At 33.7% G+C, this 64,030-nt stretch overlaps 2 protein-coding genes and 1 long non-coding RNA gene across 3 annotated transcripts in view; 2 read left to right on the top strand and 1 right to left on the bottom strand.

Annotated features, from left to right (window-relative positions):
• Positions 1-19,602: 19,602 nt before the first annotated feature.
• On the bottom strand, positions 19,603-35,087 carry LOC120182358 (L-arabinokinase-like). Its single transcript, XM_039187348.1, is given in 31 exon segments — positions 19,603-19,885; positions 19,999-20,202; positions 20,715-20,786; positions 21,346-21,511; positions 21,679-21,784; positions 21,787-21,878; positions 22,238-22,314; positions 22,404-22,499; positions 22,580-22,623; positions 23,194-23,281; positions 26,997-27,052; positions 27,055-27,077; positions 27,150-27,280; positions 27,502-27,627; positions 27,825-27,908; positions 28,523-28,691; positions 28,773-28,945; positions 29,624-29,680; positions 30,678-30,797; positions 30,916-31,025; positions 31,109-31,211; positions 31,312-31,365; positions 32,185-32,247; positions 32,345-32,412; positions 32,506-32,563; positions 33,828-33,894; positions 34,049-34,125; positions 34,290-34,373; positions 34,532-34,600; positions 34,736-34,843; positions 34,929-35,087. Coding segments are annotated over 31 exon segments (2,967 nt in total). The 5' UTR covers positions 35,031-35,087; the 3' UTR covers positions 19,603-19,765.
• Positions 31,562-32,112, top strand: LOC120182360. Its single transcript, XR_005521818.1, has 2 exons — positions 31,562-31,705; positions 31,945-32,112. It is a non-coding gene; the product is annotated as an uncharacterized LOC120182360 (long non-coding RNA).
• Positions 35,088-63,119: 28,032 nt separating the features above from the next.
• LOC120182348 (60S ribosomal protein L7-1-like) overlaps positions 63,120-64,030 on the top strand; it is a 1,012-nt gene continuing 101 nt past the window's right edge. The window contains exons 1-4 of the mRNA XM_039187339.1: positions 63,120-63,278; positions 63,356-63,453; positions 63,535-63,722; positions 64,010-64,030. The exon at positions 64,010-64,030 is cut by the window's right edge and continues 101 nt beyond it. Of these exons, the coding sequence (XP_039043270.1) occupies positions 63,120-63,278; positions 63,356-63,453; positions 63,535-63,722; positions 64,010-64,030 (466 nt within the window). The remainder of the gene's footprint in view (positions 63,279-63,355; positions 63,454-63,534; positions 63,723-64,009) is intronic.

Below are 64,030 nucleotides of genomic sequence, written 5' to 3'. Positions count from 1 at the left end.
AAAAAGCTCCACTACAGTATGGTTTATGGGATTTTACTGAACTATCATTTGATTAGTGTACCTACTATGGTTTTATCGTACTGATGGAACACACTAGGCATCCTATTCGACTTCATGAAAACGTGATATTATGAAAGGTTTCTTATGAACTGAGATTCATGGCATCTACTTGATGAACTACTAATGGTACCCCAGATTATTTCCGCAACTATTATACGTTTGATTAAATAAGGAAATTATGGTTTTCCATTTATCTGCATGTCCTTTAGCATCATCAGGTAGTTCTGTATTACTGAGCTTTATGAAGCTCACTCTATTACTCACCATTGCAGGTTAAAAGAATTGTACCAGTGCAACTATCGATATCAATAAGGGAGTTTTTTCGGCGTTGTTTGCAGAGTATGGTACATGTGATTAGGAGGCATGTACTTGTATTTTGTTTTATTTACGAGTCTGAAAATTTGTTTTATTTCTGAATGCTGATAAAGCAATTATGGGTTGTATGTTTTAATAAAAGTTTTAGATTTTTCGAGATTTTTACGGTGGGTCACTCCGGTGGCCCTAATGTGACACTCCAGATCGGATCAGGTTATCCGCATCGGTCTGAAGGGGTTACATTTAGTGGTATCAGAGTTATGGTTTGTGTAACACCCCTAACTCATATTCGACCCGAATACAAGTCCGAGATATCACATTGACTTTTCAAACTTTGACTAATAAATAAAAACCTCGGGAAATTAAAACTTTGTTTAAAACAAAATACTTTAATTTACATCGAAGAGACCATTTATTACAAAATTGATCAGAGCATTCGTAATTAACCACTTATTACATACCAACACTATATACACAACAAAGTATCTACTTTGTCAATTACTTCTGATCTGATTTCTTAGTAATGTTGTTGTCCGTGCCACTTCTATTCTGAATCTTCTTATTTCTGGGTACTTACGTGTAAATCACTTACACGCTAAGTCATAGACTTAGTGAGGCAATAAATGAATATGCTACAATATCTTCATGAATATGCATTCTTACCATTTCCTTCATGACATTTCAATATGCATGTATCTATTACATAATAACATATTTAATCATATCATGCATGTACGAAACTTACCTTCTTGTACCACTTTCACTTTACTTTGTATTTCAATTGCCCATGTATATTATTGAGAATAGAGGTATGTGAGTACATTGAGATTGTGCACTAATGCTGTCACCACAGCTCGTATCAATTCCCTCATGGGGCACCGAACCTTAGTTCAGTAATCGTCCCGAAGGACTGTTATATATGTCCCGTAGGACCACTATATCCCGAAGGACTACGTCCCGAATGACTATTATACCCTCGACTCTTGGCATGCCAATTACACCTATAGCTCTCAATCGTATACTATGGGCATTATTCTTATATTTCATACGTTCATATACTCATGTCATTTCTCTTATGATCATGTAGCTCATGTCACTTACTTCATGTAATGTTCTCATATCACATATCATATCACATTTGTATTTGAATCCATTCATATATATATACATCATTTATCCAATCACATGAACATATATATGCCTTATGCATGTATTACAATAATTATCATGTATGCATGTTCACAACTATTGTACTATGAAAATCAATATAGGGATTAGACTTATCACAAGTCTTATTCCATTATACTATATATATAGTATGCACTCACCTTAGCTTTGCTTTGATTCGATTCTAATCCTTTGATCGTTCCGGAATAAGCTTACTTTTAGTATCTACATAATCACACATGGATCTATATCAATATTATAGCTAATATACTCTAATGGTTCACTCTTTAGATTAAGATAAATGCCAATTTCCTTTTTTAATGAAGGTATGCATCGATGCACTACTTGTACATCGGTGCATAAAATGCATTCGATGTTTTATTATTAATGGGATGCATCGATGCATGCCTTATGCATCGATGCACCAATTGCATTCGATGTTTTTATTTTAAAAGAGTGCATCGATGCACTACCTGTGCATCGATACACCTTCAAACAATTTCTGGGTTTTAACCTTGATGCATCGATGCACACTGCCCAGAATCCTCTTTTTGAACCCGAAAATTCATTCATTTTGGATTAAATCCTTCATGTTTAATCCTCTTTTTCATTCTTAACTCTAGTACACATCCTTAAACCAATTTATACTCATTTATTTCATCTTAAACCACCAAATCATATCCTTCATATGTAATTCAAGAATTACATCAATAATTCAACATGTTTGAATTCCACTTTTAACACTTCGTATATCTTAACTAAATTGATGACAAGTCAAATTTAACTTTCAATTCTAGTTATAAACTCTATTCCAAGATTTCATTTAATAACTTCAAATCTTAAATATCTCCTAACTCCATCATCCTTTGATGTTAAGATAACTTAAGCTTTCCTTAAGCTTAGTTATCATCTAATAATCAAAACCCAAACTTAAATTTAACAAGAAACTCAATAATCAGAAATCTTACCTTTGCTTTGGTTCACACGCACAAAGAAGAAAGAAGAAGAAGAGAACTCTGAAAGCCTTGGGTGTTTTCTCCCCTTCAACCCACGTGTATCCTTATATATATATATACTTATTCTTTCTTTAATTATTTTTCCTTGCAATTACTCTATTGTCCTTCTATTCCTTCTTCCTTATAATTCCATCCTACACAATAATTTCCATGTAAATCTTTATACTATTCATTCATTTTATTTTAACCACCAAATTCTGAGACTTTATAATTTAGTCACTAACCCGGTATTGAGGATGTTACAGTTTGAGTCAAAAATTTTCAAGATAGACCGGCCGGTCGAATGTCAAAATATGTCTGATCAGTACATGCCCCTAGAATACAATCGTACCTATCTGAGCCGGAACTCCAAGGTTGAGTCTAGGGCTGGCAATTATCAATGGGTGAGTGGATTATCCACCCACCCGCCCCGAATAAATGGATGAAAACCCGCTATGAAATGGATGATTGGCAGGTGATGGATGGATCGGGTGATGGGTCGGGTCGGATATGGATGAATTTTTTTTGACCCATCACCCGATCCATCACCCGCAGCATCCATCCACCCATTAATATATCCATCCATCCATATATATATTATACATGGTAGGTAAATATACTTTACTTTATTATACATGGCCTTTACTTTATTATGTAGAATAGTCTGTTAATGTGATTATTTAGAATCATACATACGAATTTTAATATTCTAATTTTGAATTTTCGGACTTCTTGTTTGATATATGATTTCAGAAGCTTCTATTGAGAATGCACATGCATGTGCTACTATCTTGGAGGATTTTGATGTGGAAGACGAGGGAAGTTCATCAAGTGTAGTGCTTGATGCAGATGCTAACTCGGTAAATATTCTTATTCTCTTAATTTTGACTTTTATCCCATTAAAAATATGTCTAATTTTTTAATATTGGTTTATCCCTATTGATACTAGGATGGAGAGGACTTTTGAGAAGTGATAGTTTGTTGATGAAGATTTGAAGATTATATTTGGTGTACAAGACTATACATGATGCATATATTCACTTGAAAAATGTATCACAAACATAGTGCACAATACTATATAAATTGTGTTCCATTTTGTTTTTGTTTGAATTTGATGAAAATTTATTGTTCATTTTTTTGTTTCTTTGAATGTTTGAGTATCAATGTTTGGTTTATATGAATGTTAGAAGAATTTGAGCTTAGGATGTAAAAATAGGTTTTGTTCATAGTATCATCCATTTATCACCCGCTCCACCCGCGGATGATGGATAGAGCGGATATGAATGAAATTTCTGGCGGGTGATGGATGGTGTGGATGGAGATTTGGACTGCGGGTGATGGGGCGGATGAAGCTCCACCCGACCCATCTCCAATCCATTGCCAGCCCTAGTTGAGTCCCTATCTGTAATGAGTAAACATAAGTTTCTGTTTGTTAAGACTCTACCTTTGCAATAAGGAATACCAGTAACATCTGTATAAACGCTGTAAAGTACCTCACGAGCCATGTGAGAGTTAATTATCCAAGAAAGTTTGAATTGACTCCGGAAATGAAATTGGGATATGCTAATGCTCTATGAGCCTATTCTCATGACCAAGAATGAATTGATTACTCAAGGAAATTTTCGTTCGGATTCTTTTATTGAAAAGAGAGAGTTCTGATAAGAATGTGTACTCAACTAGTTAAGGATTAATGGAGGATTTGTATTTCTATAAGAGCTACATGAAATATATGAAAAAACTTATGGAAGTTTTATTTCTGCAATTATGTGACTTGAATGAATTTCGAGGACGAAATTCTTTTAAGGAGGGGAGAATTGTAACACCCCAATCTAGGGGCTAAAATTAAGAAATTATAAAGTGGTGAATTTAATTGGTATTTTTGGAAGAAATTGGGGATTAAATTGTAAATTCGTAAAGTTTGCATACCATTTTAAGAAGTGCAAGAAGTTCAGTGACTAAACCCATGATTTAACCATTTTTTATATATATGATGAAATATAACTCCCCCACCCGTGCTCAGTTTCCAGAATTCCCCCATTTCCCTCTCCCGTTCACCCTACTCCGATCTACTAGCCGTTCGACCTCCGATCGACGAGCCAAAACCACCATCGTGTTCATTGTCGAGCGAGGAATAAAACCACTCAAACCTTTCATCGTGAATCGTCGCCGTTCGTCGTTAATTTCAGTCGGAAGTATCGTCGGTAATAACTCGATTTCAATTGGTTTTTCGTCAATTCACGACGATCCGATGATCCGTTTACGATACCTCCCGCACCATCGTGTTCCTCTCATCGTTCCGAGTCTGCCGGTGTCATCCTTGGTCTTCATCGACGGCGGCGCGTGAGGAAGTGAAGCGGTCAAAGTTTCCGATTTGTTGAAATCGAGCTCTCCGCCGTTCAAAATTGTGAACCGAGCTTTGTAAGTATCTCAAAATCGCTCAAAATAATTTTTAGAAATTTTTCCAGGAATTTAGCACTGTTCACGCGCCGCCACTGCGCTTGGGGAAGAAAAATGACCGGTTTGACCGGTTTTTGAACTGTTTTGACCGGTTACAACCCGACCCGACCCGTTTACCCAACCCGACCAGTTGACCCAACCCGACCCGTTGACCGTTATGTTGACCAAAGTTAACCAAAACTTTGACTGGCTTTGACCGGGCATTAAACGACCTTTGACTTTGACCGAGTATACCTATCCTGACATTTTTCAACGTTCCAAATCCGATTCCGCTGTCCGTTTTTCGAAATTCAAACCCAAAAACCTCGAAATTACCAGTCAAACTCATTGACTTTGATTTTGACCGAAAATTCCAAATTTTCGAAAAGTCATATTTTATGCTTTCGACGTCCTGAATCTGAAGTTCGTTTCGCCAAATTCAAACCCGGTAAGCTGTTTTTCACTGATTTATCACCCGATTCGATCCGTTTATCACAATTAAGCTCCGTTTTTTATATAATTTATGTTGACATGTATCTGAGGAATTATTGGAAGTTGAATTGAAGATCAAAGGCATTCGAATGGAATTTTTATGATCGATCAGTATTGCACGGAAATCGAGGTAATACTTTACTACCTCTTTATGCTTTATGGAACATGTTGATATTGGTAAATGCATAAATAAGATAATGTTGATCTCTTTTGTGGAGTTGAATAATTTTTACACTCGATATGAATGTGGTAGAAATTCTGTAACTGAATACGGATCGAATGACTAATATAAGAGATTGAAGAATTGTTTGAATTAAATTACAAGTTTATGATTGGTGATAAAGAAATCAGCTCTGGATTTGTAACTTATATTTTATATCATCAAAGGTTAAATGTTAAAGGTACTTGGATGGGAAATTATGAGAATACTTTGGTAGGATAAAATTACGAAAATACCCTTATATTGTAAGATGACAAGAATTGTCCCTGGAAGTTAGTTAATAACTCTGATCAAGCTGGAAAATTTTTATGGACCTAATGTGACTCTTAGGTAGGCTCTGCAGCCCTGAGATCATTCTCGAGTAGGCCCTACGGCCCTAATATGTGTTCTTTTGTAGGCCTCACGGCCCCGAAATCTATCTTGGATAGGCTCTCTCAGGCCCTGAGATGTTCCCTTAGATTAACTCTTTGTAAGATGGTTTTAAAATACGAGTTTAAAAAGCTCCACTACAGTATGGTTTATGGGATTTTACTGAACTATCATTTGAATAGTGTACCTACTATGGTTTTATCGTACTGATGGAACACACTAGACATCCTATTTGACTTCATGAAAACGTGATATTATGAAAGGTTTCTTATGAACTGAGATTCATGGCATCTACTTGATGAACTACTAATGGAACCCCAGATTATTTCCGCAATTGGTATACGTTTGATTAAATAAGGAAATTATGGTTTTCCATTTATCTGCATGTCCTTTAGCATCATCAGGTAGTTATGTATTACTGAGCTTTCTGAAGCTCACTCTATTACTCACCATTGCAGGTTAAAAGAATTGTACCAGTGGAACTATCGATATCAATAAGGGAGTTTTTCCGGCTTTGTTTGCAGAGTATGGTACATGTGATTAGGAGGCATGTAATTGTATTTTGTTTTATTTACGAGTTTGAAATTTTGTTTTATTTCTGAATGCTGATAAAGCAATTATGGGTTGTATGTCTTAATAAAAGTTTTAAATTTTCCGAGATTTTTACGGTGGGTCGCTCCGGTGGCCCTAATGTGACACTCCAGATATGATCGGGTTATCCGCATCGGTCTGAGGGGGTTACATGATTTCTCAAGGGTGTTGCACTTGCATGTCAAGAATTGGGAGTACGTTTTAGTAAAATACAAATTTTATCAAATTTAGAAGCAGTATGAGCATGTTTTAGCGTATTTCTTCTAGATGTCTATATGTTAAACATAAGCAGAAAGTATAAGGAACGCTAGAATGGTGATTCAATGGTACATATATCCAAACTTTAGACATATTCGATACTTTGATTTTGTTTGTTAAAATTAGGGTTCTATAATTTAGGACCGTAAAAAAGTAATAAATTCAGTTTTAGTTTAATATTTTAATCAATATATAAATATTTATCACAAACCCAAACAAATAAAACTGAGTTGATATTATAAATATTATAGTGAATAAATTTTACGTGGCTTTGAATAAATAATAAAATAATCAAAAACACTAAATCCTAGCAAACCCTAGTAACCTAACAAATCCTAGCAAACCCTAGTAAACCCTTATAAACCCTAACAAATCCTAGAAAACCCTAGTAAACCCTTATAAACCCTAGCTAACCCTTGTAAACCCTAGTAAACACTAATAAACCCTTACAAACCCTAGGAAAACCTAGCAAACCCTATCAAACCCTTGCAAATCCTATTAAACCCTAGTAAACCTTATTAAACCCTAAATCTTAGAAAACCCTAGCAAACCTTATCAAATCTTAATAAACCCTAACAAACCATAGTAAATCCTAGTAAATCCCTGTAAACCCTAGCAAACCCCTGTAAACCCCTAGGAAACCCTAATAAATCCTTATAAACCCCTATAAACCCTAGTAAATCCTAAAAACCCCTAGAAAACCCTAATGAACCCTATTAAACTTTATAAACCCTTATAAAACTTTATAAACCATAATAAACCCTCATAAACCCTTATAAACCCTAACAAACCCTTATAAACCCTAGTAAACTCTAGCAAACCCTTGTAAACCCTAACAAACCCTAGTAAACCCCAAAAACCCTAGAAAACCCTTATAACCCCTAGTAAAACTTTGTAAACCCTAATCAACCCTTACAAACCCTAATAAACCCTAGCAAACACCTTTAAACCCTAGTAAACCCCCTAAACCTTAACAAACCCTTGTAAACCTAAAAAACCCTAGAAAACTCTTATAACCCGTAGTAAAACTTTATAAACCCTAATAAACTCTAAGAAACCCTAACAAACCCTAGTAAACCACTGTAAACCCCTGTAAACCCTTATAAATCCTAGCAAACCCTTATAACCCCTAGTAAACACTAATAAACCCTTATAAACTATAGAAAAACCTAGCAAATCCTAATAAACCCTAGTAAACCTTACTAAACCCTAAATATTAGTAAACTCTAGTAAATCTTAGTAAACCCTAACAAATCATAGTAAATCCTTGTAAATCCTAGCAAACCACTATAAACCCTAAAAAACCCTAGTAAACCTTAGAAAACCTTAACAAACCCTAACAAATCCTTATAAACCCCTATAAACCTTAGTAAACCCTAAAAACCCCTAAAAACCCTAAAAACACTATTAAACTTTGTAAACCCTAATAAACTCTCATAAACATTAATAAACCCTTATAAACCCTATTAAATCCTTGTAAACCCTTTTAAACCCTAACAAACCCTAGTAAACCCTTATAAACCTTAATAAATCCAAAAACCCTAGAAAACCCTTATAACCCCTAATAAAACTTTATAAACCCTAATAAACACTCATAAACCCTAGGAAATCCTAGAAAACCCTAATAACCCTAGTAAACACCTATAAACCCTAGTAAACCCCTAAACCTTAAACCCTAATAAACCCTTATAAACCCTAGTAAACCCAAAAACCCAAAAAACCCCTTATAACCCCTAGTAAAACTTTGTAAACCCTCATAAATCCTAGAAAACCCTAATAAACCCTAGCAAAACCTTGTAAACCCTAGTAAACCCTTATAAACCCTATCAAACCCTAGAAACCCCTAAAACCCTATCAAACCCATATAAACTTTAATAAACCCTAGTAAACCCTAAAAACCCTAGTAAACCCCTATAAACCCTAGCAAACCCTAGTAACCCTAACAAACCCCTATAAATCCTAGCAAAACCCTAGCAAACCCTAGACAAACCCTTATAAACCCTAATAACCCTAAGTAAACCCTAATAAACTATAGTAAACCCTAACAAGCCCTAATAAACCCTAGAAAACCCTTATAAACCCTAGTAAACCCTAGTAAACACTAGTAAATACTTGTAAATCCTAATAAACCCTTATAAACCCTAATAAACCCTAGTAAGCTATAATAAACCCATGTAAACCCTAGCAAACCCTTTCAAACCATTATAAACCATATTAAATCCTAGTAAACCCTAGCAAACTTTAAAAACCCTAACAAACCCTATAAAACCCTTATAAATCCTAGTAAACCCTTGTAAACACTAATAAACCCTAATAAACCCTAGTAAATCCTAGAAAACTCTAAAAACCCTAGAAAACCCTTATAAACCCTAGTAAACCCCTATAAACCCTAGAAAATCCTTATAAACCCTAACAAATCCTAGTAAACCCTAGTAAACCTTTATAAACCCTTATAAACCTTAGTAAACCCTAATAAATCCTAGTAAACCCTTATAAACCCTAGTAAACCCTAATAAACCCTAGTAAACCCTAATAAACCCTTGTAAACCCTAGTAAACCTAAGTAAACCTAAGTAAACCCTTGCCCGTGAAAGTGGATTATGTTAGAAGTGTGTGGTTATGGGATCTGTTTATGATTGGATAGATAGCCATGTATTAATATGATGTCATGTATCTGTGTTTTTCATGAAACAAAAAACTATCATTGGTACACACCAGTATATGACATCATATTAATACATGGTTATCTATCCAATCATAATAGATCCCATAACCACACACTTCTAACATAATCCACTTTCACGGGCAAGGCAAATAATAGAACGAGAAAATTGAACAAATGTATACCTTTCTCCTTAACATAAATCTGTAAAGTGTCAAGCGTGATTATTCCATCAGTCAATGGAAGTAGCTCAAGCTTAACGGTTGTCGTAGATCGAGCAGGAACACATCTGAAGCAATTGAAATCAGCAATCTGAAGTGGGAATGAAATCAATAATCTGATTTAACTGCTCATTGGAAGAACTAATCCTAGCCCTAGCGTTATCATTCTCTTCAGAAGCGTGCCTCTCACGACCTACCTTCCCTGAAAGCTCATAAAAACCAATAAATGAGCTCCTTGGTGCTGTCCGAGAATTCAAGGATAATACAGATGGAGGTGTGGTAAATAATGTTGGAGCAAGAACTGTCATAGTTAGATCTTCAGGAGATAAATTTGAAGCCTGGAGAGTTAAAACCTAACAATGATACAAGTTGAATGAGAATTGTCGAAATTAAATAAATAGATAGTGTGCAAGCAAGAAAGATAGAGACAAGCAAATGGTATAAAACTTGAACTGGAAGCTGAGTGACTCCTCCATTGGATCCAGAATGTTGTCCTCACATCTCATATGCAACTGAGATCATAAGATCTCTAGGAATCTGTGGTCTCCAACTTGTTGGCTGCTTGAAGAACAATCTTGATTCTACACATAAAATAAAAAATTGATATCTTAATAGATATGACATGTGCTGAACACAAAATTTACAAGATCACACTGTGAAGAACAATCATGTGTAGCTGCAATGACATGATACCATAATTGCACATTGGTTATCAACTGAAACACTCCCTTTTCTTTTGAAAGTCGTGGAAGGGGTTGGAAATAAGAAAATTTAGATTTTTCGCTGCAAGTCTTGACATCCGACACTTGTTTTAAAATAAAAGAGTTTAATATATGGATACACCAATAAAGTCATGAGGATAGACAACCCTTCTCATTTCCCACCACCATGAGATGACAGATACAACTCACTAAACCTTAATTCAAACACAATTTAAGATATAATATAAATATATGGATACACCAAAGGATATCCTCATCAGGCAAGGGTTTGTTGTTAATTTAATGTTTAATATTACACAACAATTGGACTCTCTAGCTCAACCAAAACAAACTAGCAAAATTGTGCCACGTATCCTAAGCAAGCATGTCAGGAACTTTGGACACAGCAACAAAAGATTAATATATTTTTCTTTTCCGGGGTAGATATCTTGACTATCATGCTAAAACGCTAAGCATCAAAGAGCCATTAGAAAAAAATTAAAGGGCTCAAGAGTGAAAACAACCTCAATGCTAGATTTTGCAAACTATGGTAATCTCCAGCTTCAATACATGAAATTGGTAGGGAAACAGGTAGTCCAACTTTAGAAGCCTCTTCCAAAACAAATGATATAGCATCTATGTGTACGACAACATATGGTATATTTTCTGGAGAGACATTATGAAATATAACTTCAATGGTTTTGTTTTGATTATTTCACCGTTCATTATCTGAAATATTTTTCCAAAGTTTTAAAGTTACTTTTTAGAAAAAAAAATTATGTTATGATGGTATAACACTTTTTAAATTCAAATAGGGAAGAAGTAAACAAGGATGAACAATATGTATATATATTAGAGAAAAAAGCGTCAGTGACCGAAAATGTCTTATAATATACGATTTTAATCAACTTTTTTTTGATTTGCCAAAATGACCAACAAAATCGCAACGCGATATCAAAACCGCAACGCGATTTAGAAAAGCGCAACGTTGAAAAGAAGATCGCAACGCGATCTTCCAAGAATCGTAATGCGATTCATAAAATCGCAACGCGATCTTCCAAGAATCGCAACGCGATTCAGAAAATCGCAACGCGATTCCAAGAATCGCAACGCGATCTTCCAAGAATCGCAACGGGATTAAGAAAATCGCAACGCGTTTAAGAAAATCGCAACGCAATTCTTGGAATCGCAACGCGATTCCAAGAATCGCAATGCGATTCAGAAAATGAGTAAATTCTTTCAAAAGCTGTTGCATTTGTTTCTTTCTTAAGAATTTTCTCTAAAAAGATAGTATCCGCGCGGACGTGTCGAAGACACGTATTACCACGACCACGACCACAACCACGACCCGAGACGAGGCGGCGGCAGCGGCGGCGCGCGAGAGTCCCCCTTGTTCTCTTTCACTCAACAAGGAAATGGGAAATCCAAGCCTTAAATACACTTCCCAATAGTGTTTCCAATACTATGTGGGATTGAGCATTACTCAACACTTCAAAGAAAATATAGCAATTTTTGTAGCATGTTTCCCGCTTAATCCATATTTAAAAATATTAAAACATTTTATCATATTAAAACTATATGTATAAGTTTGAATTGAAATGTAGATATCTACAACTCTTTTAATTCTCTTGATAAAATGTTTTAATATTTTTAGATATGGATTAAGTGGGAAAATACTACAAAAATTGCTATATTTTCTTTGAAGTGTTGAGTAATGCTCAATCCCACATAGTATTGGAAACACTATTGGGAAGTGTATTTAAGGCTTGGATTTCTCATTTCCTTGTTGAGTGAAAGAGAACAAGGGGGACTCTCGCGCGCCGCCGCCGCCGTCTCGTCTCGGGTCGTGGTCGTGGTCGTGGTCGTGGTCGTGGTCGTGGTCGTGGTCGTGGTCGTGGTCGTGGTCGTGGTCGTGGTCGTGGTAATACGTGTCTTCGACACGTCCGCGCGGATACTATCTTTTTAGAGAAAATTCTTAAGAAAGAAACAAATGCAACAGCTTTTGAAAGAATTTACTCATTTTCTGAATCGCATTGCGATTTTCTTAATCGCGTTGCGATTCTTTGAATCGCGTTGCGATTTTCTTAATCGCGTTGCGATTTTCTTAATCGCATTGCGATTCTTGGAAGATCGCGTTGCGATTCTCTTAATCGCATTGCGATTCTTGGAATATCGCGTTGCGATTCTCTTAATCGCATTGCGATTCTTGGAATATCGCGTTGCGATTCTTGGAATATCGCGTTGCGATTTTCTTTTGACCCTTGCGATTTTCTTTTCAACGTTGCGATTTTCTAAATCGCGTTGCGATTTTGATATCGCATTGCGATTTTGTTGGTCATTTTCGCAAATCACAAAAAAGTTGGTTAAAATCGTATATTATAAGTCATTTTCGGTCACTGACGTTTTTTTCTCTATATATTATGATTTGACATTGATAAGATATCGATGAATTTTGTCAAATTAATTGGTTTAGTGGGATAAGACACTAGATCTAAAGTCAGTGGTTTAAATCATGGTGTTTGCGAATAGAGCTTTATAGCGTCGTTATAACGTCACTAATTATTTTATTATTTATTCAAAGCCACGTAAAATTTATTCACTATAATATTTATAATATCAAATCAGTTTTAATTGTTTGGGTTTGTGATAAATATTTATATATTGATTAAATATTAAACCAAAAATGATCTTATTTCTTTTTTTAATGGTGCTAAATTATAGACCCCTAATATTAACAAACAAAATCAAAGTATCCAATATGTCCTAAGTGACCTAAATGTATGGAGTGGCCCAACGCAAGAAAGTCTATATGCCAAAATGAGAAAACCCTATCAGTGATGTTCACCTATGTATCGCATGAAGCACTGACCGTATGATTGATGGCCGTTAGATCTAACTCCAAGATATAATGGCTCATATCGCATTTGAGTACCTAAACCTTAAACTTCAAACCCTTAAAAAATAAATATATAATCAAAAACCCTAAACCCTATCAAAGCTTATCAAAGCCTAGTAAACCCCAATAAACCCTTGTAAACCCTAGCAAATCTTAGTTAAACCCTAGCTAAACACTAGTAAACCCTTGTAAACCCTTGTAAACCCTAGTAAATCCTTGTAAACCTTAGCAAACCAAACCCTAATAAACCCTAGTACTCTAGTAAACCCCAATAAACCCTAAAAATCCTAATAAACCCTAATAAACACTAGTAAACCCTAATAAACCCTTGAAAACTCTAACAAACCCTAATAAACCCAAGCAGCCCCTATTAAACCCTAAGAAACCCTAGCAAACCTTAGAACACTCTATTAAACCCTAATTAAACCCTAGCAAACTCTAACAAACCCTAATAAACCCTTATAAACCCTAGTAAACCCTTATAGACCCTAGAAAATCCTAGTATACCCTAGTATACCCTAGCAAACCCTAAACTCTTATAAACCTTAAACCCTAGTAAACCCTAATAAATCCTTATAAATCTTAACAAACCCTAGGAAACCCTATGAAACCCTAGGAAACCTTAAAAAGCCATAACAAACCCTGATAAACCCTGATAAACCCCAACAAACCCTAGCAAACCCTAACAAATCCTTATAACCCCTAATAAACCCTAGCGAACACTAATAAACCCTTATAAACCCTTGTAAACCCTAGTAAACCCTTATAAATCCTAGTAAACCCTAGAAATCCCTTATAAACCCTTAGAAACCCTAGTAAACCCTAAGAAACCTTAGAAAACCCTAATAAATCCTAAAAACCCTAAAACCCTCTTAGAAACCCTAGTAAATCCTAGCAAACCCTAGTAAACCCTAGTAAATCATAATAAACCCTTATAAATCCTAACAAATCCTAGTAAACCCTCGTAAACCCGTAAACCCTAGTAAACCCGTAAACCCTAGTAAACCCGTAAACCATAGTAAATCATTATAAACCTCAAACCTAAACATTCTCCATCGTCCTCTAAAAGCTCATCAACGAGAAGATAAGTCTCTGACCTTTCTCCTCGGAAGCAATGGATTCAGTGTTTACGTGCTTAGCCTCAAATCTTTCAATTTTTTTCTTTCGTTGCTGGATAATCTGCCTTTTCCTTTCGTTTTGAATCAAATCTTTCCTTTTTTTTTCGTTTTTGATCAATGCCCATTTACCCTCAAGTTCTAAGGGGTGTTTCCTTTTAAAAATTTGAGGAAATTGTTCGAGGATCTTGTTAGGTACTAAACAAAAACTCCCATTTTCTTTATTTATCGAAATTCATGTTAATCATGATTTTTTGTATTGCATTTGAGTTGATGGATGAATGGTTTTGTTTATGAATTTGGGATTTAATTTATTCTATATTGATTTTTTGTATTCGGGTCTGAATATTATTTTACCGTTTGAATGAGGTTAACTTTCGCCGTCTCTGTTCTTGTTCAATATAATTTGTTCATGAGAATTGTGTGCTCTTGGGAAATAAAATTTTAAGGGTTAATATCGAGCAAAAACAAGCAGAGTTAATCGATTACTTTGTGAAGAAAGTGTCAGTTCAAGTGGGCTCAGTTCTTAGCTCTGTAATCCTCGAAGCGATGTCGCATCCTTCCCTCTTCGCCTTCTCTGAGATCTTTGTCGTGCCCATGGTTTCCGAGGTTTGAATCTATTCCATTCTCAAATTATTTTTTCCTCTTTCTCCCCTTCAATCTGAGAAAATAAAATCTGAGAAAATAAGCAGCATCCAGAAAATGGAGGAGTTGGGTGTGGACAGGACTATCAAGTCTTATAATGCTTTCTTTATGGTTATACTGTGACGCGGTCGATATATGATGGTCAAAAGGTATTTCAATAAGATGTTGAGTGAAGGGATAGAGCCTACTCGTCATACCTATAATATCATGTTTTGGGGATTCTTTTTATCGCTGAGACTCGACACTGCTAATCGGTTTTATGAAGATATGAAGACTAGAGGCATTGCACCTGATACTGTGACGTATAATACATTGATTAATGGATATACTCGGTTCAATAGAATGGAGGAAGCTGAGAAGTTGTTTGTAGAGATGAAGGCGAAGAACTTAGCCCCTACAGTAATCAGCTACACTACCATGATAAAGGGGTATGTTGTAGTGGAGAAAGTTGATGATGGGTTAAGATTGTTTGAAGAGATAAAGTCATTTGGTACACAGCCTAATGCACCAACGTATTCAACTTTATTGCCAGGGCTGTGTGATGTGGGCAAGACAAATGAGGCTAAGACTATTTTGAAGGATATGGTGGAGAGGTATATTGCACCCAAGGATAATTCAATTTTCATCAAGCTGTTAAATAGTCAATGCAAATCTGGTGATATGAAGGCAGCTTCTGATGTGCTCAAGGCAATGATTCGATTGAGTATTCCATCAGAGGTTGGTCATTAGGGTGTCTTGATTGAGAACTTTTGCAAGGCGAATGAGTTTAATCAGGCAATCAAGTTGCTGGATAAGCTTGTTAAGAAGGAAATTTACTTATCATTGCAGTTCTGGGTTTCGTGGATCAATTTTAGAAGTTGTTATGCCTGGCATCAACATTATACGGATGTTTCTTGTAATTCTGGAATATGGAAAGATGAAGCCACTGTGAAGTCATTGAGCATATATGGGGACTACAGGTGAGGATGAAGATGAAATCATAGTTTATTTGTTTATATGTTACAAGTATCAGTGATATTTCTTGAGAGTAGCTTTCTCTGTTGGTATTTGCTTCATCGGAGATCATTTTGGCAAACTAAATCCATCGAACTTTTTTTGTGTGTGTGAAGTTGACAATTTCTTGATGTTTCATCAACCAAATGGAGTTGTATATCATCTAGGCATCAAATGAGCCATGGTCTTTTGGGATAACAGATCTTAAAGAGGGAAAATAGTTTGTTATCTTTTACCCCTTTATGGATCGTTTCTTGTTTGCTGCCTTTCTTATGACTTCTTTAAATTGTCGCTAACTCAACTTCAAGTATGGTAAAAGAAATAGAAGCAAAATTTTTGAGTCGTAATGTTGGATATTGAGTTGCAGTGAACGTAATTTAAATTACTTTTTCTTTTCTTCAACAATATTTTTAAGTATCTTTGTTGTAATTTGGATTTGAGGGATTTTTATTATTTATTGGTAAAGTTTTCTGCTTCTCTTGGGTTTTGATAATAATGATAGTGGCAACAGAGATTCACAAAATCATTATTTTTCTGCTGTTTGATTCAACTAATCCAAACATATCGCCTTGTCACTACTTGTACAATCACCATTTCATAAGAAACTATCGTCATTTTATGTTACGTTATGATGCATTTTTTTTCATCTCATCATCTTAATGAAAAAATAAAGTTAACAACTTCATTTTCTCAGGAGCATAAAAACTATAGTTTTCTGGGTTTTTGGAACCCTGGGTTTGAGTAGGATGAGAAAATCATAGGCCTCATCAAGGATTATAGGCGTGTTTTTCACCTTTGCAAGTAAACATGTATATCTAGTTTTTTTTTTTTTTTTTTTTGCAGGACTTGTTATACTGCTTTGCATATTGTTTATTCTACATTACAGCATGCATTGATCACAGAGTTAAATCTGAGAATCCTGCAAGGACTTGCACCTTGGAGCACATTGAAGGAGACGTTTGTGTAGGTAGCAGCTGACAGTAATTCTTTCATGACTTATAATCCCATAGTTATCAAGTTCATGCCTTTAATTGTTTTCTTCTGGGTTACTTAAATTTGTTGCTGATTATGGGAAGCAGTCATAGAGCAACAGATTTGTATGCTATATTTATGCGCCGTTGACTATTATTGTTAATCATAGTTTTGCTAAGAGCTGCTTGTACTCTTTGTTAAATCTATAATATTTCTTTCAGTGGGGCACAGCTTATTGTGTTCGGGGCAGTCCTGAAAAGGAAACGACAGCAATGGAGGTATCTTGCTTCAAATTTCACAGGCTGTATTGCCGTTTGTATTTTGTGTTACAGAAGGAAAACTCCACGAGGGTATTCTTTGTCTCAACTAATTTGCTTAATCCTCGAAACCGACTTGTCTTTTATTTCCAATTTGCAGTACTTGGAGAGAAGGGAGTGTGAATATGATCAGAAGACCCTCGTGGACTTCTTCAAGGTATAGGATTTAGTTTTCTATATCTCTAATACACAGAAATGGTTTCCTTTGCTGTCTTTTCAAGTTTATCATTATTTTCCGTACTTGTGCTTATATGTGATTGCTTTCGATCAGGAAGCAGATCCTCTGCAGCCTGCTCTAAGTGGAATTATTGTGTAAACCTGCTTTTTAAGTTCCCCTTCTGCCATTTCCCCCGATTTGTAATAGGTTGAAAGAGAAAAGCAATCTTTAATGTATAATTTCCTTAAAAAATATGTACTTTATGCAGGTTCACATCTACTGCTGACAGAGTTTCAAACAAATATTACCCGGGGCCTGCTCCATTGAAGGAAATGGCCTGGTAGTTTTCTGATCCTTCCACTGTTACAATTTCAACCTTTTGATGGAAGTTTTGCGCGTGAGCTTTATTGTAACATATGCTTGGCGCCTTTTTTTAAACAAATATATATATATATATATATATATATATATATATGTCAGGCAAATTGCAACCGCCCTTGGACCCTGTGGAAACAATAGGGATTATCTTTTCCTGCTGGAGAAGGCCATGTTTCATATAGGTGAGTCTTGCTGTGGTTTATATTTTCTCACTTCAAACCAACAGTGAATACATCATTAACTGCATATGCACATACTGCACATTTATAAAAACATGTTGAATGAGTAAATGATGAAATATGGCTTGGGATTTGTTTTTGTGCGTGTGTGTGGAAACAGGTCACGAGGATGACATGGTTAGAGTTGGCAAATGAAGTCAGGAACGTGCTTGTAATAATGGGTAAAGGAGTTACCACGGAGGAGGAAGTAGGCTCTCCTCTCAAGCCTCTTAAATCCCATAACCCAGACTCGGATCCCATCAATTCAATTGCGTCTGCTTCCTGAAGCTGTTGCAATGTATCTGTAGCTGTGTCTTTGTAATCCAATTATCAATCACTCACGCTTATTACTCCAGCAGAGAGGGTTTGAGTTATTTATTTTTGGTAAGCTATCCGCAATTTATTTTAGAGTAGAAGTGGCCTTGCTTTGATAACCCTTTTGTCATAGGATTATTCTTTTATTGTTGCTGTGCTTTTCACTTTTCCGAACCGAGGAATGAGAATGCAATTGCATGCTTGTGTTCTCTCTTCTCTGAACTGAAATTTGGACTCTAGAGGTACTAACATAATGTTTAAATATGTTGCCAATTGTAGCGATAAATGATGCAGAGAAAACCATGTGATTGATATTCTTGGCGTTGCATTGTCACGATGCTGCATTTCTTGTGGAACAAAGATTTTTATTACTAATATGTATGATGAGTTGTGCCATATGGTTTAGGAATGGAATCCTTGCCATTTGCCATTGATATAATGATTGATGTTAATGTTCAAAGGAAATCCAACTACAAAATATCCCACATTCAACAATAATAATTACTAGTACTCACGCTACTTCGTTTTTGTTAACTAAATTATAGTATACACTACTCGATTGCCTCAATGATTGCAGTCTTTTTTAAAGAAGAAATATGCTTACGTATGCATAGTATACACTACTCGATTGCATCAATGATTGCAATCTGTTTGAAATTTATCCACATGGTTGCTAATTTTACGTGGATTAATAACCTCACGGAGGGCGATGCGACTGAGCTTTCTGCAACCAAGCATGGTTACAAGCCTTTCCACAAACTACTGATTCGTCTCAACCATCGTATCATGATTTACCGTACAACTTTCAACTCTCTTTTCACGTGGATATAGTATCGATTCAAACCATTTTGATTTTACATTCTGAAAACTTGCTTATATAATATGATTAATAACTGATTAACAAACTCGAAACTGATTGGAAATTATACGTCAGCTAGCTAGATATTGACGTGGAAATTTTACTTTGTTTGATTTCATAAAATTACCTGATGGAAATTATTAATAATTACTATTTGAAAATATACCATTTCTTAAATTACCATATTGAATTGTTATACAGCCCATTGTATGCAAGAGCGATTACAAAGAGGGAAACGAATACACATCATGCAATGGATAAATGAAAATATTACAACACTTTACGTTAAATAGTAATTAGGCGATTGTTGCTTATCTTTATTTTGAAAATAAGGAAGATACATCTAAACCAAATAACTTGAATTATTTAAAAATAAATAAATGGGGCCATTGGAAGGGCTGACATGCAAGCACATTAGGATTGGGGAGAGATGCGCCGTCGAATTCTTAAAAATCCAAACTTGCCAGCACCAGGGGATGAGCCCTCAAAAATGAAGGGCAAGTATCCTGTTGCCTTTTTGTACCTTTGCTGAATCTAAATCATACCATAATCAGATTTTGTTAGATACCTTCCTTTAGACTTATGATCATTAATAATTAATATAACCATACATGCACGTCACTGTATAGGTCCTCACTATAACTCACCTCAAGAATATGCTGGCTGCTTCGGAGTGAATTCCTTCCAACTACGCAAACTGTTCCACCTGAACCGCCACCAGTAATTTTAGCTCCATATAAAGTTTTTTCTTCAACCCTAGAAACTTTACTATGCTGCATCTCCTGCACCAACTCTACCAGTCTATTTGTCCCGTCAGAGCCGAGTCCGCATGCACTATAGCTATAGTGGCACTACAAAAATGTTTTTCAATTACATTTCTTTCTATTGAAAGATCACTATTCCATTGTTTCATTTAGTTTATAATTCTACCAGTAGTCTTGATATCAGTTATTCATACGAGTTGAACCACTAGTCTCTCAATAACTGAAATGAATGCAATTGCTATCGACACATTTTGCATCCATAACCCTTGATAGTATTACAAAAAACAAATAAAATTTTGCATCTCTTTGTGAAGTTAAATATTCCATTGCCAGTGCGGTACACGGTGGAGCGTTTAGACTCCACAAGCTGGGTTGACTGGGTGACATACCCCTTGGAGCGTACTTAAAAAATTAAGTATAAAAATTAAATGAGACACGTGGCACCTTTTAACTACGTGGAGTTAAAAAAATCCACAAACAGTATCAAATATGAACCCCTTAAACATATAAAAAAATTTAGCACATTTCCCTTTCATTAAAATGATAATTCAACTAACCATCAATTACATAGAAAACCCTATTAAAAACCTTGCATATACCTGATAAAGCAGCTCTCCAAGTGCCGTAAGTTGCTCATCTGAAGTCACAGATGTCAGCAGTGCCTTAAAGGCCTACACATAAATTTACATAAATAATTAGCAAGAAAGTTCCCAACAAAAATCAGCAAATAATTACTAAGGGAAATATACATGTCCGCATGTCTCTGGTAATCTGGACGTCCAAGAATAAGAAGTTAACTACCCATCAGAACAGAAGTATGTACAATAAAGGGTGCAAATTGTTAACCATTGGTAAACCAGAACTAGATCAACGGATCAGCCACCTTAATGTACTCCAGGATTGATTTTCAATAAGAGGGGAATATGTATGTAGAGTGGTCGAGGAAATAAAAAAGTTTGCAAAGGAAAACTTAAACAGGGGATTGAAGATGCAAATAAATACAGTTACATCAACTAGAGTGAGTATAAGACTGATACATCAGAAATATTAATAGTGAAGAATTTCAATTTCACAGTTAGAAGAACATAAATACAATAAAGAGTGATTAGAAAATTTTATCTAGCAGAGAAACAGTACAGTTTTCTATTGAATAATAATGGATCAAGTCAAAATTCAAATTGCAGGCAAATTTTTTGTACTCCAATAAGGTGCCAGATCAAAATAACAAACCTTGACCCTAAAATTTTCATATACAGGATGCTTAGCAGCAGCTGTCACTCCATATGTTCGTTTCTTATCAATTACTGTAACTGTATCACCATGATCAGAATATTTGTCCAAAAACATCTCACCAAGCATTGATTGAGGAAGTTGATTGGCATAAAGAGCTTCGTATCTGTAGAACAAGACAATGAAAAAGAAGAATTTTACCAGAAAAAGAAACACATCTTCATATGCCATGACAACAGTTACAGTGATAAAAAATGGTTCTCAACACTTGAATTGTTTAGGCCAAGAAAAATCTAGAAAAGAGAGAGATTAAACCTGATAAAGGACCATTACCTGTGAGGTGACAAGTTGCATAAATAATCTAATGAAGCTTCAGCTTCAAGTAATTCCAGTCCATCATTGTCCAGTTCATCAGGAGATACCCCATTAGCAGTTGTATTGATTGAGACAATCTAGTTGATGCTATAGCTTTTATAATCTCTCGACCCATAAAGGCTCCTATTCGAACAGATCCATAGTCCGCACCTCCAACACTGCACATTTGAAAAATACAAAAAATAAGGAATAGGAATTTCTATAGGAAAAGGTTAGCCCAAATAACTGGAGGTACGAATAACCATCAATTGAGTAAGCAATGTCTCAAACATCATGAATAACTATAAGGCATTCAATTTAAGCATGTTTTGGAGTGTAATATATGAAGGGTAACAGATTTCAAACTATCTTTTCCTAATATAGTCAATTTTTCTTATTTTACAATTCAAAATTGATAAATGCAAACTATGTTCAAATTAGAATAACTATGCAAGAAAACAAGCATGCAACTTAAACAATGTTAATTGCTACTACAGGCCAACCAAAATAACGACGACAATGACGATTAACCCAGTACCTGTGCCTTATTCCTGAATCAATTCCCCAAAATCGGATATGACTTGGAATTGTTACAAGACCAATTACCTCAGCAGGCTGCATAAGAAAACCATTAATTTTGATAGTTAATTAAGAAGCAAAACAACTTCTGCATATATTTATTCTGCAGGGGTAATGCTGCTAACCTGACAAACCATTGCAAGTAGTTTATTGGCCTCACCGCACGCTGAAGTCATTTGGTCCATAACACCACATGGGGCTCCTACAATGTGATTCTCCACCTAATAAAAAGAATAAGCAAATTGACGTATATGCTTGAAACATTTCTGTTGAATGTAATATGAAAACATTCAAGTTAAACCTTTTGGCAGAGGAGGGCAAGCTCTCTTGGACTGATACTCAATCCTGAAAATCATGCATAAGATGGTCTAAATAAGTTCCCACTCCAAAACAAAGATGAATTTTATCCGTCTGTAAAGGGTTCAACCCTTGGAAAAGTTCCTTTTATATGATCTAAACATAACAAAGATGACCTTAAAAAAACATAACAGAGATGATCGTGCTTTGAGAAAAAGCTTAGAAGGAAAAAGCTTAGAAGTTCAACAGGAAGGCATCAAAAGCTTCACGAATTCAACTGAAAGCACGATCATCTTCTGGTGCATGAAAACAAAATAAAAATTGATCCAATTGAACACTAAACATTATGATGCATTTCTACACCAAAATCTACTATTTAGCAGCCTTCATTATCAAAGATAATGCTTCTTAAATCATGTCTTCCAGCAGATGGTGGCACTCATAAAGACTTAATCATTTATCTCTACGTAGATTTAGTCCTCATCTAAAATACAAAGTACACAACAAAACACTGTTTTTCAGCTATAAAAGAAAAGAGTTTTGTCATGTACAGAAAAAAGAAGAAATGTAATAAACATCAAAGCAGCTGCACATGGAAAAAGAAAATTTTAGAAATACCATGAGCGGCTGCCATAGCTGACATGCTAGCAACTTCCACAGAGGCAGAAGAAGATACACCTTTGCCTTCTGGGACTGCAGAAGAAACCTGTATACAGGTGAACAGAAATTATATCACTAGAAGCAGCAATATGTGAATAGTTACTGCAAGAAATAGTAGAATCGCAATTAAAGGGTTCAACCAGCCAATGTTGATACTTCCAGTTCATCGAAGGGAAAAGCAAATAAATTACAATTATGACAAAGGGATATGATAAAATTTTCATGTATCAGGATTCATTGAAAGAGACTAACCTAGTCACTATCATTGCTGAGATAGGCAGGACATACCTCATTTCCCCATCAAACAAAGTGATCATTGATTCCGGTACAAACCACATAACAGGTAATCCCACTACATTCTTTAGCTACAAGTCCCATAACTAACCTTTTGTGTCCTCTTGTGTAATATGCAATTGTTCTTTGAATAAAAAAAAATTCAGAATCGAAAAACCCTGTTTACCAGAACCGGAAAACTCTGTTTCTACAGACACTTGTGTCCGACATTGGATACAGGGATACGATCACCTCCAAGGATTCTTCAAATATATGGAAAAATTACAAAAATAACCATATCCATGTCCAACAACTAAATTCTTGAGAACGCTCGAGCGTTGCTGTTACAGATAAAAGTTCTTTCTATCCTGTGGTCAAGCTATCTAACATTTGTCTATTTATTTTATTAGTGGCTCCTCATAACAGGCCTTTATACCGTTTAGATATTAAGAAATGCCCTTCTCCCATAAATGGAGCAATCGTCTAAGTTTTTGCATGGATTGATACAAAACCCCATGCTTGGTTTGAAACTCTCAGCAAGCTAGTTCAAGAATTTGGACTGAAAAAGGGAATGTGACAACTCAATTTTTTATACACTCAGTAACTTGAATGGGAAAATATGTTGATATATTATTATTACAAGGAATGATGATGTAGGGTTCCATTCTCTCAAATCTTTCTTGCATACTAGATTCCAAATGAAAGACAAGTCATTAAAAAAATGAGTGAGTCTAGAAGCCAAAGAGTCGGAAAGCTCCCTGTTGGAGCTATCTGGTCTGCGTTCGTTGATAATCTTAGCAGAAACGTTCATAGGAGAACCTTATGGGAACTTTTCAATCATCATGGAACTTTTCAATCCTTTCGATTAACAAAGAAGGGAGAATTGCTGACTTTAGGATAAGGAGCTCGTCTGGGTGGTGTTGGGATATTCAGTTGAGGAGGAACTTAGCAGATTAGGAGATGGAGAAGTTGCTTCAATTGTATACGTTGTTAGGCAATTTTCAATCCTCTGAGTTCAATGATGATAGTTTTGTTTGGTTTGGACATGGTGATGATTGCTTCTCGGTGAAATCGTGTATGAGGCTTATATTTGATAGGTCTGATGTTAACTTCTTATGGTCAAATTATGTGTGGCTTGGGGTTGCACCTCCTCGAGTGGAGTCCTTCGTGTTGCAGGTGGTTCGCAAAAAAGTGGCAGTCAAAGTCGAGTTAGTTAAGCGTGGTGTAATTGGGATCGAAGATCAGTTGTGCCCTTTGTGCGGAGTTTTTACAGAATCTGTTACTCATCTTTGTGTATCCTGGGGTCTTTGGACGAATTTCACGAGAATGTGGAACATCTCATCGCTGTCCCCGAGAGCCCGGTTGATTTACTCTCGGCATGGTTTGGTTTGGTTTGGTTTCGAATTCAGCTTTATGGACCTTTATTCCTGGAGCAATATTGTGGTCGGTTTGGAAGCAAAGAATTTAATTTGTTTTCAATAAAGGGGTTCTTGATCGAGTACAACTTTTCTTCTTGGTGAGATACAGAGTGGCAACATGGTTTTCTTCAAAGTTTCAAAATCATTTGGTCCTTTTTGATATTTTAGTGGGCGATCTCAAGTTAGCAGATTCCTACCAATGTTCAAATAGGGTTAATTCTGTCTGTGAAGGTCGGTGTCCTCCTCCTCCAGGTTTTTTTAAGGTAAACGTGGATGGTGCTATGGATAGCTTTTGGAAGAAGGGTGGCATAGGTGGTTTGCTTCGGGACGAGAAGGGTGTCATGCTGGAATCATTTTCCGAGAAAGTTGGATTGAGTCCTCCAATTTTAGCAGAATTGTTGGCTATTAAGAGGGGTTTGAAGCTATTTTTGGAATCAAAATGGGCATCAAGGGGAAGGCTAATCTTAGAATCTGATTGTTTAGTTGCTTTAGATTGGATTAAAGATCCAGTTTCTTGTACTCCTTTGTTTAAAGCAGTGGTGAATGACATTGCTAATATTGTGTTAAGTAGGGGTGTGGTCATTAGGCATGTTAAGAGAGGTGCCAATCACAAGGCAGATGAATTTTCCAAATTGGGAATTGGTTAGGTTTGAAGAGGGGTTTAAAGTAGGGATTGGTTAGGAGTCATGTACTGGGCTTTTGTTGTTCGGTGGTATGAGATGTTCGGATGTAATTGGTCTAATGTACTTTTGTTGTATCTTGTTTTTCAGTAATAAAATTTATGACACTCTTTTCCTTCTTCCAATGTTCGTTGAGCTACCTTCGTAGATTGGCGATTATGAAGGGGGTTTTAACGAGGCCATCTTTTCTATCAAAAAAAAAATTGAAGTACTTCTTGGGGGTAGAAGTAACAAGGAGCATAAAGCTATTTTTCATCTTAGCAGAAAATTGCCAACAAAATCTTACTGTACTCTAAAGATTACAAATGTGCATCTTACAAAAGATGATGGTTATCCCTTTGATGGTCCTGAGATATATAAGAGGATAGTTGAGAAATTAAACCATCTCAACATGACCCGTCAAGATATTGCATTTGCAGGGAGTATTTATTAGCCAATTCATGCTTGCACCTACAGTTAGACATAAGGCAACTCTAGAGCAGATATTATGTTACCTGAAAGGAGACCTTGTGCTTGGCTTCCTATACAGTTAGCGGAAATTAATGTCATGGAGGAGCAAGAAGAAAAGTGCCTTCTCTCAATCAAGTGCATAATTGGAGTACAAAGCTAAATCATAGTTCACATGAGAAACCACGTGGATACATTTGTTAACTGAAATGGAGTCGGAGAAATCATCACAAAAGAACCAAATACATCAAGGTTGATTTATTCATATTGCATTCGTGAAAAGATTCTAGACAACTTAATTTCCACTAGCTACGTAAAAACGGATAACAATTTGTTGATTTGTTCACAAAGACAATGGAAATCGAGTTGACAATCTATGCAACAAACAGGACATGATTAACATCTATGCTCCAACTTAAGGGTGTATTACAAACTATATGATTAGCATAGCTATAAATAAGTATAGCTGTTAGTATAATTGTAGCATAATCTTAGGCCAATTGTTAGGAAAACGTTGATTTACTTACCTTTCTCAAGAACTTGTATAAGTAATATAAATAGCCTAGTTTCCTATATGGATAGATACATTTTTTTTCTCTCATCTTCTCCGTAGTTCAAAATAAACCGCTATGTTATAAGGTTAAAAATAATAAATAAGCAGCCCCATCAATAGTCAATCCAAAATCAGACCTAATATTATGCTCAGTTCCCTCCACATAATATAACCAAAAAGTCCACCCCTATGTATTTCCTTTTTATTGAACTCAAAGTACAGCTTTTTGCATTTCAAGTAAATGAAATTAAATGCTATAACTAACAAGCCTTGTCAAACATAAATAGGAAATGGTGAAACAAACATGAAAAAGGTGGAAGCGTAGCATAAGAAACAGAGGATAGATACAATTCACCAACAGCATAAAAAATGAAGAATATACACTCTTACCAGCATGCTAATACTATCTTCAAAGCGCACACCTAATTCTTTCATCAAAACCAAATTGTCCCAGCAACATATGCCGCCCAGCTGATATATGAAAAGCATAAGTAGCATATAGAGTAACAAAGGTGGAAAAATATGGCAAGGAAAATGACCCACTTCTGAGACGGATCTTGGGCAAAGTATTTCCTTGCTTTTTCATATGAAATTGGTTTCCCTCCTTCCATAAAGTCTGATAAATCCATGTCAAAAGTTGGCCCACGGTTACTCAACTCTGAACCATATGATACCTGTCACAACAGTTGGAGCTTAGAATGTATTTCAGAAAATGTAACAAATAGGTCACTTCTATCTAAATACATTAACATTCCTTAACTTTTTCAAGAAGATATTTTTTGGATTACGATTTAAGAATAACGCGAAGAATTACAGCACTTAAGTTTGCTATATCTTTTGAACAGAATTTTTTTATGTGATAAAGGTTAGTTAGAAACAAATTAATGATATATACAATTTGCAAAACAGGCATTGGTCCTTGTCCTTTAGCATTCTGTCGTGCAAGCGCATGTTTCCAGAGCCTGTGTTTACTTGGATGATTCCGTTGCACGGCAACATGGCAGGCTTCCCTTATAGGCATCTGTCAAAGTAGATATGATTGGTTAAGGGGAGAAAGGCTAGAGTTAATTCCATTGACATAAAATAATAAATGATGCTGAAAGTACTAAAAAAATTTAACACATTATGAATTTTAAAGAGAAGGAAAAAAGGGGAAAGAAACCAACTAAAATTCTACACTGTACAGATAAGAGAGCAACAGTAAAAAAAAAACCTAACCTGCAATACTAGACTGCCTGAGTAGTCAGCAATTCCTCCCATAACATCCAACCTTCCAGGTGCCCTAGTCACAAAGATGTCCTCCTGTACAAAGTAACCTAAGTAATCAACTTAAAACAGAAGTGTTGCCTGAAGCAGGATCCAATTTTAAATATCAGGATAGTAAATAGTTTTTGAGCCTACAATGTATGTATCTGCAGATCTTTCCACACTGAATGGTTAAAACGAGCAGCAGCAACTTACATCCATTCAGTGCCAACGTAATGCATTGCAATAGGATTGTTTTTTCTCAATTGCTTGATAAATTTATTCCAAAGTTCAAAAAATGCGACCATATGACAATAAAACTGTCTAAGATTAAATTTTCATATGCTCCTAGCTCAAATTTTTTTAGAAGTCCTATTTCCCACATTTATTTCTAATTAGTTTTAGGTTGGATGCTTAATATAGTATCAGAGAATAGGATTGAGGTACATCACCCCATGTGAGGTTTTACACATGTAGAACCTACTAAGTTGAGCTGCTCGTAAGAATGTTGAATGCTGTTATTCCACATCTACAAGTCTTGGGTTTCTTATGGTCTTATGTTTAAATTGTGTCAATTTACATATCAATTGGTTTTAAGGTTGGATCCCTAACACTGATAATAAATTCTTTTAAAATGCAAAAAAGAACAAACTTAGTTGGAATGAGCATACCTCCAAATTGAAAAGCCCAGCAGCAGCTTTACGTTCACGCATCTGACGCTTTTCATTATTCTTTTCCGAATCAGAAACATTGTTAAGTTCTACCAAACTATTTAGGAAACTCGTTGTATCAGAAAGACCTTGAAGATCTCCATGAAGAATTTCAAAGTCATCAGTGCAACTAGAGAAGAAATAGAAGTGTCAGAAAATGAAAAAATTGACTCCGTCGTTATCATCATTGATTAAGATAAACAAAACTCACAAGTCAGATTTTTCATTGCTCTCTTTTGTCTGAGAAGTTGGCGATCCAGTACTTAGACCAAGTTCATTTTCAGCATTTGTGTACCATTCAGGAATACTGACATCTCTGCCAGGGACCCTTTGCAGTTGATACCCAAGAATTATAGCATCACGTAACCTTCTAGCACCACTCAACTATATAAGGAAATAAATGAATCAGATAGCAACTGAGAGAACTAAAAGTTGATAAAATAAATTTTAGATTATCGTTGTATCATGTAGGTGACTAGTCTAAGCAGCAACTTTTAAAACTTGTAATAACTTATCCATTGGTTCATCTATCTAATGGCATTCAGTATTAACATCACTCAGCTATTCCATAGTAAGCAATTTTTTCCATTAAACGCAACCTTACGCCAGAAGGACAGCCTACTGTCAAGATTATATGATTTCTGCTTACTTTGTTAGCATTATATGCAGAAGGGGCCACTTAAATCACCACAAAAGAATATCCCTTTTAACATGAATGTGTGATCAATAAATATATCTCTCCTTTAAAACAGTATGACGAAGAAAATCAATTCAACTGCAGATAACAAATTTGAGTATTTGACTTCCTCCAACTACAAACATAAGAAAATCTTGCAGACGGTGCATCAATCCAATATGCTCCTCCTGTTAAAATTAATTCATTCTGTAATATAACCACAGAAACCATTGTAATAGACAGTTATAAAAGAGCAGAACTTAGCTCCTTCCATGGTTGATTGAACTAATACATCTCCAAGACATATAAGTGTGAAGTTTCTATTTGGGCAACAACATCAATATTCAGAGTTCAAGTAACACCATTAAAAGTCAGTTCTGATGTACCTTATCTGAAGCGTAATTCTTGCCAATAGCAGTCTCCTGCAAGATGTGAGCTGCCACCTAGATTTTTTAACATGATATCAGCATGTCACCAATAAAAACTAGAGTGCATGTAGAGACTCTAAAACATACAATTGGCAAGAAATGACTTCACGTACTTATATAGAATGGACTCTCTTCATAGGGCGCTAAAATAGAAATACATCCAGCCCACCTTCTAAAAAAATTAAAACATTGAATACTGAACAGACTTCCTATTTCCAAAAAATCAATATATCTGTAACCATGCTAAATACTTGAGAAGTCATAACTTATTTTTTTTTATTCTACCACGTCACAATATTCATAAGCTTCAATTTGCTCCCATTCAAAAGAGAAAAAAAGAAATAGAGAGAGAATTCTACCTCAATGATGTCAAGGACACAACACGGGCTCTAGTCACTAGAACCCTTATATTGCATGGGGCACAAGGAGTAAAGCAAGGTTGCAGTATCCATGTGTGTATTTTTGTACAAGTGCCAGTGTATGTATGTATATAATTAGTTTAAGATATACAATTATGATAAATCTCTAACGATTTGTTCAGTTTATCTACAAAACATGCAAAACTTTTCTCTAGCTTTGTTGGTAAATCTACAAAAAAGGCATGCCTAGATGTGTACCAGGCATATGCCTAATCAAATGTGCACATTCAAGTGAGTCTAACTTTGGTTCAAATTTCATATCACCAACTGGTCATGTCTGAGTGAGTAGTATCCATCAATAATTTTGATAACTAGAAAGCATAAATATATGCACTGATCTTGTTGTTTATAATCGCATAACATAAAAAATTCAGATGCATGTGGAAATCCATACTCTTAGAAAATAAATAACAGTAAACTTCAACCGAAGATTCTTTTCTTTGTTCAAATTTCATCACCATTTGATCATGTCTATGTAAGTAAAACTAGAAAGCACAATTATATGCACAGGTGTTATTTATATTAGTATAATTAAATGCATATGCAAAATGTTTAACAAATTAATATAGACCAAAAAATAGTAAAAAAAATACCTCTCCACCATTAATGCCTCCCTCATAGCATGGTTTCAAACTGATTGCACGTTCAAGATAGGGTTTCCAATGTCCAATGAGTAAATCCCTTCTAATCATCTCAACGCCACTTTGATAAAACTGTATAGAAGATAATGACTCTTAACCCAATGGTTTATTATTTGTTTTATATGTTGATAAATTAGTAACTGAAAGAGGAGATTACTGAAGCAAATAAAATTGATGAGAAGAAGGGCACCTCAAGCATATTTCTTAGAAAGGGTTCTTCATTGAAATAATCTCTTCGAACAAAGACGAAAGGTAATTTATATGCCAGGGCTTCACTAACGGTACCGTATCCAATTTTTCCTGAAACGGTGGGAGATCCTATTGAAGATTACTTTGCTCACTCATCTAAAGCAGTTTTGCACCTTGAAAATTTTGAAACTAACCGAGCATACAGTCAGATGCCGCTATAAGGTCAGGTGTATATGCATCTTTCGGAAGCTTCACAAAATTAGGTGGAAGCTCTTGGGTATCAGAAGCACCACAAACCTGGATAATAAAACAATATTCAAGAATGCCACATAATGCCAGACAGTAAGATTATTCTAGAAAAACCCATAAGGACAACTGCATGTGCTATAAAAGATACCAGACACAGCCAACCAGAAGGTAAATAATCTTCCTTCAACTTCCACCCTGCAGGCTGTATTTAAGCAACCATGTGAATAAGTGGGCTCAAAAAGGATAGATATCTTAAAAGCCTTAGTAGAACTGTGGAATTATCTAACTGATTGACATAAGTAGTGCAAGTCCAACTACAATTTAGATATTTTAACTGGTAAATATTTTGTCAAATATAAATAATACCAAACGAATATGAAAATTCAGTACAATAGTTTCCTGCAGACACACCACAAAGTCATTCACGATGGCATACGATACATTAAAAAATTTCAATTTTTCCTATAGTTTTAACATGATAAACACAATCTCCATTAATTGATGGTTTGGTTAATGATAAACTCTAAAGGTAGTAAACTCGTGTAAGTTAAGTGGTAACGCTTTAAGATAAAGATTAGGATTATCTTTAAATATTAGTGTTTTACTCTATCAGTAATTCTAGCCTACTTTGTAGATATGGATAAAGCTAACATAGTCTAATTTAGCTAGGACTCTTGTACACAACTCTTGTATAAAGCCTTGATAATTGTACCTATTCGAATTAGAACATGGTGAATAAAACTTACCTTTTTTCACCAATAACCTATTTTCTACAACTCAGCCAGCACATAACAAGCTACATGCATTCAGCAGTTAAACTATTTGCACAATTGATCAGCATCTGAACAGCCACCAACTACTTCAACAATATGTTTTGCGGAAAAAAATCATTCAAAAAGAAGACACCATGTATATGGGCATCCAATACAGGAAATCATCAGCAAAGTCCGAACTGAATGATCCAAGAGATGAGAAAAATCCTTATGATCAGGGTAACCTTTGAGTAGAAAAGGTAAATTACCTGTCCACCAAAGTTGAGAATAACCAGCTTCACATCCTCACCAATTCCAAGTTCCTTTCTCACCTAGAGTCAAGAAGAAATGGAGAGAGAAATATATTGAAAAGATAGATCAACATGTAAATTAAGTATTGTAAAACATATAGTTACTTCCTTTTCTAACCTCATTGCGAGATTTATGCAATCTCCTTACAACTAGAGGTACATCAATAACATCACGGAAAGCAGGCACTGTGAAAACAAATGACATTCAGATACAATAATTAGACTTCAAAAAGTCTAAAATTAATAATGTAAACATAGGAGTGATGCCTGTATACATACTTGGACAGTATCCTGGGAGACGGATGAGAAACTCACAATGTGAATAATCCTCTGCTATCTGCATAAGAGGTTAAAGATATTAACAAAATGTAATTGAAATACCTAACAGAGAAATTTTACACGGATGTTCTTTATTGCTCGATTTCGAACAGTCTCTTGGTTTGCTGCTAGTTTTGACGCTGTGCGGATCCCTTTCGACTCTGCTAGTTTGACGCTGATCCCTTTCGACTCCCTAGTGGGTGACTTAACTCTTACTGATTCGATTGGTAGACAGAAAAAAAGTGGATCCAAACCTACTTGTTGGGTTCCTCCTCCAGACGGGTTCATAAAGATTAATGTTGTTGGGCGATGGTGAGTGGTTGGAATAAAGGTGGTATAGGTGGACTCATAAGGGACAGCAGAGGTGTGTTGATTCACTGGTTCTCTAATAAGGTTGGGGGGGACCTCCGATTATGGCATAATTATTGGCAATAAAGAGGGGGTTGTACATGTTGTTTGATTCAGGTGTTGGTCTTAATAAGAGGATTATTTTAGAATCGGATTCAAGTAATGCTTTGAAGTGGATCAAGAATCCGGAACTAAGCTCCCCTATGTTTCTATCCTTGGTGAAGGAGATTGTTTCTATAATGGAAGGGAAGGATATTATGTTAAGGCAAATCTTGAGAGCTGCTAACTGGGAAGCGAACAGACTAGCTAAGGATGGTATAGGATGATCGTTAGGCTATGTTTTGGTGTGTTAGGGTGCTAGACTCCCTTACATTTCTGCAGGGATTTTGTTTTCTGTCTTATGTAATTAGTGTTAAAGTTTCTGCAGGAAGAAGTGTTTAAGTCTTATGTAATTAGGATTAAGGCTTCTAAAGTTTGATGTAAGGGATGGCAGTGTATTATTCTCCTGATTAATAATAGTAGTAGGCACTCTTATCCCTCTTCGTTTGTCCTTCATGTTACTATTGTAATATGGAGGGCAACTAGAGGGTTTTTAACGAGGCCTGATATTCTATCAAAAAAAACCACTAAAAACTAATAGCGAGTCTCAAGGATTTTAAAGGTGTTCTTAAACTAAAAGCTATCAGCTGTATGCAAAAATAGGATGAGAGCAACATTTGGCATGCTTAAGGATGCGATTTAGATTCCTAGACTGATAACCTTCGTCGGATATTAATCACTTAATGGACATATATTTATGCAAAATTAAAGCCAAAATGTCCAGTGGAAAAAGGCCTAATTAGCAGCAGAGTACCTCCTCGTGACAGAAAGAGGATGAAAGCAGAAAGCCTTGATCATAGAATATATGAATCAAACAAATGGAAGACACATGTCACCTGCCAAACTATTGAACGATGATTACATCCAGCAGCCATCACATACTCGGCATAAATGAAGTCCCAACTGCCATCAAAGATGGATATAGATCACATAATGTTTCAAATAAATTTCTGCTTCTGACAATTTCACGGAGTTCATAAATTTTGGCTAGAGAACAGATTAAATTATTTGAAAGGTGTGATTCCTCTTTCAAGAGAAGGTCGTCATAATATATTACCTGAAGTTGGTTACACAGACGGAGCGAATTCCAGCTTCAGCAGCGGCTCGGCATGCAACTGGAACAACATCTGAAACCTGTTCTCATTCACAGCGACCTTTGTTTGAATTTGGAAGACATATTAAATATTAAACTATTATGATACACAAAGTCTTTTCTTTTATTTCAATTCAAATGGATTTATGAAAGGTTCAAAGTCCGAATTTGATTCAAACACTTGAAGGAACACCAGAATACAAACCACTAAGTCAGCTTTGATGGAATTCAGCCACTTTACTTCTGTTGCCAAAATAGAATCCCGAGGTTGGACTGCTGTTTCGGAATACTAAATTATAAAAATGAAAAAGAAGAAAATTAAAATATCCAGGTTAAAAAGTATAAACAAGAGGGAAGATGGGGAGGCAATAATAGCATGCAAATATAAATATGTAGATAACTATACGGTAAGAACTTTTCAGAGTATGACAATGTTGGATTTGATACCTTCCGCAGAGAGGCAAGACGATCCACGGTCAATGCATCTGCCTGAACTGCTCCACAGTCTAAAACTAGCTGATAATGGCATAGAAAGAAATATGGTTTAGTATAATAGATTCAACCATAATTTTCCAGCACATATGAAGGCAATTGTTGAAGGAGTTCTTTAATCCTTAACATATTAAGTATATAATTGGAAAAGGAGAAAACCTTTCTAAGGAAGAGGCGAGAGGACTGAATTTCAGAAGTGAAAACAAAGTCAGGTGCACCGGTGACGACGTGAACATCGTGGCCCGCCGCAATCAGATTTCGAACAACCTATAACAACGAATTAGCAGTGATGATCATCAGAGTAGATCCATATTTCGACGAATAAGAAAAAATTAAGGATAAATTGGGAAACCTCAACAACACGAGTGGCGTGGCCAAAGCCATGGCCGGTGACATAATATGCAAAGATGAGGTGCTTGATGGAGGCACACTCTCCTTTCTCTTCAATTCTCATAGCTATTACTTTCTTTCTTTGTGGGTTTTCTCTCTTTGATAAATTTCTCAAGGGAGGTTTGTTTCAATTTAATACGAGGAGGGAGAGAGGGGCAAAATCATGGGTAGAGCCGTATACAAACTCGATAAAGATTAAAGATAAAGATGATGACACATTTTTGCCAATGGGAACAAGGTTGTCGCTCCGAGTCGTCATATCCTGTCAATATCATCTGTTAAATATAACAATCCTATTGTCGTATTCATTGTGCGAAAAAATTAATTTTTTAGTTAATAAAATGTATTCAAAATAATTTTATTTAAAATTTATTAGTTTATTTATTAACTAATATAAATTGAGTGTTGTATAGAATGTTTTTTTATAAGATATTATTATCCAGAAGAACAGTACTACAAATCGTCCCAAAAGGGAGTATAAACAATATTTACAACAAAATAATGGTTAGTCTATACCCCAATTACAACAGATATTATAGTTACTCAAATCATTTCTGTTAATATTCTTCCCACTAAGTTGAATCCGAACAAAGTCCTTGATGAGAGACAGTAGATGAGCAGCTTCTCTAGCTTTTTGTTTGAAGATTCTTCTATTCTTCTCCTCCCAAATCATATAGATGTAGGAAGTCCATGCAATTTTCAGCAAGATGGAGATTAAAGATTTTCCCCTCCATTCAACACAAGCCCATTCGATCATTGATTCCCAAGGTAAATGAGGTTTATGCACAAGTTCCAAGTTTAAGATAGAATTCACAATACTTTGGCAAAGTTATAGTCTGCAAAAAGATGGTTTCTGGATTCGGTAGCTTCATTGCAAAGAACACATTGAGCATCAATGACAATACCTATCCTTGACAATCTATCCCTAGTTGGAAGTCTGTCTAGGATGGCCATCCAAGAGATCATACTAAACTTAGGAATATGCATAGGGAACCAAATAATTTTATGCCATGACACCTTAATTTTTCTATCTCTGACAGCTTCCCAAATATCTCTAGTGTAAATCGTTCCATAATTCAGGATGGGAAGAGCTGTTAGTATCAGTTTCAGCAGTTTTTTAATACTCCAGTTGTGAGCATTGCTTGCATCCATGTCAAAGAAATTATTCTTGAAAACATAACAGTTCAGCCAAGCCACCCAAAGGGATCCTTATCCTGTCAGAATATTCCGAATGAGCTGAATCATGTAAGCAATGTTCTAGGATTTTAAGTTCTTTAGTCCTAGTCCGCCTTCAGATTTAGGACAACAGATATTGGACCAGTTGACTCGAGCCCCAGAAGCTACCTGATCAGTACCTTTCCAAAGGAAACGAGAGCAAACTTGATCAATGCGATTAATAACACATTGAGGGAGCATGAATTGCCTGTACCAGTAATTGGCCACGCTGTGAAGAACGATTTTTATTAACTCAAGTCTACCAGCGTAACTAAGAAGCTTGCTAGACCAGTGGTACAACTTAAGTTTGATTTTGTCCAGAAGAGGTTGGCAATCAAGTTCAGACAGCTTTTTAGTGATAAGTGGAACCCCTAAGTACCTTACAGGAAGTTGTTCTTGCTTAAAGCCTGAGATGCTGTGAATAATTTCAAGGATTCTAGAGGGAATACTAGCAGAAAAAAGTTATGTCTTGTTAACATTAAGCTTGAGACCAGACAAAGAATAGAAATGTTTCAAAATAAAAATAATTTCAGTAATTAATTCAGGGTTTCCTTTACAGAAAATAAGAAGGTCATCAGTAAAACAGAGATGAGTTAGACCTATTCTTTTGCATTTAGGGTGATATCCAAAGATCCCTTTGGAAGCTTCAAGATTAAGGATTTTGGATAGAATATTCATAACCAGTACAAATAAGATAGGAGATAAGGGATCACCTTGTCTGAGCCCCCTTTGTCCTTTGAAATATCCAACTAAGCTACCATTGAGGGAGATCGAATATCTAACTTCTTTGAAACACACCTCAATCCAATTTAAGAAGATACTTGGGAGGCCTATGGCTTTGAGAGTAACAGAGATGAAATCCTAATGGAGAGAATCAAAGCCTTCTGAAGATCAATCTTGAGAGCACATCTTGGGAGATTTGTTTCCTTCCATATCCTTTAACAAGCTCCTGTGCAAGGAGAGTGTTGTCGATTATAGATCTTCCTCGAATAAAAGTAGACTGGTTAGGAGTGATAAGAGCAGGCAGCAGAGAGGTCATCCTTTTAACAAGGATTTTGGAGATGATTTTGTATACCACATAGCAACATGAGATAGGTATGTAATCCTTGACAGTACTAGGATTATTAAGCTTAGAATCAAGGCTATAATCGTGGAATTAAAAGCAAGCATGATGAAAGCATGTTCAAAGAAAAATTTGATTGTATTGGTAACATCTTCTTCTACCACAAACCAAGCTTTTTTGAAAAATAAAGGAGTGAAGCCATCTGGACCAGGAGATTTGTCATTTCCCTGGCTGAAAATGACATTTTTAATCTCATCATTGGTGACCTTTCTGACTAAGACAGAAGAAATATCAGCATGCATGTCGAATTGGAGGAGATTCTTCAAGAAATCAGGATCAGCTTGCTGTAAATTAGGATCAACAGAACCTAATTGATTTATAAAGTAATCTAAGACTTCAGAAGACAAATCTTCAAAGGATTCCAGCCTTTTACCTTAATCATTAATAAGGACCATAATGGTGTCAGTTTTATTTTTTGTTGCAATAACGGAATGGAAGTATTTGGTACACTTGTCTCCCTCCTTAAGCCATTTGGATTTAGATTTTTTCATTAGGAACAGATTTTCAACTTCCTCAAGAGCAGCAAGTTCTTTTTGAACATCCAGTTCCTTCACAAGCGGACTGATACTGTTAAGTTAATCGATCGACGAAATCGGCCAAGAGGGAGGTGAATTGGCAATAAAAATTTCGGTGTAAGCTTTTGCAGAAAATTGAAAAGATTTGCACAGCAATTTAGAGTGGTTCGACTTTCTCAATCAAAGTCTACGTCCACTACCTTAGCTATTCACACTAAGGATTTTCCACAAATTCACTAATGTCTTTCTTTTGAGGACAAAGAGTAACCTTACAATCCCTCAAGAATTATACCCCAAATTCTTGAGAAAACTCTCTCCCAAAGAGAACAATACAAATTTGCAAACTTACAAGGAAATCCTCACAAGGTAGATTGTTTGCACAATTCTAGAACAAAGAAAAGAACACTCAAAGATGGATACAATTGAGCACAATAAGTGTTCTTGAAAGCAAAATGAATATTGAATGAAAATAGGCTTGAAATGCTCAAACTTGAGGTTTGATGCTTTCTCTTTGATTCTCTCTTGATTCTAGTTGCTTGATGTTTCTTATTTTTGATCAATGGCTCCTAAGCTTGCTTAAATACACCTTGAATCATTTCTGAACGTTGGGAATGATTAGTGAAGATAATATAGCCGTTTAAGTGTAAAAACATTTAATAAAAATGCTTGGAGCGTGGGGGGAATCGGTACCCCCTCATAGGGAATCGATTCCCTAAGTGTAAAATTCAAATATTTCGACCGTTGAACAGGGGGGAATCGGTACCCCCTATGGGGGAATCGGTTCCCTCCGAGCATTCTGGAAATCTTGGAGCCAAACCATTCAGGGGGGAATCGGTTCCCTCTGAGCAATCTAGAATTTTTAGCTTTGAAACGGTTCGAAATACTTTGTAAAAATGTTTTGAAATCATTTTAAGATTAAAACTTAATTATACACTTTAGTAAGGATTAAAATGATTTTTTAAAAGACTTGGAGAAATATTTTGATATTCGAATAATTATATCGAATATACTTTGAAAGCCTTATGGAAAATCTTAAAATTCATTTATATTAATTTGTTATATCGAAATATTAAAAAGTATTCAACAATCTCCCCCTTTTTGATATAAAAAACATTTTGGAAATTTTAAGATTTTTGAAATCAAGTTTTAAAATTTCTCCCCCTTAGTCTAGCATTACTCCTTTTAAACCTTTTAAAAACACTTAAAACATTTCTCCCCCTTTTTATTAAATCAAAAAGATTCAAAGAAACGTTAAAATTATTTAGCCAATTGATTAGGTATATGTATGCATAAGCTGCTAAGATCACAATCAAGAGAAACGTTAGCCATTAGTTCCATAATCAATATTCATAAACAATGTGACATGGCAAAATTGGTCATATATGATGTTAATGATGCAATAATAAATTAAACCACACCAAATATATATAGATATAAGTTCAAGAATCCACAATCCATCAAATTAGTTTAAATACTAACAATCCAAAAACATTTAAAAAATTTTAACAATATCTATTCATCCATAGAAGCATCGGGTGGAGGAGGAGGAGGATATCGAGCTCTCATCTCAAGAGAGAGTCCATCCAAACGAGGGTTCATCTCCTGTTGTTGAGCTCCCAAGGAAGTGAGCTGGGACTCAATGAAAGAAAATCGAGATTCCATGGATGCCGAATGCAAGGTAAATGTCTCCAGAAAAGATTGAAAGTAGGGAGGCATATGGTCTTCTTGTTGTGCTTGCTCCACAGGCTGGTCTGGTTCGTCTTCATCGGTAGAATGAGCTGGAGGAGCTCGTGAAGAGCTAGCTCCCGGAGTATCTTCAGAAGATCGACTACATTCACCGGTATCTTTATCCTTGACCCATCCCGCTCTTGTTAAAGACAGAAGATTGATTTGTTTCTTAAGAGGAAAGGAAGCATCTAGACCAACTCGAAGCTCGGCTTTAGAAAAGAGATTACTAAGGATACAACCGTAAACTAGTGAAGAACAGAGTTTCTTATTTGGCACTAGGTTAACGGTTTCAACAATTTCAGCAAAGATAATCTCGGAAAGGTTTATTTTTATATTGTATTCAAAACAATGCAACCACCAAAGATCTAAAGCTCTGAGAGTAGAATAACGACCCTCGGATGGTCAAAACCACCAAGTGATCATAAGATGAAGAAAATGCTCATGAAGATCTAGAACACTTGCACTATCATTTCGTTTATATCGAAAGCCTAAAACTTGTTTTTCGTTTGATAATCCTTCATTATCCAAGCCTAAAGCATTGGCTATGTAAGCCGGATCAAGATGGAAATATTGACCTAAGAGGTAGGAACGTACTCCTATGGTTTTGGTTTTGTCACGATTTTTGATACAAACGGCATTACAATAGAAGATACGAACAAGTTGATGATAGACAACGGGTTCAAGTTCGAAAAGTTTATCAAATTTCCATTCTTGCAAGATAGGGAGATATTTAAAGTTAATATCAACCATAGCTTGAAGAGATGGGATACGTTCTTCCCTAATCTTATACGAGTCAAAATATTGATAAAACCAAAAACGATAATCTTTAGGACCCGGTTGATTGAAACAAGAGTTTTGGATAGTCAAGTTAGGATCAAGATTTGGAATAGGATTTTGAGAGATAGGAGGAGGATTTGGAGGTGGATTTGGTTGACGACTAGAACGACTAGATGAAGACCTAGCACGTTTAGGATTGGACATGGTGAAGGAAATCAGAATAGATCGGATAACCTGCAATTTTTAAAAACACATGTATGCAATTCAATTAATCCCAAAACTCAATTGAGTCCTCAATATTTCAAGGTTCGCTAAAACAATCCTATTGGGCAAAGTTTTTGAAAAACTTTTGACAAATATGGTTTTGAGAAACAATATAGTTTTCATAACAACAACATAATTTAATCAAAACACATTAATTTGAAAATCAACAATTTTTTTTATTTCGAAAATTTTAAAAATTTTGTAAAATTCTTGTGTTTTTGATGAAATTAGTTGTAACATCTAGTTTCTAATCACTAAACAATCAATGCCCGATCACTATTTCAGCCTAGAACTAATTAAAACTAATCCTATGTTCAAAATCAATGAAATAGAGAGTTTAGAAAAATTTACCTTGAAAGATGAAGATTGAGTGGATTTTGATGTTGTTTGCACGATTTTAATGATGCTAGCAGGTTTAGAAATTGATGTTTGAAGAGAATTCCGATTAAAAATGGTGTTTTGATGAAAAATGGAGATTTGGAGTGAGAGATAGAGATAGAGAGAAAATGACCAAGAGAAAAATAAGAAGGGTTTTGGGGTTTTAGGGGTGTTCTGCCCGATTTTAACAGAACCCCAAGGGGGTATCGATTCCCCTGTGGGGGGGAATCGGTTCCCTCATGGGGGGATCGATTCCCTCTGCACCAAAATGCTAAAATCTGATTTTAAACATTCAAAATGCTAAATTAATCTTCTCTAGTGGTATTGGCAACTCATATATTGAAAAATAATTATGTTCAAACAATTAAATTAATCTTTAATCGATATTTGAACATAAAATTAATTTTTCATCAAGAATCATAAACTCCTCCTAACTAATAGCAATGAATGCAATCAAAAATTACTATTATGAGCATTTTTCAGTATTTATTAAAAGTGCTGAATTATTTTAAACACTAAGTGAAGATAGGTCAGTTAAACCTAATTATCGCCTAAGTGTCCAAAACCTTTCCTTATCTAAGGGTTTTGTAAAAATATCCGCTAATTGATGCAAAGTATCAACAAATTCTAGAACTACATCTTCCTTAGCGACATGGTCTCTAATGAAGTGATGTCTAATTTCAATGTGTTTAGTTCTAGAGTGTTGGATGGGATTTTTAGTGAGACAAATAGCACTAGTATTGTCACACTTGATAGGAATAGTATATACTTCAATTCCATAATCAAAAAGTTGTTGTTTCATCCATAAAACTTGTGCACAACAACTACCGGCTGAAATATATTCCGCTTCAGTGGTAGATAATGCAACACAATTTTGTTTCTTTGAAAACCAAGAAATCAGAATATTTCCAAGGAATTGGCAAGTACCGGAGGTGCTTTTCCTATCTAATTTACATCCTCCATAATCCGCATCAGAGAAGGCATGCAAGCTAAAACTAGAGTCTCTAGGATACCAAAGTCCTATACTAGGAGTGTCCTTAAGGTATCTAAAGATTCTCTTAACGGCTAGTAAGTGTGATTCTTTAGGACATGATTGAAACCTAGCACACAAGCAAACACTAAACATAATATCCGGTCTACTTGCGGTTAGATAAAGCAATGAGCCAATCATGGATCTATATAATTTAACATCCACACATTTACCTCCTTCATCTAAATCAAGCTTTGTGGAAGAACTCATTGGAGTGGCATAAGGTTTCTCGTTTTCCAATCCAAATTTCTTGAGCATATCCTTGATGTACTTAGCTTGATTGATGAAGATGCCATCTTTTCTTTGCTTGATTTGGAGTCCCAAGAAATATGAGAGCTCCCCCATCATGCTCATCTCGAACTCACTTTGCATTAGCTTAGAAAATTCTTGGCAAATAACATCATTAGTAGAACCAAATATTATATCATCAACATAAATTTGAACTACTAATAAATCTTTACCTTTATGCTTTAAAAACAATGTAGTGTCAACCTTTCCTTTTGAAAAACCTTTTTCAATTAAAAAATTTGACAATCTTTCATACCAAGCTCTAGGAGCTTGTTTTAAACCATAAAGAGCTTTTGTCAATTTAAGAACATGATCTGAAAAAATTAAATCTTCAAAACCTGGAGGTTGTTCCACATACACTTCTTCTTTTATAAAACCATTTAAAAATGCACTTTTAACATCCATTTGATATAATTTAAATTCATGAAAACATGCAAATGCTAATAACATTCTAATTGCTTCCATCCTAGCTACGGGAGCATATGTTTCATCATAGTCTATGCCCTCTTCTTGGTATACCCTTGAGCAACAAGTCTAGCCTTGTTTCTCACTATATTACCACTCTCATCAAGCTTATTCCTAAATACCCATCTAGTACCTACAGTAGATTTATTACTAGGCCTTTCAACTAATGTCCATACTTCTCTCAAATTGATTTAATTCTTCTTGCATAGCCATAATCCAATGTTCATCATTTAATGCTTCTTTAATATTCTTAGGCTCTATGCATGAAATAAATCCAACATAATTACAAATATTTCTAAGAGAATATCGAGTTGTTACCCCTTTGGATGGATCATCTATAATCTCACCACCCTTGACATAGTTGTACTCTCTTGGATAAGATACTTCACTTTCTTCAATGATTGGATTCTCAAGAGGATCATGAGTTTTCTCATTTTTCGTTTCTTCCTTTGATGATGGTTCTCCAACTTCATATCTAACATCATTTGTATTTATAACACCTACATCATCATTCACACAAGAATCCTTCCTCGGAAGGGGCTTATCATCGAAAACAACATGTATAGACTCTTCTACAACTAAAGTTCTTTTATTAAATACTCGATAAGCTTTAGAATTTAAGGAGTAACCTAGAAAAATTCCTTCATCACTTTTATCATCAAATTTGCCAAGGTTTTCTTTACCGTTGTTTAAAACAAAACATATACATCCAAAAGGATGAAAATAGCTAATGTTAGGCTTTTTATTTTTGAAAATTTCATATGGAGTTTTCTTTAAAATTGGTCTAATCATTACTCGATTAACAACATAACAAGCAGTATTTGTGGCTTCCGCCCAAAAATATTTTTGGCAAATTATTTTCACAAAGCATGGTTCTAGCCATTTCTTCTAAAGTTCGATTTTTCCTCTCAACAACTCCATTTTGTTGAGGGGTTCTAGGTGCCGAAAAATTATGACTAATACCATTAGAATTACAAAACTCAATAAATCCAAGATTTTCAAATTCAGTGCCATGATCACTCCTAACACTAGTTATAGAGTAACCATTTTTTATTTTGGATTATTTTTGAAAATGTGATGAAATGTTCTGATGCTTCATCTTTAGTACTTAAAAATAGAACCCAAGTATATCTAGAATAGTCATCTACCAAGACAAATGGATATTGTTTTCCACCCAAGCTAGTAGTCCTAGTTGGCCCAAAAAGATCTATATGGATCAATTGTAATACTCTACTAGTTGATACGTCATTAATGGATTTAAAAGAAACTCGCTTTTGTTTTCCTTTAGCACAAGCATCACAGATTTTATCATTATCAAATTTAAGCTTAGGCAACCCTCGAACTAAATCACCTTGAATTAGCCGTTGCAAAACACTCATACTAGCATGTCCTAGTCTCCTATGCCATAACCAACTATCATGTTCATCCTTAGCAACTAGGCACAAATTAGTCATATCAATAGAATCTAAATGCACCATGTATATGTTTCCTATTCTATGACCAACAAGCATAATCTGATTAGATGCAATGTCAATGACTTTACAACCATTAATATCAAACATGACATTGAATCCCTTATCACAAAATTGACTAATACTTAATAGATTATGCTTTAATCCATTCACATATAAAACATTTTTAATTTGTATGGAAGAGGTATTACCAATAGTACCAATACCTTCAATGTGACCTTTTGAATCATCACCAAAAGTCACTTCTCCTCCATTTTTGGCGTTAAGCTTAATGAATCGGTTTTTGTCTCCGGTCATGTGTCTTGAGCATCCACTATCAAGGTACCATGAATTTGAATTTGTTTCTCGTGCCTTGTAGTAATGTTCCTTTCCCTACAAACATAGATTAATTTTTGATTTTTGGTACCCAAATTCTTTTGGGTCCATATTTATTAGTTTCTAAAATCCTAGTCCCCTTAGGTATCCATTTGTGTATGATATATTTATCTTTAGTAGTAATAAGTCCTTTAGGAACCCATATACTCCTAAAGATTTTACCATTTAAGGTTCGTTGAGGATTTCTATGATTGTAGTTTCTAAAATCTTTTCTAACAAAGTTGGATTTTGAATTTTCTCCTTTTTCAAAACGTTTTGTTCCAACTTTATCAAAAGAGATTTTAAGATCATCAATTTTCTTTTGATGATCATCATTGACCTTTGAAAGTAAATTTTGCAAATCTAAATTTTTCTTTTCAAACTCTTCTAGTTTGATTTGCAAATCTTTGATTTTACTTTCAAGATCGTTGTTGGTTTTGGATATGAGTTTATTTTCATTTTTCAATTTTGAAACATCATTTTTATATTTTAAAAATAATTTTTCATAATCCGAAGCCAACCCATTATATTCCTCTAATAGCTCATCATAAGATAAATCATCAAAATCAGATGAGTTAGAGGTTACCTTAGAATCTTCCCCGAATGCCATCAAGCACAAGTTTGCTACTTCTTGTCCCTCTTCATCGGAACCTTCTTCATCGCTCCATGTAGCCACATGAGCCTTGTGCTTATTCTTCGATTGACCCTTCCTCTTCAATTGTGGGCAATCATATTTGACATGCCCTGGCTTTTTGCATTCATAGCAAATGATTGGGCCCTTCTCTTTTGGTTCATTTTTTAGGCCTTCATTTCGTTTGAATTTTCTTCCTCGGTAAGGTCTCATCATTTTTCTGAACCGTTTGGCAAACAATGTCATTTCCTCGTCATCATCATCTTCATCCGAATCACTCTCATCTTTTGTGGATTTGAGAGTAACTCCAATGTTTTTCTTCTTCTCCTTCTCATTCTCCTTTGGTGTCTCTTCTATCTTATCAAGGTCCACCTCATCTTCAAGCATCATTTCATGGGTGAGGAGTGAACCGATTAGCTCTTCAAGAGTTAAGGATGTTAGGTCCTTAGATTCTATGATTGCCGTCTTCTTTGATTGCCATGATTTTGGGAGGGAGTAGACTAACTTCCTCACAAGCTTTTCATTTGAAATGATCTCTCCATATGATTTGAGACCATTGACAATCGTTGAAAATCTATCCGTCATAGCTTTGATATCTTCATTTGGTTTCATCCTGAAATTTTCATAGCTATGCGTTAGAATACTAATTTTAGATTTCTTTACCTCATCGGTACCTTAATGAGTGACTTGAAGTTTGTCCCATATTTCTTTGGCGGTTGTACAAGAAGAAACTCTTCCATATTCTTCTGGTCCAAGAGCACAAAAAATGATATGGATGGCTTTGGAGTTGAGCTGGAACATTTTTGTCTCTCATTCACTCCACAATCTTGGATGAGTGAGAGGCTTGATGTATCCTTCTACTACGACATTCCATGCTCCCATGTCACTTGCTTGAATGAAATACATCATTCTATTCTTCCAATAGGCATAGTTAGCCCCATTGAAGAAAGGAGGCTTGTTGACGGGCATCGAATCGAGACCGGAGTCGAAGTTTGAAGCGGAGGCCATTGATGACTTTGATTATCGATATAACTCTTCCCGAATTAACTCAAGAGGTGATTAAACCTTCAAATGAGTTAGGCTCTGATGCCAATTGTTAAGTTAATCGATCGACGGAATCGGCCAAGAGGGGGTGAATTGGCAATAAAAATTTTGGTGGAAGCTTTTGCAGAAAATTGAAAAGATTTGCACAGCAATTTAGAGTGGTTCGACTTTCTCAATCAAAGTCTACGTCCACTACCTTAGCTATCCACACTAAGGATTTTCCACAAATTCATAATTTGTCTTTCTTTTGAGGACAAAGAGTAACCTTACAAACCCTCAAGAATTATACCCCAAATTCTTGAGAAAACTCTCTCCCAAAGAGAACAATACAAATTTGCAAACTTACAAGGAAATCCTCACAAGGTAGATTGTTTGCACAATTCTAGAACAAAGAAAAGAACACTCAAAGATGGATACAATTGAGCACAATAAGTGTTCTTGAAAGCAAAATGAATATTGAATGAAAATAGGCTTGAAATGCTCAAACTTGAGGTTTGATGCTTTCTCTTTGATTCTCTCTTGATTCTAGTTGCTTGATGTTTCTTATTTTTGATCAATGGCTCCTAAGCTTGCTTAAATACACCTTGAATCATTTCTGAACGTTGGGAATGATTAGTGAAGATAATATAGCCGTTTAAGTGTGAAAACATTTAATAAAAATGCTTGGAGCGTGGGGGGAATCGGTACCCCCTCATAGGGAATCGGTTCCCTAAGTGTAAAATTCAAATATTTCGACCGTTGAACAGGGGGGAATCGGTACCCCCTATGGGGAAATCGATTCCCTCCGAGCATTCTGGAAATCTCGGAGCCAAACCATTCAGGGGGAATCGGTTCCTCTGAGCAATCTAGAATTTTTGGCTTTGAAACGGTTCGAAATACTTTGTAAAAATGTTTTGAAATCATTTTAAGATTAAAACTTAATTATACACTTTAGTAAGGATTAAAATGATTTTTTAAAAGACTTGGAGAAATATTTTGATATTCGAATAATTATATCGAATATACTTTGAAAGCCTTATGGAAAATCTTAAAATTTATTTATATTAATTTTTTATATCAAAATATTAAAAAGTATTCAACAGATACCTTTAAGGGTAGAGATTTGGACTTGCTCTAGCTCAGTTTTCTTAAGTTTGACTCTAGCAGATAAATTACTATAGGTGTTCTTGTTTAAGGCTTGTAAACAAGGCTTAAGTCTTTTAAGCTTAAGAAAAAGAGCTTGCATAGGGTTGCCATTAATAGGATGTTGCCAAAAATTTCTCACTTCCTCAAGAAAATAATGATGATTAGACCAGAAATTGAAGAACTTAAAAGGTTTGGGTCTATTGATGTGAGCTTATTTGTTCAACCAAGTAAGAGCCATACTGATCTGAAGGGCTTGGGGCAAAAAATTCAACATAAGACTTATTGAAAGAATTGACCCAATGAGAGTTAATTAGGACTCTATCAAGTTTCCTTGCAATGAAGGTTTCTTTTTGCTTGTTACTCCAAGTAAAGGTAGGGCCAAAAAATGGGTGGTCTTGAAGAAGGAGGTCTTGAACCACTTCAGAGAAGTCTTTCATATCAGTGGAGAGATAAGGACCTAAAAGGTCAGAGTCAGAGCTTTCGTTGTAGTTGAGGTAAGTGTTAAAATCTCCTCCGAGAATCCAAGGGAGAGAATGAAATTGTAAATTAAGACTTCTAAGGTGTTACCAAAGGTTTCTTCTAGAAGTGTCATTGTTACTACCATAGATGGCAGTGAGGAAGAATGGAGTACTATTGAAGTTGCATTTAACAGAGATACTTTGGTCAGAAGAATTGCAGAAGCTGATATCAATTCTTTTTTTCCAGAGCAGCCAAATTATTCCATTGTAGGCAAAATCATAGTTGGTGAAAGCATTCCATCTTCCAAACTTGGAATGTAAGATGTTGACAGAATTTTCAGATTTAATACGAGTCTCCAATAAGCAAGAATATCAACTTTATAGAGCATGGCCCTTTGGAGACTTTTATTTATTTTTTAGGATTGTTTAATCCCCTAATGTTCCAAAAACAAATAATCATTAGGAGTGAGGTTTAGAGGATTCACCTTTTTCTTTGTTGAAAGGGGTTTAAACTTTAACAAGTTGTTCTTTCTTTTTTGCTTTAAGTTCCTTAAGAAGATTAGCAACTCCAATAGTTGTTGGTCTTGTTTTCTTAACTTGAACCTCATCAATTGGTGAGTCTTCATCAACAGTATTAAGGATTTTAAATATGTTTGATGATCCCTTAAGAGCTACTTTAGATTTGACCTTTATTGGTCTTCCTCTACCTCTTTTAGGAATAGAGGTAGGTTCTGAATCCTTATCACAAGGAGAGAGAGGCAAAGGAAGATTGTTTTCAGTAACTGATTTCTCACTTTGAGGTATTGAAACCTAATTTCCTTCAGTAGCAGAAATGGTAAGAGGAATTGAAGAATCAGCTTTAGGAATGTTTTGTTATGTCAATTAGACTAACATTAGCCTCTCCTGGGAGAGAGTCATTATAAACAGGTTGTTCTTTTAAGGAATGATCTTCTTGTCTAACTGAAGCATTATCTTCTGTGTTAGTATTATAGTCAATCTTTTTCCTCCACATTTTCATTGTTGGAGGAGTTGTAGATTGTTTAAGAGGGCAATTCTTGTCAGAGTGTCCAAAAGTTGCACATTTACTACAAGTACTCGGAATCCAAGGAACTTTAACATAGATGAGAGTACATTGTCCATTAGCCAGTTCCACTTTAATAGTTTTAGGAATTTCCTCATTTGCTCAAATCTCGACACAGACTTTAGCATAGTGAAGTATATAATTCGAGAGGAACATAAAAAAGATGAATCCAAATATGCAATCGAGCTGAATCAAAATCTAATCGTTGCATATTAGGTTCTCATTTCCTTAAAATTAGAGGCTTGTGGTGATGTGCCATGGTTCGTTTTCAATGACCCAGTCTCCATCAGCATCAGAATTGAAGGAAAGCACATAAAGATTATTACCAGTGAGACTGACCTGGACTTGTGCCCCTCTCAAATGATTGTTCCATAGATTAGCAATGATCTTTTGCAAAGCAGAGAAATTAGGTGCGGGCCCAAAGAATTGACTGATAAGAGATGTTTTCCAGTTAGCTACACCAGCCTCGAAGACCTCTGGAGGTGGACAGACAATCGGGAATTCATCGGATGATTTGGGAGGAAAATAGGTTAACTTTTGATCTTTTTGACATGGGAATAACTTCCTCCAATCCATGACGAGTGATGAAAGAACTGAACAATAGAAGAGCATATAGAATATAACAGCTGAAAAACGACGAGAACTCCGGCGATTCGACGATAACTTCAGCTCCATTAGTCCTGCTAACGTGCGCCTTGAGAGCGTCGAAAGCCATTTCTCACTTGGGATAAGTTAGGAACGTGCAAATTTAAATATTGGATTCGATCTGATCTCAAAAGATAGATATAAAAAATTTCAAATACCTAAAATACTAATTTGTATATGATCCAAAAAATTAAATATATAAATTTTTTGAATATCTAATTTTTTGAATTGAATATCCGAATTCGAGTATAAAATTTAATTTGACAAAAATATAATTTTATATTTTATATTTTGTGACTTAATGTAACTTATTCAATACATTATATTATATGTATATATTTATTTATTTAATTACTCACACATAATAAATACTTAAATATTCTAATTTTTATTGGGCTTCAGTTTTAATGTGTTAGTGGGTTGCTCATTTGTTATGCTAAAATCTATCTAAAATCTATGGTTTAATATAAAAATAAGTGTTCAAATTATGACTCAAAAAATGTTTTAGTGTCTAAAGAATTTTCGCTAATAATGTTCTGGTAATTTGGATATTTTTATTTAAAATAAAAATATACTTTTTTATAAAAAACTAAAAAAAATCAAATCTTAAAAGAAACCCAAAACTTTTAAAACATTAATTTTAATCCCTATGTCACCGCCGGTCACCACCAACAATGTGTGACCGACCAATCACTCATGACGAAATGAAAGATTTTGTTTTAAAGATTTGAAGATTTATATAGATTTAAGGAGATTTGGTGTTCGGTCGGTTGCGAAAGTATGTGGGTTTTCGTAGTGGGTGGTTGGCCGGTCACACGTCGTTGGGTGTTCAGCTGATTAACAGTGTTTGTGGCGGCTGATAGTGGCAACGAGGTTAAAATTAAAGTTTTAAAAGTTTTGGAGTTTTTAAAATATATTTTTTATTTTAAATAACATTTTTAAAATTATCATAACGTGGCACGTGACACTTAACTGTGATTTTTAACAGTGATTAACATTTGGGAACATAAATTGATAACAGAAAAAACGTTAGACACATATTTTCAACAACAAAAAAATTAGGCATTAAAATGTTTTTTCAAACATAATTTAGGCACTTATTTTTGTATTAAGTCAAAATCTAGAAACCCATTTTTTTAGATTTTCAGATAATCCGAAATTGGAATTTATGCAATCCGTATCAGATATGATTATTCAATTTTTTTTTGGATATCCGATCCGAATTATCCAAAAATAAAAAAACGGGTCAAATATCTACATTTTCGGATTTTATCAATGGATCATCGGATAGCATAGGATCGTTTGCACATCTCTAATATGAGTAACTCTTTTAACTTATTTTATTTCATTTTATTTTAATTTTAATAGTATTTATTTTTTATTCGTTCAAAAGATTTATCACTCAATCCTATCAGATTAATTATCAGTTAATAAAAATTAATTAATTTAAATTATTTTTGTATATTAGTAAATAAATTTAATTATAAAATCTAAAATGATAAAAAATATAAATATTAAAAAACTAAATTTATTTTAACAATTTTTTTAAATAATCTGAGATGATTATAAGATAATATATATTTATAATTTTATTAATAATTAATAATGTACATACAACTTATATACACAACAATTTAAAATTTATAGAAAAATAATTTTTAACCACTAAAACTACTTTAGGAATGTTTAATCCGTAGAAAAGAAAATAGAGTATTTACCCAAGCAATTTCAAGAAGATGACATTTATGGTGACAATTACTAATATTATAGTAATAGTAATAATAATAAAGAAACGACTACAATAATATAATCATTATTCTCTATACCATTATTTAAAAAGTTTGAATGAGTTTTATTATTAGTTAATCAGTTTTAAATTTAGTTAAAAATATTATTGAAAACTTATTTCTACATTTCATAATTAATATTATTAAAAATATTTTATATTATTAATTTTAATATTAATTAAGAATCAAACATATAAATTTAAAATTATATATAATTTATATATTAATTTTAAAAATACAAGTATTACAAAATTTAATTTTATTTTGAATGTATATATATATATATATATATATTATTTAGACATATTGAATTTAATTCGGTATCACCAATACACTACGTATGAAGACGTGGGGTGAACATATTTAAGTATTTAATATTCTCTGCATCAATGATATTAGTAGTTAAAGTGATGATTATTATCTTTAGAGGTTTCATGTTTAAGCACAACATATGTAGGGTGCTTAAGTGTCATTGTCAAATGGTTAGGAATCTTTTGAACAAATATTATTTTGTAATCACCCTATTATTAAAAAATTATTTAAAAAATCTAAATAATATAAACATTGTACCAAAAATTATATATTTTTAAAAAAATATAATTTTATTTTACGTATTTTTAAAAGTTAAAATGTTTGAGCTTAAATTTAAACTTACTCTAATTATGTTTTTAATAGTATGAGTTGATTAGAATGTAGTATGTTTATAATATTTTTTTTAGTCATTGACAGTACACACACCCTATATGTAACACCCTCAGAATGATACGGATGACCCGATCCATTTCGAGGTGTCACATTAGGGACCCCGGAGCATTCCACAGTAAAACTCTAGGAAAATTTTAAAGTTTTTGTTAATCCATTTAAATCGTAAAATAATTTATAGATAAAATACAAATTTAGAAAATTATTTATATATTAGAATAAAATTCAATAATATCCAATAGTAACACAAGTTTCATACTTGAATATAAAAACAAAACACAACCTATATGTCCCTCCCTAATTACATGCACCGTACTCTGCAAGCAACACCGGTGGAACTCCTTTACTGATGTAAGGAAAAGCACAGGATCAAACTCTTTAACCTGAAATGGTAAGTACAAAGTGAGCTTTGGAAAGCTCAATAATACAAAATTACCAGATGAATGCAATAAGTCATCGGGTATAAGGTAAAGCAAGCGGGATAGTCATCATCAGATTCTAGCAGTGAATTCAAATTTCATTAGCTAAGTCTTCAGTTACAAACAATAATTTACGACCTGAATGAAGTATTCAGAGAGAGACAGGTTCAGAAGATTAAATTAGGGAGTCTAATGTGTTCCAACAAAATAGAGAATGTGTACAAATCCTTTACAAATATTAGTAGTTTAAAACATATTTTAAAACCACAGTAATACCCTCCAACTGAACAATGATATGCAGTTTCCCTATAACTGCATCCATAAGGACTTACCTTAAGCACATTGCAAAGATGCCACCCTAAGGGAGTACCTTGGGGCCTATGGGCCTACCCAAGTGTCTCCTTAGGTCTGTAAGGATTTACTAGTTTGATCAGAGCTGAATCTTCGTACTCTATACTCTTACCCATATAATATCCAGTATAAATCATATTGAGTAATAACTTTAATATCAAAATATGATCCAATATAATGTTGTAAAACAGACAATGTAGTTATTTAAATAACATAAATATCATCTATCTATACACCAAAATACATTCTCCATACTAAGGGAGTGCCTTGGGGCCTTGGATCCTACCCAATGAATACCTTAGATCCGTAAGGAATTACCAACTTGATCAGAGTTGAACCTCCATACTCTAGAATCCTACTCAGACAGTATCCCAACAATCAGTTCATACAATAAACAGTAGATTCAATGATCCATAAATCATGAACGATTATATTTTTCAGAGAAAATAGGTAACCAGAGAGCACATATTATGTAGCCATAGTTCATAAACAATAAATCAATAACCTCGGTAAATCAAATTTTAGAACAGATAAAACAATCATATAGCACATATGGAACACACTAGAGGATTCAGTGATTTTTCAAAGGTACTTGGTATTTATCAAGTAGGAAACCAAGAAACTTTTGTGAATCGGTAGGATTCCAGAAATAAAATCCCTATAAAAGGGGGTTTGATAGCTAACAGATTCATCAGTCATTCGAGAAGTGATTTATCAAGATCATATAGTAATCATATATTTTTCGGAGACACTAAGGAATCAGGAAGGTAATCAAAATCTTTTACATCAGAGTTACTTGAGATTTCATATATGACAGGAGTGATTTTGTTATTCAAGAAATCAGAGGCATTTTGGTTTCGTGAAAAATTCTTAGTAATTTAACACAATGATAGTGAAACAACAATTTATATTATTTAGGATTTATATTGAATTATCAGGATTTTGAGTCCGATTTAAACTAACCAATCCCAACACTGTGATATTTGCCAATCATTTAGACCAAGGTACTTCACCATTATTCACTTCTTAATATTGATTGCTCTAGTTGAACTGGTTACATTCAGAATCATTGTTGAATGGATTTTAGGGAGACGAACATGTATTCCAATGATATTTATTTCATTTATGTATTACAACGATATCAAGAAATGTCGACGTGTTTGATTCATGGTTTATAACCCTTATGGACAGTACAACATATAAGTTCATTAGTGGTTCCAGACTTATCCAAGTCATCCACTTAATTCTAGGTCATTGAGGGTACTTAGGTAATTTAGTATTCAAGTTTATCTCGGTTATTTCAGAGTTTCCAGAGTAATTCAATTATTTTAACGATTCAAATACATACAATACTTCCATTTAGTTTAACTTTGTCAAATAATATAGTCAATTCGAGTAATTCAGATGTGTAAAGTACTTTCAGTAATTTAGCCCCGGGGTGTTCGCTCAGGAAATAGAAATTCTAGTTCATTTTTGTATTCGATGTTGATTTATTCATTTTAGAGCTTGAGGGTATTTAGTCATTCCAGGCCTTGGAGGTACTTTGGGTCATTTTACACTTTATGGGTATTTTGGTTATTTCTTTCATACCAATATTTCTATTTAATTCAATTTTCTAAATAGTTCAAACATAAATAATACTCCCGATGTTTTAGTCTTTAGTTGTTTACTGATGAATCAATAATTCTAGGTCTTGTACATTCTCAAGTGTTAGGATACCAACGACTATCCGAACAGATCATAAATTTAACAGGTGAATCAGTGGCTTGTCAGATTAAATACGAATTTTTAGGGTACTTTCACTATCAGGGTCAGTCCGGACCATTTCTACCTCATAGGGGTAATTTCATAATTTCTTAACTAGGTGATTTTGATTATTAAAAATTTTAACGAAAATAATTAGAATTTAAAGTTTTTGAGGTTGATTGCTTTATCGATTAATCATTGAACCTAAAATTATTTCTTATCAGTCTTCTAGTGTCTTATACGTGTAATCTGAGTCTTATTTAGTTTAATTACTTTTCATCGCATTTGGATCATAAGGTAGTAATGTATTACCTTAATTTTTGAGCCATAACGATTAACCAATTAAACTCCATTTGATCACCCTCGAACTTTAATTCCATGTCCTATAATGTATCGGATACATGGCAAAACCAATTACATTATAAACGAAGCTTAAATGTGAAAAATTGTATTGAATCGACAAATAAAATACTAAAAATAGCTTATCGGGATTGAATTTGGCGTACCAGACTTCAAATTCGGACTTAGAACATCGAAAAACATAAAATATAACTTTTCAAAAATTCAACTTTTTGGTCAAAGTCACCTCTGGTCAAAGTCAACGAGTTGACTCTATTCGAGTTGACTCAACCAGGTTGACTCAGTGAGTTGACTCAGCTTGACCGGTTTGGGTTGACTCAATCTGGTCAAACAGGCCCGTTTAGACTGGGTTAGACCTGTTCGATCCACCTGGACTGTTTTAGAAGGCTCCTGGATAGTCAGAAAAGCCTTATGCACATTGTCGACCATGACGGGGGTTGTTTTGGATGGCTAATCTTCCAACGAACAACCAAACACCAAAAACTACCCACAACCAATAAAAAATGAGCCAAATCAACGTTAAATTAACAGAAAAATACTTGAAGCTTACCCCCAATGGCGGTCTACTATGACACAACAATAGAGGCATCGCTCACCTGGGTTTTGTTCGCACGTCGCCAATAAAGCTGATGGTGGTGGCAGTGTGCCTAACTGATGTCAGAATAGCTCCTAATTAACAAAAATCAACGGGGAAGTTTTATATCACTCATAAAGCTTTCGAGGGCTCTCCAAGGTAGGCGGTAACGAGGCTTCACGAGTAGGACGTTGGGTTATGACTGAATGAGGAAGATGTTTTCGATGGTGGTGGCAATGACGCACACTGACTATCGACGGCTAGGATCAGATTTTGGCCTTCAAATGTTTTTTTATTATTTCACGATAAATGGTAACGATTTTAGAGGATTGGTGGTCATGTTTGAGGCCTCCAGGGGTCGTCAGAGCAGCGAGTGGTGACGGTGTATGAATACCCCAAATTTTGTTTAGTGACTAAAATGTGTGTTTTGAAAATTTAGTGGCTAAAGTATGAAGTTTGAAAAGTTAACTGACCAAAATTATAATTTTTATAAGTTATATATTTTAGCTTGTAAATGAACAATTTGGATTAAAACATAGATTTTAGTGGGAATCAAATTTTTGGTACGAGATTTGTGTTAAAAGCTATAAAGCGATAAAGTTCGGTATTGAAATCAGATAATCGAATCAAACTGAAATTTTACAAAATTTTGAAGGATGTTAGGAAATGGTTGGACATATTATTTTCATATTTTTTATCAGATAAATTTGGCTCAGAACAGTGCAATTTTTCAAATTTGACCGAACAGTGGAATTTTAATGACTAAAATGCAATTTTTGAAAATTGCATGTCCAAATTCGAAAGTCAAAGTAAAGTTGGTTCAGCTTCTTTCTTCTTCAAGGCTGAAACTTCAAGCCCTCCCTAGGTAAGATTTTTATTTTTTATTTTTGAAGCAATATACTTGATTTTTGGATTTAGCTATTAGATAGATAATTAATATATATGAAATTCTCTATCATTTTGTACCAATATTTCATGGTGAAGATGATTATGTTATGAGATTTCATGATTAGGGTTTTGAAGGGTTTAGTGATTTTGAAGAATTGATGAAGGATTTTTATGTTTTTGATGTTGGTGATTATTTTTAAAGCATATATGATGATTAAAATTAATTGTACATGCATATATAAAGTTTAGCTTAATTAAGTTTATGGAAGTGTTAGGATTTTGATTTAATTTGATGTTGTGATGATGGGAAATGCATTAATTTAATCATAGGAGGTTGAATTTATGCTTGAAATTGAACTAAAAGTTTCCCCTAAGTGATATAAAGCATTCGGCCATAGGGAAGAAAATTGGGGGAAAATGTTGAAAAAATTCCTATATATTAGAATTGATATTAGAAGTATTCCATGTGATTTGGAGATTGGTTTGGATCAATTTGGAACCTTGAAAGTGTAAAAAGGACTAGTTTACAAGTTCTTAGAATTGTGGGATATTATGGTAAGAATGTAATATTTGAGAGATTCAAAGTTGATTTTTTATATTTGTTATGCTGGAAATTAAGTTGGAAAGTTGTTTGGAACTAAATTTGCAAATTTGGTAAAATTAGTATTGGAATTCGAAAGGTCCCAAAACCATGGGGACTTATTTGCAAGTTATTAAATTTAGAGGTATTATTTGGGTAAATTATTGAATGCTGGAAAATTTATTAGTATTCTGAATTTTGAATTAAATATTGAGTTGGGGTTGAATTACAAATTTATAAAGTTAGGTGATGAAAATCGAAAGTTTAGGAAAGTTTGGGTTGAAATTTATAATGTTTTGAATATTGAAGTATTGATTTGGATATTTTATTTAAGTGTTGAAAGTTTAGTAATTTATGTGCAATGATCATAATAGTGAAGGATCATTACGAATTAAAAGGAAAGGTGGAGGTGTATTCTAAAAAGAATTTATAATTTGTGGATTATTTGTGTAAATTAACAAAGATGAAGGGTTACAGATGAAAATAAATATTCATGGATTTGGATGAGTATTTTGAGAATTTGGAAATTATAATGGAAATGTGATTTAGTTGATATCGATTTAATCTCGATTTTTATTTTATAGATTTTCAAATGTTAAAATCAGCTTATGTTAGTACGATATTAATATGTAGTTCAAACATTTTGTGTTATAATTTGGTATTGTCAGACTACAATAAATCTAGCAATCCGAATGATCTGAAAGGAAATGACAAAGCTCGTGACTAGAACTATTGTATACAAGTTATGTAGTGAGGCAAAGGCACAAAGGTGAGTGCAGTTTATTTATTTAATTATTATGATTGAGGACGACATGTGATAAATCAACCTCACCTTGTTTATTTTCAAATATATGAATTATGTTTTGATTTTGGAAATATATATCCGTAATATTTTTATAAGTTTAATTAATGATTTTGGGTATGAACTGCCCATGTCATGTTTTACGAATGTGAATTAAATATATTTCTGATTCTGATATGATTTCCATTAAATGATTTCGAAATGAACTAAAAACCCACATTATGTTATATTAAGAGTCAAAGGTACTTTTGGCATCAGTGATAGATCTAGAAATTTAAGAATGGGGGTCTAAAATTTTATTTTTTTTCTTAAAAATAATGGATATGCAAAAATTGTATTTTTTTTCCTTTTTTCTTGACACATTAAGCTAAATTTAATCACTTTTCTAAAATAAGGGGATGCACTTGACCTCTATGGGGGCTTAATGCATCCGGCACTGATTGACATGCCGTGAGATGGAGTGATTATATGTTATGATTCTAATATATTGTGGTGTACCAGAGTGTACACTAGTATATATATATTCTGTTCTGAATGCACTTTATGTGCATATGGTGATTTCTGATTTGATAGCACTGTGTGTGCTTATCTGTTCTGATTCTGATGATATGAGATATGTATTGCGTACACTCGTCTGACTTACGTATCTTATATTCTCTTAAATATATTTTGGGCTATAAAAAGAAATATGAAAGTTCTGAAAAGTATCTGACTATAAAGGAATGTTGACTGATCATTCTGTCTGATCTGATTTATTATGATTTTGTGAAAAGTCATCAGATAATTCTTTTCAGGTTTCTGATAAAGTTCAGCATGAGATATCCGGTTTGAACATTCTGAAAATTCAGTATGTTTTATTTTTAATGATTTTATATATTTCTATATTTTATTTATTTGTTATCACCTTTAGTATTACTACCTCACTAAGTTATACTTAGCGCGTGATGATTTTCATGTGTAGGTTCCGATTGAGACTCGGACGTTTAGTGAGGAGCCTCCCAAGCATCGTGTACAAATCACCTGTAATATCAATATCAGTAAGACATCATCGATGTTTCTTTTGACTAGTAGTGACATGTATATTTATGTTATTAACCTGTTTTATCAATTATGACTAAATGATCTGTAATAGTAAATTATGATTGTTTAATTTGACTAGTTTAGTTTATTGGTATTTTGGTATGCTTGAATATATATATATATAGTAGTTAAAGTATTATGTTTTTAAATGGTACAAAATTTTATGTAGAAAATAAAAATAAAAAAAATATTTTAAAAGTTGAAATTATAAATGTTTTAAAAGAAATAAAATTTTAAGCAAACGTGAATAGTGACAATTAGTCAGTTTGATGTGACATTTATAGCTAGTATTCTTAGATATTTACGGGTTATGGGTATTACAGTGTACACCACCGTTGGCCGGAGGTACGATGAACGACGATGGACAATATTGCCAAACTCTAAATTTTGGGGATTTTTTTACCGCAGACAAGGGATAGGACAATTCATGGTTGGGTCACTAAACTTCCAAGAGTATTGAAAGTTGCTATAAATTTTCATAAGCTTTACGAATTGATCCTTGAAAGTTTATTTAAAATAATATATTTGTGGGTGTGACATTATAGGCGTAGCTGATGTCTGCTCAAACATCTAAGTAGAACAATATTCCTTTTTTATCACTAAGGTCGCTCAATGGGATCAAACTCTATATAAACTAAAAAAAATTAAAAACAAATGAATCTGTCTAAAATTGCCTCCTTCAAGTAAATTTTAGATTTTTTTTTTCATAAATAACCTATTCTAACTTATAATTTAAAAAAAAAACTTATATAATCTAAAGTCCTTTAAAAACAAGACTTACTAAAATATGAACGAAGTATAAACGAATACAAAGAATAAGAGAAAGGGTACTTAATTCTGTATTTTTTTTCTAAGAAGCCTTTAGGACTTTTGTTTGGAGTATTTTATGCTCTTGTGACTTTTTAATATGTTGTCGAGGATCGTTTTGTTTGGTAAATTTTTTTCTATTATTTTATATTGATATATTCTTATTAATCAATGTCGTGATTTTAAATTTAATGATTTTAATAAAATAACGATCGATTTCTTCGAACAATCCATGCAACTACTACTTCTATTGCTTTCAATCTTGTATAAAAATATTTATCTTCTTTGATATTTCATTGGTAGTCATAATTATCTCTCTTCTAAAAAGAAATACATTTTCTATTAAAAATTTGATGACATCAAATCCTTGAAACAAATATTTTAAAAAAATTATATAATAAAACAATCAACAAAAATGAATTCACCCTCATTTGATAAATAAAATAAATTACCTAAACTTTTACATCTAAGATTTTTTTTGCCCTCTCAGTTCCAATGCTTCGTCTTGACTAATTCAGATTGACCTGCGTTACACACCTGACTTTGGTGGGTGAATCTCCCAGCTAGGGTTGTAAAATCGGGTAATCGTTCAGGTTTCAGTCGGATCCTGGCAGGTCGGGTAAAATCGGATACATGTCAAGTCAGGTAAATTTGACACCAGATCCATATCGGGTTCAGGTCAAATCAGTTCGGGTTATTTTCAGGTTGATTTGACACCAGATCCAGATCGGGTTCAGGTCAGGTCATTTTCAGTTCGGATCATTGCCGGTTCAGGTCTGAATCAGTTAAAAAGCTGGTTAATTCAGGTTCGGATAGACTTCAGGCGGATCTCGTTCAGATCGGGTCACATCATTGGCATATAAAATTCAGGTCGAATCTCTATCAGATACGGATTGAGTTTAAATCGAGTTAATTTTTATTTTTGGATTAATTATTTTCGTCTTTCGTGAACTTTGAATTGCAATTTGTAATTGTATATGATTTAGAGTAAATTACTAAGAATATAAATAATCATGGTTCAACTTTATGAAAAATACAAATTTAAGAATTAAATTGAACAAATATGAAATTGCAAATAAAAATTTAAATAAATTAAACAACACACATTGATGAGGGATCAAATCGAAATAATTTTAAATTGTGAGGTTGAAATTAATACAAAAAAATACTAAATTATACCCATTTAAAAAGTTATGGGCCAATTAAAAAAATAGAATTAAGTAAAAAGTATGGATCAATTTCATATGCAAATAAAATTTAGAGGACTAAATTGAACAAATATGAAATTACAAATAAAAATTTAAATTAATTAAACAACACATATTGATGAGGGATCAAATCGAAATAATTTTAAATTGTGATGTTGAAATTAATACAAAAAAGTACTAAATTATACCCATTTAAAAAGTTATGGGCCAATTTAAAAATAGAAATAAGTAATAAGTATGGGTTAATTTCATATGCAAATAAAATTTGGAGGACTAAATTGAACAAATATAAAATTACAAATAAAAATTTAAATAAACTAAACAACACAAAAGGGATCCGATCGAAATAATTTTAAATTTTGAGGTTGAAATTAATACAAAAGTGTACTAAATTATAATCATTTAAAATGTTATGGGCCAATTAATAAATAGAAATAAGTAATAAGTATGGGTCAATTTTAGATGCAAATAAAATGTGGAGGACTAGATTGAACAAATATGAAATTACAAATAAAAATTTAAATAAATTAAACAACACAAAAGGGATCAAATATGAAAAATATTGTAAAATTGACTAAATTGCATTCATTTTAAAAGTTGAGAAAAAAATTAAAACAACTAATATATATATATAAACTATATAGTTTATATATAAAGTATATGTATTATATATAAACTATATAGTTTATATATATATGTATAAACTATATATACCATGTAAAACTATAATACTATATAGTTATATATGAACTAATAAACTATATAGAACCTACATAGTTTATATATAATTATATTGAATTATATATAAACTATACAATTTATTTATATATTATGTATAATTATAAATAATATATATTGTATAAATTATATAGTTTATTAATATAAACTATATAGTTTATATATATGTATATAGTATATATGGTTTAGAGTTTAGGGTTAAGGTTTATAGTTTTGGGATTATGTATTAGAATTTGGGATTTAGGGTTATTTATATTTATATTCATATAAACTACATACTATAATTTATATTTATATTTATACTATATTCTATACTATTATATAAACTATAGTTATATTTATATACTATATTCTATACTATTTATAAACTATAGTTTATATTATATACTATATATATAAACTATAGTTTACATATGAATATATATAATAAAGTGATATTATATGAACTATAGTTTACATAAAACTATATAGTATTATACTAACATAGTTTACATATGAACTATAGTATGATAGTTTACATATGACCTATATATATACTATAGTTGATATTTATATTATATAGTTACATATGACCTATATATATACTATATTTATGTTACATACTATATTATATATATAAACTATATATACTATATAGTATAATTTACATATGAACTCTATATAAAATCATATAAACTATATACTATAGTTGATATTTATATACTATATAAATAATTTATACTATAGTATATAAAACTATATATATATAAACTATATATATAGTTCATTAGTATATAAACTATATATATATATAACTATATGGTATATATAAACTATACATTATATATATTTCATTAGTATATATAAACTATATATTATATAGTTCATTAGTATATATAAAGTATAAACTATATAGTATATGTAAACTATATTAGTGTACTTTATAGTTTATACTTTATAACCTATAGTATAAATTTATAAACTATAATTATATTAATGTACTATATAGTTTATATTAATGTTAATTATAGTTTATATTAATGTTAATTATAGTTTATATTAATGTTAATTATCTTAACTATAATTTATATTAATATAGTATATAATTTATAAACTATATTAATATTAATTATATTAACTATAGTTTATAAACTATACTATAATTTATAACATATAGTTTATATTTTATAACTTTATAGACTATATTTTATATTAATATTAATTACAAATTATAAATTATAAATTATATTATAGTAATATAAGTTAATTAATATAATTATAATATATAATATTTTAATATTAATTAAAATAGTTTATTAATATAAATTTTATAGGATAATACTGAAAACTGGCGCCAAAATTAACCATTTTCTCCCTTTTCCCGGCCAAACCCTCCCTTTTTTATTTTCAATCTCTCTTCTTCCCCGCTCAGCATCCAAAACCTCTCCCTTTTATTTCGTTTTCCCTCTTTCTCGGTCATGGCTCCGGATCTGGCTTTGGCTTTGACTCCTACTCCCGCGGCGCAGGACGTGGTGGAGTATGTCGAGACTGTTTTCTATAGCAGAAGGAGCGCGGCAGCTGAGGACGGGTTGTTTTCGGACTTCGAACAAGACGACGGTGGGGGGAGTCTGGAAAAGGTGGAACCCGCGCTTGACGCCGACACCGGAAAGGTTTTTCCAGCTCCTATCCCTATATCAGGTAATCAAATTCTCATACCACATACAACTTAGTAAGATAGCTAATTAAGGTAATCTAAATATGTTTTTGGGTTTTAGGAGTTGGATCTGATCAGAATGAAACAGAGGGCAAAGATGCCAAAGTCGGTGATACCAAAACTGAGGTCAAAGTTACTTTTCATCATCCGTATACAAGGGTTGGTGACGTTTTGAATCTTGTTCTTCTTCAATATTTTTGCTTCCTAAATTTTCAGTCTGATTTTCCTCCTTTGTTGTAGCAAAAATGATATGCATCCAAAAACTAGGAACATCTTGTACAGGTTGAGATTGAGGAAAGTTTTCAGTGGTCTATTTGTGAAGGCAACTGAGGGTGTGACGGAGATGCTGCAGAAGGTGGAGCCGTATGTCACATATGGTTATGGAGGCAACTTTTCTTTCTTTCAAGTTCCCCTTTTTCTTTTTCTCGGTAAATATCTAATTTTGTAAAAAATCATATAAATTTTAATGTGCTTCTCCATGCGTGTTGATGATTTTCTTCCTCTGGTATATTGCTTATTGTCGATTTATTAGTGTCTACTTTAATTGCCTTCAACTTCTTATAAGGCATGTGTAACTGTTGCTTATGCTTGACGAATTTGTCAAATTATCCTCCGTGAAACTTTCACTTTGCAGCATTTGCAAACAGCTCGTGATGAATATGATGAAGTTGCAAACAGTTTGTTTATGTTTAGAGGTCTTGTTTTAATTTTCCAGGAACCATCTTCAGTATTGAAT

Source organism: Hibiscus syriacus, unplaced genomic scaffold, assembly GCF_006381635.1.
Source record: "Hibiscus syriacus cultivar Baekdansim isolate YM2019G1 unplaced genomic scaffold, ASM638163v2 tig00112637_pilon, whole genome shotgun sequence".
Classification (NCBI taxonomy): domain Eukaryota; kingdom Viridiplantae; phylum Streptophyta; class Magnoliopsida; order Malvales; family Malvaceae; genus Hibiscus; species Hibiscus syriacus.
Note: the sequence above shows the minus strand (reverse complement) of the source record. Positions and strands in the feature narration are given on the sequence as shown.